The sequence below is a fragment of the Hydra viridissima genome, unplaced genomic scaffold (assembly GCF_058129835.1).
Source record: "Hydra viridissima isolate aposymbiotic clone 2 unplaced genomic scaffold, HvirCarnegie_v1 scaffold_1, whole genome shotgun sequence".
Lineage (NCBI taxonomy): Eukaryota > Metazoa > Cnidaria > Hydrozoa > Anthoathecata > Hydridae > Hydra > Hydra viridissima.
This window is the reverse complement of record NW_028324300.1, coordinates 16292110-16363154: the sequence shown is the minus strand read 5'-3', so window position 1 is coordinate 16363154 and position 71045 is coordinate 16292110. Positions and strand designations below refer to the sequence as shown.

Below are 71045 nucleotides of genomic sequence, written 5' to 3'. Positions count from 1 at the left end.
AAGTGTACAAGATTAGAACATTATTATTTAAAAAGTTCAGACTCAGATCAGGCTCTATTAGGAGGCGTCGAAACTAATTTTGAAGTGGATGAGGAAAAGCGAAATTATTAAATAAAAATTGGTTTCATAATACTCTTATTCTAAGAGCAAATTTCTGTTATGATGAGTTACGACGTTAACAAAAAAGGATGTAAGTAAAAGGAATTTCCATCTCGCAAAACAAAAAAAAGGAAAAAAAAATGTTTCATTCAACTCTAGTCTGGAGTTGTGTTAATGATCGCCGCCGAAAATTAAAGGTTTAATTCTTTATTTGCGTCTTGCGGCAATTTTTTTCGTAAGCATGAATACGAAGCAATCATAGCAAGAACAAACGAGTATTAGCTTTAAAACTCGGTTTACACTGAAGGATATACATTAATAAGATTCACTCATAATGAAAAGGACACTACCCAGCCAAAATTGACAGACGGGTACCGTACGGGGCCCATACGGGTCTGCAACTGGGTCCCGTATGGGAAGACCAACGGTATCCCGCCGGATCTTGGCCGCGGTTTCCATATGGGGCCCATATGGGTATGCCCGCTGGGTAACCCGTATAGTTCCCACAAAGTTTGCCAATTGCAAATCTTGCAAATCTACGTTTATAATTTACAGATAAAATAAAACTGTATATAATTTGACTGTTTGTTTCAAACAAAATAACAATTAAAATTACAATGTCAAAATTGAGAGAATTTTTAAACATTCTTTAATCGCGTATTATCTGATTTTACGGTTGTTTCGCGAATTGGAAGCTTTTCCATCGTTTTATTCTCGTTTCGAAGCTTTTTCTTGTTTCAATATAAGCTGTAAAATATAAAATTTAACTGTTATTCTGAAATTTTATAGGTAACACACCTGGTTTTATTCATTTAATATATTATAAAACTCTCTACTCAACACTCTTCAGATAAAAAATTGTTGTGATAGTAAATGTATAACATTCCTATAGTTACTGATAAATAAATTATAATTTTATATTGATATTGTATATATTTTTAAGTAAATAAATAAACATATATATATTTACATATATATATATATATATATATATATATATATATATATATATTAGGGTGGTCCTTAATTTTCAAAGTTTGATTTTTGTACAGGGCACCCTTGAATTTTGTTTATATGCATGCATAAAAAATTCACAAAAAAAATCAGCTAAATCTGAAAACTATACCGCCTGCATAATTTATCAATATGATGTTACTTATTTATTGTTAAAATATCCAGAATGCATTTCACCAGCTGTCAGCCATTTGTAATCAGACACTGACAGACACTCAATATAACAATAATATTTGATTAATCTGAATTAGTGACTACTGACTCTCTCAGGGAAACTTCCGTAACAACTGACCTAGTGGATACTGGATCAAAAGTGAGTGTTTTCTTTGTTTATTTTTGCTTAAATATTAATTTGCCAAATTATTTTGGTTTAACAATGAATTATTATAAAACAGACAGAATGACCGATCCGCTGTGCTAAATCCATTTTAAATTGTTAATTAATATCAATTGCCTGAGTGCCATAGTATCGAACTTGACTTTTCATTTATGCACATAATTGTGTATTTTATTTATTGGTTTTAGACCTTGTCAGAGTTTTCATATGTCATTGTTGTTTATTTATATTGCATAACATAAATTTTGTCAGTTAGTTTTCTGAGCTCTATAAGTTTTTGTTAGAAATTACATATAATTTGAATAATTAAATTGGATGGTAACAAATAAAATTTATTATTTTAAGGGAGATGGCCAATGCTTGCTGTAGGACTTCGAAACCAACTACAAGACGAGAAACTGAGTTGTGGCTGATAGGCCAAATGTCTGAAATTCTCAGCTCTACAAAGTTACCGTCAAAGAAGGAAGTCATGGCACTTTTCTTCTATTACAAAGAGGCCACCAAACAGACTGTTCGTGAAGCATCACATTCAACAACTAATGACGTTCTTGAAGTGTGGGCTAAAGCCCGCATCCCGACACGGTTGAAGAAACACGTTGTTGAAAAAGTTGAATGTCTGTTCCATGAATATGACAAACTGAAGAAAAATAAGGAAAATAAAGCAAAGCGCTCTGAAAGTCTACTGAAGAAGGAAGAAGAATGGAAGGATGGCTTAGAGAGTCTTTTCGACATTGCTCATGCGGACGCCATGAAGATGATTAGCATACAGGAGGACAGGGAGTTCCTGTTAGCTCAGCGTGAGGCGGGACGACGTGGTAAGATGGGAAGTGTTGACAAAGCCATGGCCAAAAGAGAAAGAGATGTTCACAGTAGAGAAGAAAACTTCAAGAGAAGAAAAGAGAGAGAAGAACAGGACAGAGTGGCCAGAGAGGAGAAAGCTATTCTTCAGAATTCCGAAAGCAAACAGGAGTCTGGTAATGATAATGAAGCATTTGGTGAGCCATCATCAACCACAACTTCAAAGAGAACTAAACGTAAACGTGGCACACACAAAATACTGAATGACAAGTTAGCAGTATGTCTGGATATGGCAAAGGTCAGTGATAGAAATGCTGCACTAGTCCTGACTCCAGCACTGTAGCACCTCGGTCATGACCCAGCAGAGTTTAATATCAATCGATCGTCCATTCGAAGAGAAAGGATGAAATGTAGGCAGAGAATGGCAGAGAACTTGAAAGCAGAATTCAAGCCAACAGTTCCACTAACAATACACTGGGATGGGAAATTGCTGGAAGATATCAGTGGCAAAAAAATTGTGGAACTGCTCCCAATCCTCGTGTCTGGACAAGGAGTTGACCAACTTCTTTGTGTACCGAAGCTGCCATCTGGAACTGGAGAAGCTGCAGCAACAGCTGTTTATGATGTAACTGTAGCGTGGGGCATAGCTGATAAAGTCAAGTGCGTGTGCTTCGACACTACTTCCGTCAATAGTGGTCCAAGAAATGGTGCTTGCATCCTACTGGAGCAGAAGTTTGACAAAGATTTGCTCTGGTTTGCTTGCCATCATCACATTTTAGAAATAGTCTTAGAGGCAACGGTTACTCTTTCTCTTGGCCCTTCAAAGGGTCCAGACATTATGATTTTTAAAAGGTTTCAAAGCAGTTGGGAAATCATTGACCGGTCAAACTTTCAGGCATCTAGTTCGAATGACAACGTGCACAGTGCTGTTTCCAGTGTTGCAAATGAAATTATTGCATTTGCTGAAAACCAACTGCAACAGTTTCAGCCTTGTGATGATTATCGCAAACTGCTAGAGCTGACAATAATGTTTCTGGGAGGCGTTCCATCTCAAGGATGCTCATTCAAAGCTCCGGCAGGACTGCATTGAGCCAGATGGATGGCCAAGGCTATTTATTCATTGAAAATATGGATGCTGAGAAGCCAGTTCAAGATGACAAAGAAAGAAGAGAAGGGAATAGCAGACGTGTGTCTTTTCACAGTGACTCTGTATGTCAAGGCCTGGTTTAGAGCGCCGTCAGCGCCATCTTCGCCTCGTGATGATCTCGAGCTTATCAAGGAGATCAACAAATACAAGGCAATTTTAGGACATTTGTCAAGGAGATCAACAAATACAAGAAAATTTTAGGACATTTGTGGTACTTGTCAGAAGAACTGATTGCATTGGCTTTCTTTGATGACGAAGTCTCCGATGACACTAAACGTCTGATGGTCAGTGCCCTGCAAGCACCGGGTGCAGAATATCCTTTGAAGAGGATAACTGTTGATCCTACGCTGGTGAGCTCCAAGAACTTGGAAGACTTTGTCACCGAGAGCAGTCGTAAATTCTTCACCATCACTGCAGAGATGATCTGTGCTTGTCTGCAATGAATCCAGCGGTTGAAAATAGTCTTTCGCATGGAACTGTAGTCGCTGGAACTGACAAATATTTCTTTGCGATTGTTGCTAATCGAGGATATGAACCTTGATGTAGCTTCCACCACTGAAGAGGATCTGAATCCATTTTGGCGCAGGGTTCTTTTCGATATCGACTCACTTCATCTTCACTTGGGGAATCAACTTCATCCAGATCTGGTAGATTGAATGCCATTTTAAAATTTTTTGCTGATGGCTGTTGCAAAATAATTATTCAAATATTACCATAAATAAAGCATATAGATATTATCTAACTATTTCAATTAATATTATAGTACTCATAGAGTTTTATCTATTATTAAAACGATTATTTTAATAAATGCAATTTTGAATCTATTATTATGTCATTAGAATAATTCAATAAAAAAACAATATCAAATTTATTACTACAAAATGCTCACCTCTTTTGGTTCTTGTTCTATTGATACTGGTCTGAGGTCTGGAACAGATTCAAGAAGCTTCGATAATCTCTGCCAGACATTTGATCTTTCATTTGAAGCTATAAACGATAAATTTTTAAATCTTGAATCCAATGCTGACGAGATTTGCAACCAACTATCATTCGAAAAATCATTAAATCTGCGCTCCATTTCATTTACAAATTTTTCTTTAAATAGCGCGATGTAACGAGGATCATCATCTTGAATAACCATTTCACGTGATAAGTGGCATATAATTGGTAAAACCACCGAACTAGATACGTATTTATTACCACCTAACAATTCTGAAGCCACTTTGCATGGTTGCAAAACATCAGCAATTTTCTCCATTTTTTCCCACTCTCTTTCTGTCAAAGTCTGTAAGTAATGGTTTTGCTCATCAAGTGTTACTGTGATGGCTTTTTTATGTTTCAACATACGTCTCAGCATATCATACATGCTATTCCACCTTGTAACAACATGCTGAATTAGATTTTCTTGTGGCAGGTTGAGGTCAATCTGATTTTCATGTAATTCCATATTATTTGCTGGACTATGTTTAAAATGTCCAACAATTCTGTGACATTTAGCTAGTGTTATGTCAAATGCAGTCTCTTCAATGGCAGATTTTATAATTAGCTGAACGGTATGTGCGAAACATGGAAGATGTTTGAAGGGAAAACTTGATACAACCTTTACAATGTTTCTACCGTTATCAGTACCAATAGAAAATATTTTTTCAAATAATCCCCATTCATCTGCAATATTTCTGATGTGGGTTGAAACATTGTCACTGGTGTGTCGGTCCAATGTTTGATGAACACCTAAGGCAAATGAGTTCAACATCCAGTTGTTATCTATCAAATAACATGTTAAACCAAGGTAACTGACATTACCCATTGAAGACCAATGATCACAGGTAATTGCTATACTAGTAGCCATGTTTACGAGGTCTTTTTTTTTTTTCTTCTCATCTTCATAGAGTGTTTGCATTTTAATTTTAATTGTGTTTTGACAGGGAAGATTGTAACTGTAGTCGGACGTTGCTGTTCGAATGACATTCGTCAAACCTGGATCTGTAACAATGTTGAGTGGTCGACAGCTACTGGCAACCCAGCAAACAATGGCTTCCGTAATTTCCTTTGATTTATCTGCAGAAATTTGTTTATTTACGCCATTTTGTGATTTAATACTGTCCTCAATTGTAAGTTGTTTTGAGGAACTCACGATCTTGTTTTGATTTTTACTAGTAGTTGCGAAGAACACGTGTTTACTGTTCAAATGATACTGAAGCGTTGTAAGACTTCGGTGATATGCAAATTCTTTGGAACAATATTTACAGATAACCAATTATTTTGATTCGTCTTTAAAAATAAAGGCTCCGTTGAGGATAGATTGATTGCCGTTTGAACCCATAATTTAAATTATTAACAAATAAAGTTCATCAGGATAAGATATTAAAATTTTGGAAATTTAATAAATTTATTAACAAAACAACAACGCGATCAAAACAATTTCGAAAACAAAAATTATAAGGTAAGAGAGACATAATTGAGACAAATAAAACAAAATGGCATCATCAATGAGTAAACATTGATTAGAAATAAGAAAGTGGTATAAAAATTTCTTTATTGCTCAAAAATTATTTTTTGATGCTAACCAAAATTAGCATCGCCAAAATAATTTATGATCTAATCTAATCGTCAGGGTTAGGGTTAGGGTTTTATGAAAATTTATGAGTTAAAAAATTTCATCTGCGTTAATTTTTTTAACTTGCGTTAAATTATTAGCGCTTTAACGCGTTTTTAACGCGTTAACTTTGCAAGCCCTAATATATATATATATATATATATATATATATATATATATATATATATATATATATATATATACCCTGTTAAGTTGAACCCTGGATAAGTCAGACTTTTATTAAATCGGACAGATTTTTGATTCCCCTTGAACACTCTATACATACGTAGAGCTTGCTTAATTCTGACATTTTCTAGGTCTAGATATCTATCTATTCCCTTTGATATTTCCTAATATATATATATATATATATATAATATATACATACTATAAAATATTATAAAAAATTAAAATTTTCTCCTACAGAAAAACCTTGACAATGGAAGCTATAATATACATTAAAATTTTTATGCAATGTATAAATGACAAATATTTAATCGGAACCTAACATTATATTAAAACAATATTTTACTCACTTTTCTCAAAAGGCTTTTCTTGATTATCTCTAAAGGATTGGCTAAATATCAAAAGTATTTTTTTTTTTGAAATTTTAATGATTCATAAATGTACAGGTTTTAAGCCATTTACATAAACATAAGCAGAGTAACACTAACGTAAACATCTTTTGTATGTTAAATTAAAATTATGTAACTTTATATACCTATTTTTTTGGTTTTGATATACTTCATCAACATTTGAGGTATCTTCTGCATATCTGCATTTTTCTTTTGCTTCAGATTCTGTGTCTAAATTTTAAAAAGTACTTATGATAATTATTGATGTATCAAAATTTCGTTTTCAAATTTCAATAATTATGATTAAATGCTTAAATAAATTTATAAAAATTTATCAAAATTATTACTTTACTAGCTTTGAGAATATTATATAAACTACCTGCAGTTGACAAATTTCTTCCTGAAAACCTAAGCCATCCAAACTCAGGTTCTTGACATATTGATTTAGCTAAGTCTATTTTTTTCATATTTGTCCAGCGAGGCCAATAAAAATCTGTAGATTTTCTAGAGGAAATTATTGATAACACATTTTTACTCATAGCATTCACTAACCAAATTAGTGGTACGTAATCTGTATTGTTTTCTTCATCGAATGCAACATTTGCATACAACATCTTACTCAGTAACACAGTACAGAAATTACACAGTAAGTTACTCTGCCACAAAATGTAAACGAAAATAGAAAAAATCCATACTCCGCAATCTCCTTTATATAGGAATAAAATATTACTAAATTGTGCTTTTGGTTTTACAGAAAAACGTTCAATGGTCTTCAAAAACCATTCATGATTCTAAGAAAATATGCCACAAGGAAGAAAGACAATAATGAAAATCCTCACGTCAACTTTATAATATTATATGCATTGTGGCGTTACTTTTCATAAACGTAAATATAAATGAATTCTTTAAAGTATTTATTGTTCAAATTGCATGTAAAACTTTGTAAAATTTTCAACTTTTTACTAAAGACAGAAAAAGAGAAAAATTTATTTATAAAAAATAAAAATAGTTATAACAACTTTTTACATAGAGTTTCGTAAAAAACAAAAAACGAGAAAACGATTATAACTTTAATTTATACGTTATGTTGTAAAAACTTTTTTTGCACAAGGTAAGTTGCAAATGGCGATAATGGTCTGATTGCATAGATTTTTCCGCATATTACTTTCACCAGATGGGTCCCTAATGGGAAACCCGTAAAAATCCCAGTTTTCTTAGCCCTTATAATCACCACATGCGGCCCATATTACTATTTTTGCTTAATTTTTCAACCGTATGGGACCCGTCTGGAAACCAGAACACAAACCCTTCTAAATCCCGTTCCCGTAAGCCCAGTTAAAAACCATACGGTACCCGTCTGTCAATGTTGGCTGGGTAAGGTTGTAATACTTCTCTGCAACGTTTAACATCACTTTTTTTTTTTGTTGAAAAAAAACTTTTCCATTTGCGTTTTACTCGCTGCGCTTTGTTTCAAGACGAATTTAATTTTATTTGAGATATAAATAATTTCCAATTTTATTCTAAAACAAATTTGAAATCTCAGTTCCCTCAGATTTTGATAACTAATAAGTGAGATAAGTGAGGTTTAATTTAAATTTGGTTTCCGTTATCTTTGGGTGCAAATTTTAGAGGAATTTTACTGGTTGCTTCTGTTTGAACAGATATCGTGCAGAAAGTCTTTATGTTCTGGAAAGTACATATATCCTGGATATACAAAAGGTTTTTTAAAATACTCTTCTTTATTTACATGTGAAGTGGTTTGAAACAAAATTTATTAAGAGATTTTCACAAATTTGGGATTAAAAAAAATGCTTCTAACTTACAGAGAAAGGAACTTCGTCTGATATTTGCGGATATTTACACCTCTGTGCATTATTCGACAAATATTTCTAAGACCAGAATGAATAATTTTTCACTAATGCTAAAACTTTTCACGGAATAAGATTATTTTTTTGAGTAAGACAAACGGATTTTTGGATTTTAAAGGCTGCTGAAGGTGATTTCTATAGCCATTAAGGATTGAATTGAAAAGTTGACCCAGTGGGCAAAGCGACGTCGGAACAACGTCGGATCGACGTCGGAGCTGACGTCGGATCGATGTCGGATTTACGTTGGAAATGGAAAGGTTAGGCGACGTCGAAAAAAAGACATCGGGCGACGTCAGAATTTCGATGTTAAACCAATGTCGAGCGATGTTAAACCAACGTCGAGCGATGTTAAACCAACGTCGGATTGACGTCAGAATACTGACGTAAAGACGATGTCATTATGTGGTAGAGCGATGTTAAACCAACATAACAAATACAATTAAAAAAATAGCACATATTTTCTAGCGTAAAAGCATTACAAAAAACAACTTTCTATATTGTATCAGTATCTTTCTGGAGACCCCCACCATCCCTGCCAACAACTTTGCTAGGAGCATACCGCAATATCTTTTGAACCTCCGCTTTAATATCGACTAACGTAACTTCGCTTCTTTTCTTCATGACACTAGCTAAATAGAAGTTCACAGTATAAAGGCATAAATATATAAATACGAACTTTAACTAACTTTGAATTTCAAATCACATAAGTAAAGTTATTTCGGTTAGAAAAACAAGCAACTAATGAAATCTAAAAATATAATTCATAAACTACCCAACAAGAACAGCTTAAATTGACTGAAAACGTTAAAAACTTCCTGAAAACTAGACCCATTTACCACCTTTAAAGGTAAATAAAACAGACCAATATTAAGTCTGTTTTGTTACTTCAGAGTTTCGTCAATGCTAAAATCAGCTAAATTGTTGTCAACTTTAGTGCGGTGGTAGAATAGTTGTCAACTTTAGTGCGGTAGTAGAATAGTAGAGCGCTCGCCTTGTATTCATGAGGTTTGCAGTTCAACACTTTTCCACGTCTCTTGAGTACCGCGCTCAATTCGTTTCTCCGCGTAGAGGCCTATTCATATTTCGAAGTTAAGAGTTGAGAGTCGAAAAAAATGTCACAACTCTCATAAGTGGCCACACATCTCTCATGAGATGTTGTCACACACCTCTCACGAGATATTGTCACACATCTCTCATGAGATGTTGTCATTTCCCATTGACTATCAGGAAAAGTTTTCAATTCTATGCTTTAAAAAGGATTAAAATAATTTGCCGATCTTTAAAGTAAAATATGGTACATTAAACATTTTATTATAAAAGAAGAAAAAATTACCAATGATAAGCTCATAAACTTTTAACTTTTCAACTGAAATCACTTTTCAAGATGGCGAATATTAGCGATTTGTGGTATATTTTTGTACTTTCAACATCAGATTAGAGCATTTTCCGTTGATTTTGAGACCCATGTTTTTATACGATTCTTAATCAGCATAAAATTCTCTATCAGAATCAATCATAAAATTAGGGGGGGGGGGGGAGAAAGTGGAGTAGCGCCATATATATATATATATATATATATATATATATATATATAGCGTGTTGCTAAAGTGGCGGTAAATACCGCCGCACTAAACTTCAAAATTTGCTACAGTGGCGGTAAAATTTATGACGTAAAATACCGCCACCTAAAGTTGATATTTTGCTAAAGTGGCGGTAAAATCTAAGTAAAATATTACTGCCAACTAAAGTTGATATTTTACTAGCGGTAAATACCACCAGTAAATTATTTATTTTGCTAACAGAACCGTTATACTGAACTTAAAATATTGAGTATCAGTAAAATCCAAGTATAAAAATGACGGAAATAAAAATTATAATTCAATTTAATCTATTTATAAAATTTTTTGACTTAATGAAATGTAAGATAACAAAAGTTGATTTTAATTCTTTGTTAAATTAAATTTTAAAATTTTAAAAATATATTTAATAAATATCTGCGATATCTAGATCGCATATAGGTGACCAACGTGAATCGTCCAGTCATGTAGACCTGGGACATGTGATAATAAGAACATATTGTAGATGATGTCCCCAGCTAGCACACATACGTAGATAAAACGTTAAAACAATGCCGCGAGTTTACGTTGGCAAAATGTCGGTTGCCAACGTTGTTTTTATATCATTTTGGTTACAAAAGCGACGTCGCCAACAACAACAAACCAACGTTGGTGCAACGTTGTATTTTTGTTGGCGAAGTGTAATATTTCACGTTGGTGCAATGTTATATTTTACGTTGATTCAACGTTATATTTTATGTTAACACAACGTTTTATCAACATAAAATAAAAAGGGCCAAATTTTGTCTTTTAAATAGATTCTTAATTCTTAAATAGATACTTATAAAACGTTTGTCGAACTTAAAGACCTTCGAACAATGGCAAATTTTCTAACAAGAATACAAAAAGAACCCAGAATTTAACATGGTATAGATTATATTATTCAAAAGAAGAATACAAATTAAATATCACTCCTCTCATAAAATTCATCGTTTTGATGTTCATCATGGATTATTTTCCTTTGTTTATGTTTCCCCCTTCCTACCGCCATCACGATCGCATGGATACCTTAACCATTGTTTTATAACGTCTTCAATGTCAGTATTAGTCGATTTTATGGCTTTGTTGAGGTGCACAGCAGTTTAAAGTAAAGAAAATACACAATAAAGACGCACAAGTAAGTTCTACAAAAAATGTGTGTGTATATATATATATATGTGATGAATAATTGTATAACTTTTATAGCTTCTGTAATTTACAAGCTCTTAATCCTGTCCTGGAAATTCAAATTCAACTAAAAACAATATTAAAATCTTTGTCAGTAGTCTCAGTTTTCAACAACTCATTGACTTAGGAGAGTAAAAGAATCAAACTTGCTCTATCTGCATTGCGTCTATAAAATGAATCGGCAATAAAAAAAAAAAAAAGGTTTTGTTAACATGAATACTAATCGAGTGTTGCCCGCAAAAAATAGGCTTGACTTTGAACTACCAGTTGAGTGAGAAAAATCAACCTTTTTGGTTTTTATTCTTGGTGAGTAAGAAAGGTAGATTTAGCTCACTTCAGGTTTAATCTCGAACTAGCAAATACGGAGGCTTCCAATAGGCTAAAGTATTGTAAAATGAACTTGTTAATATGCTAATGCATATGGTCATACTAAATTAGGTAAAAAAATATGGTAATACTAGATTAGGAGCCCATTTGCAAAACGCCTCAAATCCGAGTAAATTGACTTTGAGAAACTAAAGAAAAACTGACTTTCATATAGTTGCGCACCAACTGAAATTGATATTTTCTCTATTTATTTTTTAGGACTAAGAGTCTTTTAATAGGTCTAATAGATTTCAATATATGTAATGTGGAAATGGAAATAACTCCAATTGAATTAATGTGGAAATTGAAATTTAAAATACTTTTATTCATAGTTTCGTGTTATGCAAATGGGCTCCTCAAATGTATTTATCAATTGAAAGAACTAATTAAAATTAAGTAACAATAGTACATTAAATTTATTATGGAGAAGTAATCAAATAAGAAAAATTAGCAAATTTGTAAAGAGTTCATAATTACCCAATAATCATTAAAATTTAGCATGATTTTGTTGTCTTGAATAGTCAAACTGAATCAGATTTAAACACAACTGTAATCGCTTTGAAGTAGTTAATGATCACAACTTCCATTCCAAATTCCAAAATGACATGTCAAGGGTTAAAAAGTTAATAGACAATTAATGTCGATTAGCTTTTAGCTCCCTGACATGTATACTGTATGATAACTCGTTAAACAATGCTTTATTATCATCACATGATCTTTCCAGCAATATCTAAATTTATAAAACATACATTAAAATATTAAATAAAAAACTTTTTTAATATTAAAATAACTTTTTATTAATTTTTGCAGTGACAAAATTATATACATTACATTTAGATTAAAATACTGGTTCAGCTTAAAGAAATTTTAAAAACAACGTACAAAGTATCTCTTTAGAACTTGTTCTTTTACAGTGAAATGCATCACAGCTGATAAATCATTTAAAACATAAAATTACAAAAACTTGTATTACTGATGTGGCAATGACAGAGAGTTGTTAGCATCAGATTAATAGCTGGTCACAGACTAGCAACTCTATTGCTTTAAAATATTAGTATTATGTGCTATGTAAAGAAAACAATAGAAACAAGTTAGTATTTTAACCACTGATATCTATATTAATGCTATACTTTATATAAATTATTTTACAAATACTACATAAATATATGTAACTATGTCTCTTTCTATAGATATATGCTAAATATATAAATATATATTAACATATAAACAGAAAAATTTCATTTTTATAACAACAGTTTATGTAACAACAATATGCTGAGAAGTATTCAATCTATTAAGCACATTGTTTGCACATAAACTGCATGTTGCTCAAGCGCTAAGAAGTTATGCTCAATAATAATCAGTAGGCCCCCCATAAAATGGGTCATTGTTGACTAGGGTATCAAGAAATACATAACATGATAAAAGGGGTCCCATTAACCATACACAATAACCATAACATGCACCTGTATGCACTACAATCAAATTACTTTTTTTTAAATAGGTAAGTTTCATATAGTAGGGCATCATAGAAATAGTATAATACCTCTAAAGAAGGGTAAAAAAAGTTAAATAAATGGTTAAAACCTGTTTTAAAATGTTACCAGAAAATAAAGGTGCTCATGCCTTTTTGTATTGAATTAAATTTCACTGTCTGTTAGCTAATGATTAATTATGTAAGGTTTCAAATACTGAAATTTACTAAATTAAAACCATATTTTAACAGTAGCAACTAAAACAAAATAATGGTTGATGTAAAAAAAGAATTTAATAAAAAGTACACACAACATAGATTGAAATTATTATATCATTGAAGTCTTTTCACAAAAACAAACTTTGTAACATAAGCTCTTAACATAACTAGATAAAATAAAAGATGAAACAATTATAAATGAGATTAAAAAAAGATTAAGAATAATATTTAAAAAAACATCTTACTCATTAGCTCTTTTTAGCATGAAAAACTACCATTATGAACATTTTGAATACAAATCTTCATAATGGTAAATCTTCTTTGTTTTGATGTTTTTACACTCTGATCTAAATAAAAAAGTTATAACATTTTCCACCTACCATACAATTTGTTAAATGTTTATTTAAGCAAACTAAAAAATAATATTGTTCTTGAACATGTTTTAAGATAAATATTTTACCTTGATTCTTATCTAGCGTCATTGAATATGCTAATCAACAGGAAACTGACAAAGTTTTAGTATAAAAGGTTAACTGGACTCTCTTAGAGCCTACTAAATTTGAGAAAGATATAACTGTTTACAAAAAGAAACAAACTCTTAAAACCTTTGCATTAATGTCATTGCTTTAAAGAGCACAAACCTTTATTAGAGTGCCATTAAATAGCCAAGCTTTAAGATATTAATTTGGTGGCCTCAGTTGATGCATGTACAATTCCTTGAATGTTCCCCTTAGTAATCAGAGTTTATATATATGAGAATAAATATTTAACTATAAATACATTACGGAGTTATTAGTCTAGACACATTAAATTTTGCATGCTATTAGAATTTTTTTGTTGGAATTCAAGGAAAATTAGTTTGTTATACATAACTAGAGCATAAAAACCATTTTGTTGATGAAATTTCACTTAAGAATGACCCTTTTAAAGTTTTCCTTGTAGTATTAAATAATCTTCATTAATAAAAATATTAGTACCTTTAAGCTTTGATGCATTATCTGTGATCATTTTTTCCTCCTTGTTATCACACAGTTGGAAAACAATTGTTTAATTATTGTTTAAAACTGCAGCCATGTGTGCTTGTTCAATTTTGATTACGCTTAATATGAAATTTTTCAGCCAAATTTTTTTTTCCTTTTTCTTTGAATTTTTCCCTTTCTTTTTTGTTTCTTCTCGCAGTTAAAGCAAACTTTGGATCATTATTGTCTGTAGAAATTTTAAAACAGGTTTTACCTGTTAACTTAGCTGTTTTTACTCTTCTTTATAGAGGATCTTATACTACTTTAATGACACCACACAATATAAACCTTACCTATTTAAAACAAAAAATTTGACTGTAATATGTACAGGTGCATGTATGGTTATTGTGCATGGTTAATGGAACCCTTTTTATTACATTATCATTTATTTCTAGATACCCTAATCAACAATGACTCGTTTTATGGAGAGGGGGCCTACTGCTAAGTTTTAATTCTAGCCAGCCAAGTGGTGTTACTATAACCCAAATAACAAAATTAATTATCCATCAATAGTATTAGTTAACTAACTACATTCTTAATCAGTATCATGGCAGCAATATCATCGGGAAACACGTAGAAATATTGCATACCAAATTCAGTTAGTCACAGTAAAATAACAAAATTATTTTCTAAAGATTCGTCAATAGTACCCCACTTCGCCTTACATAAAATGTGACACACTCACTTTCTTGTTATATGACGAAACTGTCACATTATTCCTTTGGCGCAAAGGATGCCAATGATCTTTTGAAAATTGGGTAATGAATGCTTGAGCTTCAGTTGCTGTTTAAAACGATTGGTCTTTATATGAGTCCATTTTTTAAAAAAGGTTGAGTTGCAATGATATATTATATATACTAGATGTCTAACTTCGATCCGAAAAGTGAAGCCGTGGAAGCCATTTCTAATTCGGGCAAAAACATGCATTTTTAACTTTTATTTCGCACGTCGGATATAGCTTTTGCCCTTATTACAAATGGCGGATTCAATTTGTAAATAAAAAAAGCGGCTTCACTTTTCGTCTAATAAAATCTCGCAAGTTAGACATCTAGTATATATAATATATCATTGTTGAGTTGAGTTTCACTGAGCCTTGTCTCGTTTAAAGTCGCTTGCCTCATAGCAAATTTCCCAGCTTAACCGCCACTCTAGCAAATTTCCCAGCTTAAGGTGGCGGTATTTACCGCCGCAATAGATTTACTCTACCAAAAAACGTACAAATGCGTACAAGGGGAGGGGGAGTGTTCAAGACAGCGAGTACGTACGCGGTTTGACTATCTTTCTCAGGAATTATTTTTAAAACTTGATCTGCATAAAAAGCAACGAACTTTTCGAATGTAAAAAATCTTTTTTTTAAATTACGCAACCTGGTTTTTATCTTTTCAATTAAAACGTTACAACAAGTTAATTTTTTATTATTTTAAATTAATATTTTATTATTAACTTTTTATTAACAATGTACTACTTCAAATTATTATTAAAGTTTAAATGTATTTTTTCTGATTATAAAAAACAAATATTTTTAAAAACAACAATTTTAGTGCTAATAGAGACCAACACCTTTCACTGCGAAATGTAACTGCAATTAATTTGAGTCGGGTTATTTTTTTACGTTCTTCGCTTTAACGACACTGAATCTTATGATGAAATCGTTTATTTCCAAATAAACAAAAACTTTTATCTTTCTAATCGAATAATTGAAAACGTTGCAACAAAAAAAAACTGCTTACTCCCAAGATGTCGAACGAATTTGTTGGGAACGAGAAAAAGTATCTTCAACTCCTTGAGTTATATAAGAAAGCATATTCAACACTTGAAAAACAAAAGCAGTATCAGCACGCACAGGAGTTGTGGAAAATAGTAATGATCAGTCTTTGTATGAAAAAAAAAGTAAACGAATTAAAAGTGAAAGCAAAAAAGTCAAAAGGATCAATCATGTCATTCTGAGGAAATGCTTTATCACCGCCTAGCAAAAAGAAAAAAGATATCCATCCAGTGCCGTCTTCGTCAAATAAAATACAAAGTTTTCCGAACGCAACTACGACAGAACCTGAAAGGATTGAACTTAGTAAGCCATTTTTTGTAATAATTTACAAACTTTTTCTCTCGTGATTTTCTATATATTGAATTCAACCGAATTGGTAATTAAACTACATTGTACGACTATATTGCAATTGCATAGTTTTATTCATCATAATTGGACAACTTGACCATTTTCTCTACATCCAATCTCTATAACTGTCAAGAATTTATAATAGTTTATTTTTGGGTATTTCCTAATTTAGATTTAACATCAAACGAGAAGGAAAGAGCAAATCCGGCGCAAGTTAAAAGTCGGAAGAAAATCTCAGATCTTGAATCACAGCTTTCATCCTTGATAATCTTACGCGATTCTGGTTTGTCTACTGTAACGAGGAAACAATTAGACAATGTGAAAGAAAGCATAAGAAGAGAAAAAACAAACTTGGACAGGTAAATGTTAAGAGATATATCGAGTAGAGCTAAGAAGTATAGACAGACGTCTTGGCCATAAAAACCAAACTTTTAAGCAGGCAGTAACTTTCAAAATTTTGTTTTTCAAATTGTCAATAAGAACTTCTAATTGAGGATTTACAAAGTTCGCAGAATCCAGGAAACCTTAAGTATAGAAGGTTTTATAACGGAATCAAAGATTTATGTAATATTTTGTTTTCAGATTGATTCGTGAATCGGCACGACAAAGAAAACGGAGGCAAAAACTTAAAGAGGGCATCGAAACAGTTTGTCAAAACAACCCTGAAGTATCAAGTGCTTTGAAACAGTTTATGCGAAACCATCCTGGACAACCACGGCTCGAAATTGATCAACCAGAACTTTTATCAACAATCATAAAAATTGTGCAAAATTCATCAGCAGCAGATGAGCGTCGAAGAACAGAATGTCTTCGCAGTGTCTCCACTTTGGATGATCTTCAGAAAGAGCTGACGAAAATAGGCTTCAACTTAAGTAGAAGTGGTTTGTACCTTCGTCTTTTACCACGACGTGAAAACACTCATGAAGGAAAAAAGCATGTAAAAACAGTTCCAGTGAAGCTACTACGTCCAGAAAATTCACTGCGAAAAAGAAATGATGGTAGAATGTTTGCCAAATCTTTTATTGATGACATGTTTGAAGTTTGCAAATTGTTTGGACCAAAAGCTGTGCTTTTCATGTCCAATGATGATAAAGCCAGGGTACCGTTGGGTCTTACTGCTGCAAGCCTTCAAGCGCCGTTGCTGATGCATATGGAATACAAGGTCAAACTTATGGATCATGACTTTGTCGTTGGCCCACAGCACAAGTTAATCCCATCGGTGCATGGCATATGCGAAGTTAACAATAATGGAAATGTATCCTACAGTGGAGACACTTTCATACGCATAAGAAGTGGGAAACACGATACATCGAATGCTTTTACACATGCTTTTACACATGCTTTTAATGTTAGGGAGCTTTTTGAAACCAAGATGGTTAGACGTAAACCAATTATGTTAATGGAGACTGATGGAGCTCAAGATGAGGCACCACGCTTCCCTAAAACGTTAGCAGCTGCTGTGGATCTCTTCCGCTTGCTGGATTTAGATGTCTTGCTTCACGGTGTGAATGCAGCTGGGCTTTCAGCCTTCAACCCCATTGAAAGAAGAATGGCACCTTTTTCTCGTGATTTGGCTGGAATAGTTCTTCCCCATGATTATTTTGGCGATCACCTTGATTCTTCTGGGAAGACAATCAACCAAGAACTGGAGGTAGAAAATTTCCAAAAAGCGGCTGACATTTTATCCCAAGTTTGGGAGAAAACCGTCATCGACAGTTACCTTGTTAATTGCCGGGCAGTACCAGTTGGAAAAGCATATAAACCGCCGAATCCTGATCCTGTTTGGGCAGAGAAACATTGCCAGCAATCGCGATACTGTCTACAAACTGTGAAATGCCAGGACAAGTTATGTTGTTCATCGTTTGAAACAAATTGGCTGAATACCATCCCCCAACGTTTCATTCCATTTCCGGCTATCTACGAGTACTGCGAGAATGGTTACAAAGCGATGGAACCGTCTCGATATTTTAAAAACATATCAAACCATTCAAACTTTGCACCTCTGACGCATAGGCTTTTGCTACAAGATATACCTACAGAAGGCTTAAAGTACGAAATTATACCATTTGATCTGTATTGTCCTTCATTGGAAAAAAAGCTTTTAAACGGAATTTGCGACAAATGCAATAAATACTGGCCGAGCGAGGCAGCAATGAAACGGCACAAGAAAGCACATAAAAAACAAAAAATAAAGAATGATATGGAGAGTGATTTAAGTGAAAGTGAAGAAGTCAGTAAGGAGATTACTAATGAAAGATTAGAAGCAGAGTTCATGCCTGTTTTCCATAACATTTTCAATTTATTTAAGTCACCGTTTATGGAAATATAAATAGCTAAATTGATATTTTTGTATTTAATGATTTGAAAACTTTTTTTTTTTTTGGGGGGGGGGGGGGGGAGGTCATACTTTTTAATAAATAACGCGTACGTACGCAGAGGGGGAGGAGGTGTTAAAAGCGTACAAGTGCGTACAAGGGGGGAGGGGGGGTCCAAAAGCATTGGTTTTACTGCGTACGTACTTTATGGACGTCCCCTTTGTGATGTGAAAAACTGCGTTTACTTTGTGATGCGAAAAACTGCGTTTACTTTGTAATGTGAAAAACTGCGTTTACTTTGAATAAACGTTTTAAAACTTTAATTTTTTTTGTAACTTAAAAGGTAAAAGTTTTTCTGTAAAAGATAAATCCACTGATGCAGTCATGTCACTACGTGGTCGTATTTACTATTTCAAAATACCATAAAATAAAAGCAGAGAGGGCTATTGTATATACATTAGGATTTTTAATCGTAGCACCTGAAGTGCTTTGCAATACTTCGGCAAACACTGATAAAGTTCCATTATTTGATTTCGGCTCAATGCCGAGCAAGTGCGCTGAAAGTGGTACGATGTTTACACTCTCAAACGCCTTTAAAATTTTTCCTTTCTTAAAAGCAGGACCAAGTGCGAAGAAAATGGTGCTCATCTCGGTATATTCGTTGTCGTATCCATGTCTTCCTTTACAGCAACCAGGAAAACTTCTCTCTTCTTTCTGCTAGAACTAATATTGGAGGAATATTTTTACCTTTTTGGTAATGGAGACGTTCTGGAAAATTCTGTGTCGGCAAATCATTCCTAAATGAAATGGGGCAAATTATAAAAGAGCTGGAATTTATAACTAAAATAATTAACTAAAACTACTACGTAATAATGTACATGATAAATCCCCTATTAATGTTTACAAGAGGGTTCGCAAATTTTAATTTGGTTTCTTAAAAATGTTTTTTAAAGTATTTTTAACAAAAGTATTTGGATTTTTAAGGCTATTTCTTTATGAGATCACTTTTATTAAACGTTTGTATTGGAAATTTTGTTCCCTTTGATTTACAATTAGTTTTATATTTCCTGCACTTTATACTCTGGATGTTAACCGTTATTTTAGCCTTTGCAACACAATTACACTACACACTATTAACTTATAATTTGAAATACCTGTAAACTCTATAATAACCACTTTCATTTAACACTGTCAAATTTCGAACTAAGTCGTCTATTGTATATCCATTTATCGGACGAATAAAGCAAGATCCACCAGACCAATTTACTTGATATGAATCATTCCTCAAATAGTCTTCGATATATCTTGCTTTTGCACTGTCGTTGAAGTTAATAAAGCCGTGATCGGCTGTTAAAATTAAGTTTACTTCTGGGATATCTTTCAGTTTATCTAACGTCGGTCCAATCAAGTCTTTGTCAATTTTTTCAAGTGCAGATTTATACTAAATAAAAAGCGCACGTTTTTCGCAATCATTTTTATATACAAAAAACTATTTGTAAAAACAAAAAATATTTATACAAATTACAACTCAAAATTGATCCACAACAAAAATTTTTAAAAAAATTTTCGTTGTGGATCAATTTTCTTTGCAAAAAAATTTATCACGTTATATATTTACATATTCATTTGTATACTCTCTTCTTCAAAAAATTCTCCTTTCGCTTTGATAACCGATTTACATAAACGCGGTATTTTTCCATTAACTTTTCAAAGATTTTAATTTCACTAAGTAAAACTCAAAGCATTTTCTAAAGATCAGATTTTGATTTTGGATTCCTTACAGAGATGTTTCGAACAAGATGAACCTATAACAATTCAAAATCCAGCGATTGAGAGTATCATTTGATGAAACAGCCCTAAATCATGACAGATTCACCCCCCTTTTGACCGAGGGAATAATACACTCTTTAAATACTCGTATTCCCCCTGCGTCGACAAACAGAAACTCTTTTCATCGACCAAATGTTTAAAACTCTGAAATTCGTCACTCCATATTAAACTTTTATATTTGTTAATAATTATCCAATAGTTGTGTTTTGTAGACCAAATCAGTATTAACACTTTGTTCTGCAGTCGAAACTGGTTTTTTGATTGCAAATCACCCATTTAATCTAATTGGCGCATTACTTAAGACTTTATTTTGTCTTGCGTTGCGTTCTGTTGTCAGTTCTCCCAGTGCATGTATAATATACGAATGATGTATCATTTATATGTATATGCATAAAGCATTATATGCATATTGTATGTATTAATATATGTGTGTGTTGGTGTTTGTGTGTGTGTGTGTGTGTGTGTGTGTGTGTGTGTGTGTGTGTGTGTGTGTGTGTGTGTGTGTGTGTGTGTGTGTGTGTGTGTGTGTGTGTGTGTGTGTGTTATGCATGTGATGTATCATATATTATTTATTATATAAACTATAATTTAATTCAAGATTTAGTTCAAATATAGTTTAATTTTATAAAATAAATACAATACATAATATTGTTTACGATAGTTCTCTTAAAAATTTTAAACATATTCTTAAAGTTTAGCCCACATTAAATTTGTTTATATAATAATTATTAATTTGTTTTCTCTCATTGATTCATTACTGTTTTATCTTTAGATGGAACTGCACTACGAAAATTTAAATTACTTGTGCAGGACTTGTGCAAAATGGATTGGAAAAAGACAATATAGTTTGACTAATAATCTTAAAACTATAATAGAGCAAGTGTTTCTTGTTAAATTCGAAGAAATAGAGAACATTTATCCAAAAAATATTTGCCACAAGTGTTATTGCACTATTAATAATGCAAACAAAAGAAGAACAACAACTTCTTTATCTCTGTATACAAACTGGCAACCACATAGCATAAACTGTGCCACATGTCAGATGGCTGAAAATGTGCGGCATGGTACAGTTTTCACACGTTCACTTTTAAAAAAATCTAAACTCATAAAAAATATATATATATCTTGTAAATACAAAAAATGTTGGACAATTGCAATGTTTAACTCAATAAAAGAAAATATATTACCTATACATAATTTAAACATAGGTATTGATATATCAGAACTACAAAATGAATTGAATCCTTTTTTAGAGCTCTGTTTATGTTGTAAATGTAATAAAATACCACAAATGCCTGTTACATTGAAAAGCTGTGAACATTTATTTTGTTTTTTATGTCTTGTGGAAGAAATGAAAAATAAATATATTGATGAGACTTTCTGCCCAAAGTGCAATAAAAAAAAATTTATATTGATGATATGGTGACCAGTAAAAAAACTAATTCTCTTCTTCAGATGTTAACTCTTGTATGTAATTTATGCAAGCAAAAATTTAATGCATTAAAAGAGTATGAAATATTCAAAACTCATAAAAGCTTATGTCATAACGAATTACTGTTATCAACATCATTACTGACTTCATCAAGTAATTCAAAAAAAAGTATAAATGATATCTTTGAAATAAATAAAGACAGTGATATTCCCCAAGAGCTAGAAGAAGCAGCCCTTCATATTATTAAGCAAAAAATGGCAAAAAGTGGACAAAAAACAATTGAATTTAAAAGTGGAGGACCTCGAGTAAGTCTTTATAAAGATATGTCTTTATAAAGATAAACATTTGAAAATTTATTTTTTATAAATAAATATTTTCGTGTTTTATTTCTACTTTTCAGCCAATGATTTTTACTCATGCACCAAAAGCTTATGTCAATAGTGCTCAGGCAGCACAATCAACATTAAGATTGTGTAATACAAATATTGCAAAGCATTTTGAGACTTTAGCAGGCAATTTAAACGATGCAGTTGCAAATCAAACAAGTAAATTGCTAAATTCATTATCACAAGACACAAGGCACTCCATACTAGATAATGCAGGACTAAACCACTCTGAAATAAGTGCAAGTGTGATGGTTGCAATGAAAACTGATATGGGAGTACCATGGGAAAAACTTAAAATTATGTCTAGGTAAATATATATATTTTTTCCTTGAACAACTTGTTTCACCATCAGAAGGTTCATCAGGAAAGTAGCTTTCTGTTGTTTCATCTATTAAGACAATAGATGAAACACAGTGTAATAAGACTTATCTATTAAGACACATCAGAATTCATTTCTGATGTGTCTTAATAGATAAGTCTAAATGATGATACACAGTGTGAAAAAAGTTTGATAAGTGATTTTCTACTAATTTATATATATATATATATATATATATATATATATATATATATTTATATATATATATATTGTTTTTACAGGTGGCTTAATACTTATAATATATGCACTGCATCAAATGCGTCACAAAGAGTAGTTGCTGAAAATTGGTCAGGCAATGAAGTTATTGTTGAAAATGCTCCTTTCTTTTTCGAAAAAGATGAGAAAGATAAGTTAGAAATTAAGGAAGTTCCTTGGGGTTATATTTCTGATTTACCCAAACATATATTTAGACATCTAGAAGAGTTAGAGAAGTAAGATATTTTAGAATTACAGAAAGATAATAAATAATCATATTATATATATATATATTATATATATTATGTATATTATATATATATATATATATATATATATATATATATATATATATATATATATATATATAGTATTGTAGAAATTATGTTAATACTTCCAGTAAGAGTGCTCAATACAGCGTAGAATAAGTAGAGCGAATATATTATTACTATAATACAAACTAAATAATTAGCTTGGTTTATATTACATTACTTAAAGTTTCACGCAATAGCGATCATCAGATGTTATAAACCGTAAAAAGACGTAACGACAAAAAATACGAAAAAAATACGAAAAAAGTGCTGTGGAGTGTCTGCTATGATGGCATTAAAGTTTTTTATTAAAAATTTATTTTTCATGGCGGCACTTTGATGTTAACTCGCTTCTTTTATTGAGCAAGCCTAGTTTCGACGTAATGATGTGGAACTTTTCAGTCAAGCACAAATTACAGTGATTGCCACCAGGTTTAAATGGTTCTGCCTGATCGAGAATGTTCCACGTAAGGATGGGTTCTAAACCTTTACTTTTACACTCCCATACAAATTTAGAAAGTTCCGTGGAGTTTGCTTTACTTTCATAACGAAAAGAATTCCTATGCTTATACCATCTGTCTTTAAAAGTTTTTTCAGTTAGACCAATGTAATAATGCCCCTTTTCTTGCTGCTGGGTTTTTACATTGCAAATATAAATAAGGTTTTTCTTAAGGCATTTTCCATTTAGTGGGCATGTAGCGGTTTCTCGGCAATTGCATGATTGGCTATTATTGTCAATAGTATAAGATAGTATTCTTTTGTTATGAGCAGTAATAATTTTCTTAACATTTGGGAGGCAGCTGTAACTAACTTTTACGGTGTTCCGGTTAAAAAGTTTGTGGAATTTATGTTCTTTCGGAAAGCATTTATCAATTAAACCCAAAAATGTCTTTGCTACGTTTGTTCTAACGTTCAGTGAGAACGGAGGGTTAAACCAAATAACGTTTCGTTTTCGAGATCTTGCACCACGTTTTGGCATGTTTTGATTGAAAAAAATTTTTTCTTTAAATCCGCAGGAATTGAGAGCGTTGTTATAAAACGGTGCGGCTCCATTAAAAACCTCTTTGTTTGAAGATATATTGCTGATGCGGTTAGAAATCATTTTCGGTATTGATTTGATGATATTAGGTGGGTGATTGGAGTTGACGTTAATATATATAGGGTTATCTCCTATATATATTAACGTCAACTCCAATCACCCACCTAATATCATCAAATCAATACCGAAAATGATTTCTAACCGCATCAGCAATATATCTTCAAACAAAGAGGTTTTTAATGGAGCCGCACCGTTTTATAACAACGCTCTCAATTCCTGCGGATTTAAAGAAAAAATTTTTTTCAATCAAAACATGCCAAAACGTGGTGCAAGATCTCGAAAACGAAACGTTATTTGGTTTAACCCTCCGTTCTCACTGAACGTTAGAACAAACGTAGCAAAGACATTTTTGGGTTTAATTGATAAATGCTTTCCGAAAGAACATAAATTCCACAAACTTTTTAACCGGAACACCGTAAAAGTTAGTTACAGCTGCCTCCCAAATGTTAAGAAAATTATTACTGCTCATAACAAAAGAATACTATCTTATACTATTGACAATAATAGCCAATCATGCAATTGCCGAGAAACCGCTACATGCCCACTAAATGGAAAATGCCTTAAGAAAAACCTTATTTATATTTGCAATGTAAAAACCCAGCAGCAAGAAAAGGGGCATTATTACATTGGTCTAACTGAAAAAACTTTTAAAGACAGATGGTATAAGCATAGGAATTCTTTTCGTTATGAAAGTAAAGCAAACTCCACGGAACTTTCTAAATTTGTATGGGAGTGTAAAAGTAAAGGTTTAGAACCCATCCTTACGTGGAACATTCTCGATCAGGCAGAACCATTTAAACCTGGTGGCAATCACTGTAATTTGTGCTTGACTGAAAAGTTCCACATCATTACGTCGAAACTAGGCTTGCTCAATAAAAGAAGCGAGTTAACATCAAAGTGCCGCCATGAAAAATAAATTTTTAATAAAAAACTTTAATGCCATCATAGCAGACACTCCACAGCACTTTTTTCGTATTTTTTTCGTATTTTTTGTCGTTACGTCTTTTTACGGTTTATAACATCTGATGATCGCTATTGCGTGAAACTTTAAGTAATGTAATATAAACCAAGCTAATTATTTAGTTTGTATTATAGTAATAATATATATATATATATATATATATATATATATATATATATATATATATATATATATATATATATATAACTTATAGTTTTTCAGTATTACTTAACTTTTCAGTCCATTATAATTTTTTTTTCTAGTTGCAATGATCTTGTGAATCATAATTTTATTCAAAATAAAGAAATTCACATCAAAATTAGAGGAGTTTATGGTGGTGGAAGTTTCAAGATGAGCTACCAGATAATTATTACCATAAATCCAAATAGTTCTGAAAATACTATTGTTTTTAACATATTTGAATCAAAAGACCTCAGAGCTAATATTAAAGTAGCCATGGCAAGATTTGAAAAACAAATAGAAGCGCTACAAATAATGAAATATAAGTATGTTAATAAATTATGATGTATATATATATGATATGATATATATATATATATATATATATATATATATATATATATATATATATATATATATATATATATATATATATATATATATATATATATATATATACTGTAAAATTTACATGTTAGATATATATATATATATATATATATATATATATATATATATATATATATATATATATTTAATGTTTGTGTACATACTTATAGGGATAATAGTATCAGAGTATTTATTTTTGGAGATTATGAATTCCTTTGTTCACTGTATGGAATTTCCGGAGCCTCAGGTGAGCAGTTTCATTACTTTTATCTTAATTTTTTTAATTATGTATTTCAGGACAGGATTTCAAGACAAAACAAACTTAAGTTGGGTAGGTCTTTAGAACTGCCCAGGAGGCTGATAATGTCTGACCACTAAATCCTGCTTTGTTCATTCACCTCACCAAAATAGGATTAGTATTTAATAGTTGGTAGTTTTTTAGGTAAACATTGTTGTTTATTCTGTTACGCAACCACAAATGAAATGAAGGTTTGCAAAAAAGAAAGAACAGGCATAGAATCTCGTACCTTGGAAAATCTGCAAGCTGATTTTGAAAGATTTATGAAAGATGTTGGCATTAAGAAAAAGGCCAAGTTTTATAATAATGTTATAGCAGAGCCTATCCTGAGAATACCTTTAAACCAGGTTAGTTTTTGTTTTACATTTTGTTAATATTTAATCCATAGTTATTTCCCATAGAATCACATTGACTATATTTAAATAATAAATTTATTTTGTTCTCTGCATAATTAGGTGTCTTTACCAAGTCTGCATATTGCTCTTGGTGTTTATCTCAAGTTTTTTAACATGTTTGAGGAAGAAGCCCATGAAGTGGACATTATGATGGCAGCATCATTAAAAAATAAAAATTGTCTTTTATCTCAACCGTATCAAGACTATATTTTAAAACAACAAAAAATTTTGAATCTAAAAAGGTGCATTGATAAACTAGATGACCAAATCCAGCTGGTTAATGATACTGTAACTATAGCCATATTGAATAATGAAGATTGTGTAGAAAATATTCAGTCACTTTACATCCCTCAACTCAATTTGCTAAACGAAACAAAAATGGAAAAAGTAAAAATTGTTATAAAATTTAATAAATATAACTTTGTGAAAATAAGATTGTTTTATGTTATTTTTGACATGCGGATAAAAAACATGTTTTTTTAGGTTAGAGAGTGTAATGGTTTGGAAAACGAACTGATTTTTAAGAAAAGTGAGGGACCATGCATTCAACAGATTGAGTTGATTTTGCAAAAACTCAAGGTACAGCGACAAGCATATCATGGGAAAAGTTTTATAGGAAACCATGTACATAAAATGCTAAAAGTAAATATGTGCTATATGTTTTACATATAATATTTTATATTTTTATATATAATATATATTTAATAATTATTATAATAATAATGATGATGACGGTGATAGTGCTGATGATAAAATAATAGTGATAATTATAAGCTGAAAGTACCAAGTAATGTATCATTTGTGTATTTTCAGAAAAAATCTATATTAGAGCTTTGTAATTCTGTTGCGCTTCTTGTTTATAACAATGGATTGTCTGGAACAACTGTTCATGAAAAATCAGTTGAAATCAGTAGCAAGTATAAACAACTTTTCAATAAGCTTTCCAATTGTTATAGCATATTTTCTTCAAAAAGTACTATGACAATAATTGAATTAACACAACTAGGTATGTTTTATGTAATAGTTTTGTAAATAAAATAGTTACTATTTTAAATAATTATTTTGTATTTGTTTTACATTGTAGTGCCTCTTTATTGCTTGTTTTATTGTATTGCATTAAATTTTTCTCACATAAACGTAAAAATCTAATTATGTAATAATTAATAGCTATATTTTAAATTTTATGGTATAGTTGACAACTATAAACTAAATTGCAAAAACCTAAACAATAAATTATATAATAAGAATAAAGACATAATATAATGTAATTTTTTTTCTTCTGCTTAAGCATTTGATAACTGTGTTTTTGTATACAGAAACATATGTTGATGATTTAATGCAATTTTATCATGCCAAATGGCCTCAGGGTTCAGTGCCACCTAAGTTGCACATGATGGAAGATCATGCGATACCATTCTTACAAAAATGGGGTGCTGGCTTTGGATTCTATGGTGAACAAGGAGGTGAATCAATTCATCATGAGTTCAACAAATTAAAGATAATATATCAATCTATTCCTTCACCAACAATGCGATTAAAAAGCATCCTTAAATCGCACCATCTAAAAACTAATCCTAAAAATAGAGCGCTGAGACCTAAAATTAAAAAAAGAAAAAGGAAATGATATCTGTGTTACATTTTAAAAATTATATGTCAATAAAAAAAAGTCAAAAAAGAAAATGTAAATAATTTAAAATTGATATTTATTTTTGACTTTATATAAAAAATAAAGTTTTATTTATTTCAGAAAACTTTTTTATTTGAATTATCTTTATGTATATATAGCAAATATAAAAAGTTGAAAAAAGAAAATATAAATAATTTAAAAGAGGTATTTATTTATAACTTTATATAAAGAAAGAATTTTTTACATTGCAGAAAGCTATATTTTTAAGAAATGACACCTGTCATTTCTTATGGGTATTATTCTTGTTTTTATCAACATAAAAAAAATTATATTTTGTTAAAATAGTTACTAATAAGAGGATATAAAGTAATAGGATTAAATGTAAATATGCTACAAATAATTTAAGCAAGGTAGTTATGTTAGTTCTTAAATAAATGTAACAAATTTATAATCATTCAAAATTTCTTAAACTAAAAAGTTGAGTAATATGAGAATATTATGTATCCAAAATAGTAAAAATTTCCAAATAATTATATCCATTGTATATTGCTAATAAACACCATAAAAGTATAAGGTAATTCAAAGAACTTACCGATAGCAAAAAATTAACTGTATTTTTATCCTCAATTGTCAAATCCAATTGATTGTAATCCAAGAAAGTTAAATACCATATTCTTTATTTTTCATATTTCAAAGAATTTTTTCAAATTTGTGTCAATGAATCAAAAATCAATCAACATCTCAATTGATTTTGTATCTATCAACTCAACAAAATGTACATACAATAAACCATGTTACTTCCATCTAAAAGAGAAGAAAAACACACACATATATAAATATATAAATTAGTAAAAACTCTTATTAAATTTTTTTCTTCACAGAAGAAAAAAATTATATAAGCATTTTTGCTAATTTATTATTGCTCTGTTCTTTAATAACATTGAGCACTCTATTTGTAGAATACACTAACATAATTTTATATATATATATATATATATATATATATATATATATATATATATATATATATATATATATATATATATATATATATAATATTATTATTATTATTATTATTATTATTATTATTATTATTATTATTATTGTTATTATTATTATTGTTATTATTATTTAGATGGAGATAATTATGGAATAACTCATTAGTCAGATAACAAAGTATACAATATTAATTTTAAGATAAGTAAGAAAAATTAAAAGTAATAATAAAAAATGAAACTTTTTTATATTAGGACATAGTCCTATCAGTAAAAGCATACTTTTAAGCCAAAAAAAAAGCTGAAGCAATAACCAAAAAAATATCATTAATATGGAACATATTTATCTGAAGTTTAAAAAAGAAAATTTTGAATTCCTACAGTCAGATTTTTAAAAAATCGAATTTAAATAAATAAACAAATCTGTGTTTTACTCTAAAAAGTAACTAACTAGAGATGAAGTTTAAGCGCGCTAAGACCATTTTAATACTATTTTATTGATGTAATTATGAAATATGTATTAATATACTGATATAAGTTAAAAACAAGAGTACAGCATTATATTTCAAAGAAAATGTTAACAAATTAACGGTTGTCATATAAAATATTTTATGTCGTTAAGAGCCGCAGCCATTTTAAAAGTTCAAGACTTTTTTAAAAATTTTAACGCATGCGTGCCTAAACATAGCGCTTGTAAACGACCGTGACGATCAATAGCCAACCATGAAGGTAGGAAGGAATAAAGAGAAGCACGACAAAACAATTGTGAATGAGGAGGATGTACGCGTATGGTGTCAATATTGTAATAAACATTTTTTAATCAGCTTTTACAAAGGATCTAACTTTCCAAAAAAAAAAACACACCCATCTTATTTGCACTGATGATCTAAGACACAAGTAAAGTAGGGTAGGGCGGGGCTGGTTGAGCATGGGGCAAGTTAAGCAACTAAATTATCTCAAAAACTACGCATCAAATAACAAAACTTCTAATGGATGAAAGATAGGTATGTATAATGGTAATACAATGCGCATCAAATGGTTGTTGGACCGCGGTCAAGTAAGATACACGGGCACTTTTTCGATTTTGGACCAAAAAAGTAAAAAGAAATTTTTTTGCTATTTTTCTCTTAGATTCTTAAAAAAACATTTATCTGGCATCACTTAAGTGTTGATATTTTACTCATTTATTTGACTTTCGATTATACTTAGCCATTTTTCCGTAAGTATTATAGCTCTTTTTATAACCAAACTTTTGCGTAACCTAGTCTAGTCGGCGTAAGTTGAGCAGGTTTGAAAAAAATTAATAAAACGGCTTTATTGGATACGGAGAAACAAATTTCGTTGGGTAAACATTTTAAGGTCTATACACACTTTTAAATTAATCATTATTAAATACTCTTAACAATTTAAAATATGTCTTAAATCCATTTTTTTTTTTTTAAATATGCTAATGTGATTTAAAACTATTAAATTTTTGCTTCTTTTAAAATTATTTTTACTTAAATATTACTAAGCCAATAAAATATATCAAAAGTTCAGAAATAAAAATTAGTCAAAAGTTCAGAAATAAAAATTTGCTTACTAACTTTATTTTTAACTTACCCCACCCCTTGAGCAGCTCGGTAAACTTTAGGGAATATTTTCTCAAACAAATCTAAAAACACTTTTTTTTCTTAAGCAATTTTTAGCAGATAAATTTATCTTTCTAATAGTGAAAAAATTATATAAATCCAACGCACCGTTCAAGAGATCTATTAGATTTAGTAAAAATTGCTCAACCAGCCCCGCCCTACCCTAAAGAAATATGCAATAATTGCAACCAATTATAGCAATGTGAAAATGCAACAAAAAGGCACAAGAAGGCTCACATCTGATCTACTTATCAAAAGGATTCAGTTGAGGAAAACGGTTACAACAATAGGATTTTAAAAGCTAAATTAATAGTCAGCGTTTACTAAAGTATATTCGTGTTACTTATGCACTAAAACTTGTGCTTAACATTACGAAGAAAAAGAAAACTGCTATACTCTTTACTTTTCCGTTCATTTTATTATAAAAAATAAGCATTAATATAAGCTCTTTAAATCTGATGCATGGTTAAATCCTAAAAAACGGTGGTGGGACGGTTTTTAACAAACGTTCAAAAGACGGTTTTTGAGCGTTAATTGGAAACGTTTATTTTAAGAGCTTTTCCCGTTCAAAGGAAACGGCGATGGGACGGTTTTTAATAAACATTCAAAAAGCGGTTTTAGGACGTTTATTGGAAACGTTTATTTTAGGAGCTTTTTCCGTCCAATTGTAATGGTTTAACACTAATTTCAAACGTAACCTAATTAATTTCAATGTGTAAAAGTATTAATTTCAAACGTAACATTAATTACCTAAAGATTTTAGCTTATTTTCTTTCGTAATTAAAACATCGGTTTTAATTACAAAAATCTATAAATGTAATTTAAAAAAGCATAAGTTTATCATTATAATGATAATAGCATTATAAAGGCACTTCATTCAAAACAACACAACAATAACTTAAAATAGATACTAAATGTAATAGAAGTTTGCAACAACTACAATTACAAAAAATGCGTCTTTATTTTTTATCTTTCGCCCTCGGAGCTCTCTTTAAATGGTCTCCAATTCAAAAAAAAAAAAATCAAAAAGAAAAGCTTGATAAAGAACTGCAAGAAAAGTCAGAAAACAGAGGTGAAAAACATTTCAGTGTCACAGTTTCAATGATGAACTCAATTGGCAGAAATACTTAAACGAAAGCGAAATAAGATTTCAACTCGTTTATTTGACGTCTTTTATTGACCAAACTTTTTCGTTTCAAACTTATCCTTTCAAGACGCTTTTTGAACGTTTACGAAACGTTCTTATTTTTCTTGGACGATAAAACCTAAAAAAAACGTCCAAATAACGTTTAAAAAACGCTATGTGTTTACTGGGAATCTACGTCCTCCAAACCAACGATTAAATCGAAGAATCCTATTTCTTATTTTGTCGATGACCTGGATGACGACGAGTATAGTAGAATAGAAAAACTCGCGTTGAGTTTTTCTATTCTTTTCAGTTTTTTTATTAAATTAGCAAAGGTGTTGAGCGAAATTGCAAAATTTACTATTATCAAAAATTGATGTTACCATTACTTCCCATAGTAGAAATTCATCTTTCATCATAAACATTTTTCAAATAAAAACAGGTTTTCACTTCAGGTCTGCAGTTAGCAAAAAAAAATAGCTCTGAACACAAAATTTCCTAATTTGATTGCTGAAATGTAAATATAAAACTTGCTTTAATGTGATGAATTCACTAGCTTTGGAGCATCAAATATTTATTCCGTTTTTTTGTAACTCACAAATGAACAACGCTGTATTCATCTAAAAAATCATCTTAAATCTTGAGTGTAGCTTCAACGATGGTTTTTCTAAAAAACCTACACATTTACAACGTGCAGTCAAATACACATGGTTATTATACTTGACATTGTCGTTAAATCTTTCCCAAAAAAAAAACAAAGCAAAAAATTTCTACCACGCTTACTTCAAAAAATAGAACCATTGTTTGAAAGAACTCAAAAAAAAATTTCTAAGACCAGAAATATCTGTAAAAGATATTGACGGGACTGATCTCATGTTTTGAAAGACGCCTAGCAGGGCATACATCTTTTAAATTATTGATTCATAACTGTCTTACAAGACGAGCAATTAAAAAGAGAAGAGGAAAGAGAAACAAAAAATTTCATGAAGTATTAAAGAAATTCATGAAAAAGATATGATTTAATTCAATTTAAACTGAATAAACTTTGAAAGCTATCGACGACAAAAAACCAGCAACATGAAAAGTTTATCAAAATGAATCCATTTTTTGCTAGAATTTTCTGACAAAAAGCGAATTAAGTCATCACGAAAAACAATGGAAACATTCGAAAATACAAGCAATGTGTCTAGTTCTTGTCATCAAAAATGTTCATTTATTCAAGAGCTTCTGACGATAAACGGCGGAGAGATGCCATTAAAGATGCTGAAGCTTCTTTTACCGCTAACGATATAAGATATAGCTCGTCTACTAAAATTTCATATCGAAAACAAGCGCGTATATCAGGTACATTGGTTTTTGTCATATCGTTACCATTATGGCCACCAACCAAATAATTATCGCCTGACCAATGTTGCTTCACCTAGCTAAAGCAAAATCAGCATTAAAAAATAAGAAAAGCAGTTTACTTTCCACCAAAATAATTAAAAAAAATACAGAAAACAAAAGTTATTTGTAGCGAAAACTATAGACAATTATATGCTTTACGAGCAAACCTTTATTTAATTCAAGGTTATTTTAAGTGCTAGAAAAAATAGTAGTAAACATATTACCGTATATTGTTCGTGGCAATTAAAAATGATGTGTGTTAGCAACTTAAAATTTACTTTTAAAATGCACAATGCAAAGCATTGCATAAAGGAAATGATCAGAAACCTCTGTAAAAACTCTATAGTTTTCACAGAGGTTTTTACAGAGGTCAGAGAAATAAATATCCGAACAAAACATTTTATTGTGACAAATAAACTTTGTCTGGTTATTTCAGAAAAACATGTTTTTAATAAATACTCTTATAATTATTCTAAAGGCAAATTTAATCACGAATTTATATAGCAAAAAATTAATCAACGGTAATTAACTTGCGTTGCTAAAATTTAACGATTCCCGAAGGAGTATTAAAACTTCAACGAAAAGGCAATAATTGGTTTCAATCTAATAAGATTTTTGTTATGGGCTGGGTGGTTATCATCAAATCTGTATCAGAGAGAAAACTTATGAACTGTTATTGGAAAACCCACTAAAACAACTGAACTGTGTGAGGTTGTGGATTCAGCATGGTATTCTATACAATCTGAAAGGTATGCACATTTCTATACTCAATGCAGAGTTGTTGTATAGCTTTTAATTAAGGTAAAAGATACTGTACTAAATAGCAATATGTTCTTTTTTTCCTAACCTCAGTTTTTTTGATATTATCATTATGTTAATATTTTATTAGAAAATTTTGATGAATACTTTTCATCTAATAATCAATATTCATGAGTTTGAGAAAGTCATATGTAGACGGTCAAAATGTTTTACTAAACCTGGAATATTGAACTACTCTATGTCTCAGGCTAAATCTTAAAACATTAAATACAAAATCTTTGTACTCAATGTTTAAAGATTTATCCAAAAATTAGTATTTCTGAACTTCTTTATCTTGAACAAAGCCTATAAATACAAGTTAAAAAAGGTGAGAAACCTTGTGTTCAAAGCTAGAATTAAGCACACATTTTCTAGAAAGTTCACACATGTCTGTTGTTGTGAGCTTCCACACATGCGCAGCAATGCTGCATTCCTCCATCAGAGGTTCCTTTAAAAAATATACATATTTTTTTAAAAAACTGAACCCAACTTATAACACATTATTAGATCAGCAAGTGGAAACTCACTTCCCAATCAAACAATTTCTAATAAATTAATCATATTTCATTAAATGTTTTAGTAATTTGCTTGCTAGTTTAAAAAATGGTCTAAATGGTAACACAAGGAGAAAAAAAGAGATTCAACATAAATATGATTAATAGAATTATATCCCTATAATACCTAAGTGATATTTGATAACTGCTATTACATTGATGTATAAGGGTTAAAAAATCTTTTGGTAATCATATTGGTAAAATGAAATTGCAAATGATCATAAGTAAATCAAAATATGAGGAGATAAACAAACGATTTCAACAGAAACTAATATTAAACATGAAGTATAGAAAAAAATTTTTTTTTTTTTAAATTTTTTCCCACTAAATACTTAAGTTTAACATTAAATAATAATAAAAAAGAGCTTAAATTCAAAGGGAAACTTTGATTTCAGCCAATATATGAGAGCTTAGTTACAGTAATTGCAATAAAATAATTTTATTTGCATTAATAAAAAATAATACATATTTTACTAATTACTACATTAAAACTATACCCAGTAAATAACCTGTATTCCATTAACTTCAGCTTTCAAAAGAATTGAAGAAGTAATTGAAAAACTGGTAAATGCAACAAAACATTAACCAGCAATGTCTACCTATTAAATACAATATAAAAAAACAAGACTTTCAGTAAAAAAGAAAATAGTTATTCTATAGATATTATAAAATATATATATAAAAAAAAATTACCTTTAAAAATTTTCCATCATAACTACCAATAAGAAGGTACATTATTCCACCCACTTTTACAAATAAATTATAATCTGAAATTTTAAGTAAATTGAAATAGTTGGAACAAATCTTTAAGTAAATGAATAGTCAGTAATGCAAAAATAGTTTATCTAAAAGATATATATAAAAAAAACAAAAACCAAGAAGGGAGATGAAACCAGAACTACCTTCAAATGCTTTCCATCATATCTTCCAAAAAGATAGTCCATTATTCCACCCACCTTTACCAACAAATCACATTCAGTAATAATTTTAGGTGATCTAAAAGACCACCACAAATGACATGAGTGCATAATTCTATAATGATACAAGCAGAATATAAAAATAGTAACAATAGTAAATATAACAAATATATATATATATAAAACATATCTATGTATAAAACAAAATAAAACTCAGTAGCAAGATATCATAAGAATTACCTAAAAAAACATTCCAGCATATCTTCCAAAAAGGTAGTCCTTTATTCTACCCACCTTAACAAACAAATCAAATTCAGTAATAATTTTTGATAACCAAAAATACCACAAAAGAAATGAGTGCATAATTCTATAATGATACAAGCAGAATATAAAAATAATAACAATAGTAATTAAAACAAATATATATATATATATATATATATATATATATATATATATATATATATATAAATATAACATATCTCTGTATAAAACAAAATAAAACTCAGTAGCAAGATATCACCAGAGTTACCTTTAAAAACTTTCCATCATATCTTTCAAAAAGGTAGTCCTTTATTCTACCCACTTTTACAAACCAATCAAATTCAGTAATAACTTTAGATGCCCAAAATTACCACAAAAGAAATGAGTGCATAATTCTATAATGATACAAGCAGAATATAAAAATAGTAACAATAGTAAATATAACAAATATATATATATATATATAAATATAACCTATCTCTGTATAAAACAAAATAAAACTCAGTAGCAAGATATCACAAGAATTACCTTTAAAAACTTTCCATCATTTCTTCCAAAAACGTAGTCCTTTATTCTACCCACTTTTACAAACCAATCAAATTCAGTAATAACTTTAGATGCCCAAAATTACCACAAAAGAAACGAGTGCATAATTCTATAATGATACAAGCAGAATATAAAAATAGTAACAATAGTAAATATAACAAATATATATATATATAAAACATATCTATGTATAAAACAAAATAAAACTCAGGAGCAAGATATCACCAGAGTTACCTTTAATAACATTCCATCATATCTTCCAAAAAGGTAGTCCTTTATTCTACCCACTTTTACAAACCAATCAAATTCAGTAATAACTTTAGATACCCAAAAATACCACAAAAGAAATGAGTGCATAATTCTGTAATGATACAAGCAGAATAAAAAAATAGTAACAATAGTAAATATAACAAATATATATATATATATATATATAAATATAACTTATCTCTGTATAAAACAAAATAAAACTCAGTAGCAAGATATCATAAGAATTACCTTTAAAAACTTTCCATCATTTCTTCCAAAAAGGTAGTCCTTTATTCTACCCACTTTTACAAACCAATCAAATTCAGTAATAACTTTAGATGCCCAAAATTACCACAAAAGAAATGAGTGAATAATTCTATAATGATACAAGCAGAATATTAAAATAGTAACAATAGTAAATATAATATATATATATATATATATATATATATATATATATATATATATATATAGGTACTTTGATAAAAAATTCAATATAGTAATACAATTACAAAACTTATACTGTTACATAGAGCTTAATGAGAGCTATCCAATGACACCTCATTTGTCTGTCTATGTTAATTATGACGGAAGTTATGATTTTTTTTCCGCGTGTAAAAGTGGTAATTTCTGCTATAGAAAATTAAGAAAAACCGTGACCAATATTTTGTGTTACTGGCACTAAAAACTGCATAACTAAAAAACCGATTGAGATAATGTTATAAAATTTTAAACAATGATTCATCATTATTAGATCTTTATTTTATTACATTTTTTATAGATCAAATAGCTTATTTTCATCTTATCAGATAAGAAAAAAAAAAGGGGTAGGAGTGAATTTTGACGAGGGTGCATTTTAAAAATTAATAGTTCACAAACTAAGTGCAAAGAAGACTAATTTTTCTAAGGTATATGACTCATTACATAAACTTTATGTTTAAGGTACAAATTACTTGTCTGCTCAAAGGAGGCTCATATAAATATTAATTATTAATATAATACTGAAAATCTTTTAAAATGGAGTAAAATTGACAACAACAAAGTTAAACACAATTAATCATAAAAAATAATACATTCAAAAGAACAAAAAAATTGAAATGCATAACTAAAATAAAATACTATGGTAAACATTTGTCTAATATTTAAATACTGGTAACTAAATGCAGAACCTGAATCAATAGAAAACTAAATCACCAAGAGCAACGTCAGCCAAGAGGCTATCTACTGGTATTTTAAAGTCTTCTGCATCATCTTCTTCTTCATCCTCTTTCCAATATGCAATTCTAAAACTTACAGTTTTTCCAGCAACAGGTGGTAACTTCATAACTATTCTTCCCTTATAAGCTACATCATTCCCCTCTTCATTCCATAAATGTTCAAATCTAGCTCCTTCAATTTTAACTGGATCCTCATTTAACATTTCTAATAATTTGACCCTTTGGTATTCTGAGAGCGAAGAGAAAATGGAATTATGTACAATATCTAAACTATTTTCTAAAATGAGTTTTTTAATATCTCTAGCTAATCTATTTCTCTGTTCCATTTCTCTCTTCTGACCTTTTTCTTTTAACCGTAACTTTTCTAACTCTTCTCCTCTCAACCTTCTTTCTTTACTTTGTTTTCTTGAAACTGCACCCCTAAATATACAAAATTTAACTATTTTTTCTTGCTCTGTTTTTGTATTATTACACAGCCAGTCCAGAGATTTGTTCACCTTAACCTTTGTCTTGCCATCTAAAAATGAAATTTCAGCATTGGGCGTCCTGCGAGTAAGAAAGTCTATCATGCCAAGAGTTCTCTCAGCCCAAGTATTATTAACAGGGGCACTACCTGCCTTATCTTGCATTGACTGGGACGGTGTAGAGAGTTCACCGGTCAAGTACCTTGACAGCTGCCTTTTTAAAACTGTCACTGTAGCATTAGCTATCATTTTTAAAACAGAAAGCAATACTTCCCTTCAATAATGCGTAATGCAACCAATGTCTCATCAGAAATCAGTGGGCAACCAAATGCATCTAACTGTGACGACAATAGAAATTCCGGCTGATCACAAATTATTTCCACAACCTTAATTGCAGACTTGAGATACTCAGCCTAAAAAGAAGTTATTTTTTATTAGAAGTTGTTTTTTTAGATCATAAATAAATACATGCATTAAATGTTTAAATTACATTGTAAGAATAAAAAAAAATTACATACCAATTCAAAATGATTTCTTTGTTTTTCCTCTGCATAAAAAAGGGCCATCCAAGGTCCTGTTAAGAACTTGCCCCAGAGTCCAAGCGCTTGTAGATGGGTCATTATCTCCTCATTCTTGAAATCTCTTAGTAGAGATGTCCTCAGTAAAGTTGTGTTGTTGCAGTACTTCTCCAGATAGTTGACTAGTAACTGTCTGTGCCTAAAAACAGTGTCAAACAGAATAAAACAAATTATGCATTTGCTATTGGAAAATCAAGTGCATGGACTAGATAGTTGAATACCAATTGTCAGTACCTGTATACAATGCCAGCTGAACAAAACAGTATGTGCAATCGGTTGCCAACATACCTTGGAAAAGTACTGCAAGATAATCCACTTTGCTTGAGAAAGGATTTAAATGCATGCGGATCTCCTTTGGCCTTGTATCTGAAGTACAGTAATGCAGACTTAAAATATAGCAAGCAATTAAACTCTGATTTTATAAAAAAAAAGTAACAATATGTAGTTTGTTTACATTATTTGGATCAAATACATAATTCAAACACTGACCTTAACTTTGAAATGCTGTACAAAAGATTTGCAGCTCTGCAATCTGACCCATAAGTGGTACTGGGTATTGTATCATTCAGCTTTTGAAGAGCTTTTCTGGTCTCACTGGCTATTCCATCAAGTGGATGCAGATGACAGTTTAACTCTAACAGCTCTTTTTCTAGTATACTGTTTAGCTTTACAACTGCTGCGTGGTTAACCGAGGCCCTGTCTGTCAGTGTTGACATTATTTTGCCCATTAGTTTTTTCCTTACATCAGCAATCTCTAATTTATAATATGCTGCATATGTGTTGGCTAAATCCTCAATGGTATCAGTAATGTGTTTTACATAGTCCTCTGCCTTGCCTCCTGGTAATTCAGTGATGCTGGCTGTAAGGATTTGTTGCTTAGTAGCAAAATGAATTTGATTTATGTGACTGCCCTTAATTGTTGTTGCATCAAATGCTAATGTCACAACATCAGCATTTATTATTGTTTCTGCCACTTGTAGCAGAGCAATTACTCCCATTTCTCTGGACATCTGCGCAATCGTTGAAAGATTGGGCAGATCTTGAGGCTTCAAACTCAGGTTACCAAGAGTCGCACAAGACATGATCACTTTAGTTATGGCATCTACAGGCACATTGCTTTCAAGACAATGGTAAACAACCAGACGCACTGAGGCATTGTAACTTCTCTTTTCTTTTGTAAAAATTGAACCTTTTTCAATTTGATTGATGTCGCAGTTTAGATGGTCTATGGTAGTATCATTTTCTTTCAATGCTAAGTCTTGAGCTCTAAGTTTTTTTTTTAAATCTAAAATAGTAAATTCTAATGTCAGGATCTTCTTCTTACAACTTTTATTTTCTTTAACCAAACTTTTGCATTTGTGGTTCAACTTTTTCAAAGATTTTGTTAAAGATATAACATTAGCTTCAAGTTTTTGGGTCTTTAACTGATATTTTGAGATCCGGCTTGAGGTTCTTTTAATTAGTTGGTTCACTCTCTTAACTTGAAATGTCTTACTGATCGTTGTTTTCTCTTTTTTTACTGTTTTGATCACTGTCTTAAGCTTTTTGTTTTGAGTAAGTAAGGCTTTATTACAAAGTTTCCTTTTGTCACAGGAATGACATTCTCTGTCAATCCTTGTCTTTAATGGAGACGCAGAAGGAGGTGTCTTCGGCTGAACAGGGAGAAGTGATGTCCTGGCTAGTGGAAACTTGAAGTCTTCACTTAAAAAAACAACTATCCTATCCCAGCTATAATGTATGTGTCTTTTAAAACACTGGATTTTTTCATTAACTCTCAGAATTGATAGTGTTAATGATGAAACTTTACACTCATTTTTATTAAATTGCTGAATTAAATATTTCGCTGTTTCTCTAGCATTTCTGTTCTGTTGTAAAAAAACATTGTACACAAAACCATTTGAAAGTATTTTATCCTTGTGGGAACCGAGAAGATCTTCAAAGTCTTCTGCCTTTTTCATTATTTTCTCCATGTCACAAAAACTAGTTATTGTAAAAAACTGAAATAAAAAAAGTGATTTTATATATTTAACAATTAACAAGGCAACTTAATAAAAACAAAGAAAAACTACTAAGTATTAATTTTTAAATAAATCTTTGAATTAGCAACTAATGTACAATAAATAAGACATTGCTATTTCAATTATATTATTATTGATTTATTAATTATTATGCCATTTAAGCTAAGCACAAATTACTACACTTTATTATCATTATAACTAAGTAAAAAAAATGTCAAATTTCATGAAATTAGTATTCAACCATATTTTGAAAAAATAACAATAGTCGTTTAAGAAACTTGTGTTTAAAACATTTATTCTAAATTGGATTGTGCAACACCACAAATGCCCATTATCGGTATAAATAATAGGTTACTTGTGGGTAAATTCGTTGGAAGCTTTTATTTTTAAAATTGGGTAATTTATTTACATAAAAAATACAAAAAAGTAAATTAAATACATATATGCTCATGCATATTTAATAAAAAAATGACTATCTAGCACAAAAAGCAAAAAATTTCGAAAATAAAAACTTACCTTGTTTTGAAAATCGAATTTTTCACTAACAACACGCTGGATGAAGATATTCCAAGTTATTTATAAAAAGATTAAGTATTCAATGTTGAAATACAAACAAGCTTATTTTAAAATCTAGAGAATTTAAAGAGCAGTCTGGTTTTAAAAAAACACACTATCCAGAGAAGACTAAAAATCGGGTTTATATAGTATATGAAAAACCAAGGGCAATTTCCGACTCAAGTTACGGCCGATATTAAAGTACCTAATATATATATATGTATATATATAAATATAACCTATCTCTGTATAAAACAAAATAAAACTCAGTAGCAAGATATCACAAGAATTACCTTTAAAAACTTTCCATCATTTCTTCCAAAAAGGTAGTCCTTTATTCTACCCACTTTTACAAACCAATCAAATTCAGTAATAACTTTAGATGCCCAAAATTACCACAAAAGAAATGAGTGCATAATTCTATAATGATACAAGCAGAATATTAAAATAGTAACAAAAGTAAATATAACAAATATATATATATATACATATATATATATATATATATATATATAAATATAACTTATCTCTGTATAAAACAAAATAAAACTCAGTAGCAAGATATCATAAGAATTACCTTTAAAAACTTTCCATCATTTCTTCCAAAAAGGTAGTCCTTTATTCTACCCACTTTTACAAACCAATCAAATTCAGTAATAACTTTAGATGCCCAAAATTACCACAAAAGAAATGAGTGCATAATTCTATAATGATACAAGCAGAATATAAAAATATAAACAATAGTAAATATAATATTATATATATATATATATATATATGTATATATACAAATATAACCTATCTCTGTATAAAACAAAATAAAACTCAGTAGCAAGCTATCACAAGAATTACCTTTAAAAACTTTCCATCATTTCTTCCAAAAAGGTAGTCCTTTATTCTACCCACTTTTACAAACCAATCAAATTCAGTAATAACTTTAGATGCCCAAAATTACCACAAAAGAAATGAGTGCATAATTCTATAACGATACAAGCAGAATATTAAAATAGTAACAAAAGTAAATATAACAAATATATATATATATATATATATATATATATATATATATATATATATATATATATATATATATATATATGTATATATATAAATATAACCTATCTCTGTATAAAACAAAATAAAACTCAGTAGCAAGCTATCACAAGAATTACCTTTAAAAACTTTCCATCATTTCTTCCAAAAAGGTAGTCCTTTATTCTACCCACTTTTACAAACCAAACAAATTCAGTAATAACTTTAGATGCCCAAAATTACCACAAAAGAAATGAGTGCATAATTCTATAATGATACAAGCAGAATATAAAAATAGTAACAATAGTAAATATAACAAATATATATATATATATATATATATATATATTGATTGGTTATGTATTATATCAAAATAATACAAAGCTCTTGTGCGTAAAAGAGTGCTCAATATTATAATAATAGAGCAATATATATATATATATCTGTTATTTAAATGGAGAAAAACAACATTTTAATAGTACTTAAAGTTTCGTGCCTTACGGCAATCATCAGCTATTAATTACAAATTAAAAACGTAAAAAACCGTTTAAAAACGAATCAAATTTACGGTAGAACGAATTCTGACGTAATGAGCAAAAAGACGCAATCATTTAGTCTTCAGTATCAAAAGAGGATAAAAGGAACTTGTTAGCATGTCGACATTTAGATAATATTTCGCTTCTTTTGTTGAGTAGGTTGTTTTCTTTATGCGATAAAATTTCAAACTTCTCGTGAAGGCAAAGGTTACAGGTCTTGGTTTCAGGGTTGGAAGGTTTGCATCGCTTTACAATTCTCCACTTTATTATAGGTGTGATGGCTTTTTCTTTTAATTTCCAAATTTCCTTTGAAAGTTCTGTATCATTCTTATACCTGACCGTATTAAAAGATTTTACATGGTTAGCATATCTTAGTTTAAATGGTGTCTCGCTAATGCCAAAATAAACTTTTTCTTTGAGTTCAAGATTTTCGGAACTCACGATAGCTTTATAAACGATGTTGCTTAATAAACATTGATTGTTTAAAGGGCAAGTAGTTTTGTTAGTACAGTTGCAAGTGTTTTTTGGTATGCTTTTTTGGTCTTGTAAAATTTTGTGGTTATGCGAATTAATGATGGATTTTACGTTTCGCATACAGCTATAACTTACCTTGATCGAATTTCTATTAAAAATTTTGTGCAATCTATGATTTACCGGGAAGTGAAGGTCAACCAATGCAAGTAAACGGTTTCCTATTTTTGTTTCCACGTTTTGACTGAATGGAGGGTTAAACCATATAATGTTTCGCTTGCGTTTTGTATTTTTAGTGGTGGCAACATGATGTTGATAACTAAGTTTACATTTATAGCCTGCTTTATTTAAAGCCTCTTCGTAAGGTGGAGTAGCATTTTTAAAAATAAGTTCGTTTGATGAAGTGGAAGATAATCTTAGTTCAACAGTGCGAGGTAGTCTTTTGATAACACTTGGTGGATGGTTGGAATCACAGTTGACGTAACTCAGTTCGTTATCACATTTCGAGTAAGGTCGAAAAGAATTATCATTAAGATCAAGTGTCACATCAAGATAATTTACGATTTTCATATTGCATTTGATGGAAATAAGAAAGTCATCACTTTTAAATATTTTCACGAAATGCTTTTTGATTTTTTCCATCTGCTGGCCGTTTTTGTTTTTAAATATTGCTAGCCCGTCGTCACGATATAGCCCGAAATCTTCACTTTTATAATATTGAGAAAGTTGAAATAATAGAAAGATTCCTACTAATTCACATACTTCAGCACCATCGTAAGCCCCCATTGTAACATCGAACTGCCCCCCATTTTTCTTAATCCACGTTTCATTGTTGTTAAAAAGTAAAGATTTTCTTGCATGTTTTATTATTGCTTTTTGCTCCGAGTTTATTAAAAGGTGCTGTTCGGCAAAGTTGATTGCAGCGTTGAGAGTTTTTTCACTTATTGAAGGATAAAAATCATTAATGTCAAAAATTAGAAATTTGTAGAGATGCTTGTTTTTAATTTTTTTAAACCAGTCGGTAACATTTAAGGTGCTTTGCCATTGGTTTACAAGGAGCTTACTTTTGAGTTCATTGTTGATTTGAGATAAAATAAATTTGCTTATTCTTCCTACCTCGTTTTTTGCTGGATTTAAGAGTCGAACAGTAGGGTTGTTGATAAAGTTTTCTTTGTGGTCTTTCAATGTAATAAAACATCCAGAAGAACCGTTTATTTTGATTTTACTATAAACATCGTGGTTACGCAAAATGTTATTCCCTTCTTTATTTATTTTGTCTTTTAGTTTTGTGTCACCTTTTTTGTAGGTGGTGGTGATAGCATTAGTTAAAAGGTGGTTATATTCTTCTTTAGATAGCTTGTACATATTTGACGTTTTGTCAGCCTTTATTAGCGATTTATTAGACATTTGTATGGTTTTTATGTCCTTTTTCATTTTATTTTGAAACGTGTTTTTGACTTTTCTAAATTTTATTGTTCTAATTAAATGTAATACGTCCTTTTCGAAAGAAGCCATTTCTTTTATTTGCGGTGGACATTTTATCGAATTGATTCCATAGATCACATAATTATGATCGTCTTTAGAAGTTAGTTTGCTGTTAATGAAAAATAACGCCTTCCACCTCATCTTCTTCAAAAATGATTCAGTTTTCTCGATTAGCTTTAGTTTGTATTCTTTTTCCAATGGTATTGGTATGTTTTTGATGGAGTATCTTAAATTGAATTTTTCCATTTTACTGGACGAACTTGAGTAGAGTGCTCAACTAGTAGGAGCAAATATATTGATTGGTTATGTATTATATCAAAATAATACAAAGCTCTTGTGCGTAAAAGAGTGCTCAATATTATAATAATAGAGCAATATATATATATATATCTGTTATTTAAATGGAGAAAAACAACATTTTAATAGTACTTAAAGTTTCGTGCCTTACGGCAATCATCAGCTATTAATTACAAATTGTCAAAAACACGTTTCAAAATAAAATGAAAAAGGACATAAAAACCATACAAATGTCTAATAAATCGCTAATAAAGGCTGACAAAACGTCAAATATGTACAAGCTATCTAAAGAAGAATATAACCACCTTTTAACTAATGCTATCACCACCACCTACAAAAAAGGTGACACAAAACTAAAAGACAAAATAAATAAAGAAGGGAATAACATTTTGCGTAACCACGATGTTTATAGTAAAATCAAAATAAACGGTTCTTCTGGATGTTTTATTACATTGAAAGACCACAAAGAAAACTTTATCAACAACCCTACTGTTCGACTCTTAAATCCAGCAAAAAACGAGGTAGGAAGAATAAGCAAATTTATTTTATCTCAAATCAACAATGAACTCAAAAGTAAGCTCCTTGTAAACCAATGGCAAAGCACCTTAAATGTTACCGACTGGTTTAAAAAAATTAAAAACAAGCATCTCTACAAATTTCTAATTTTTGACATTAATGATTTTTATCCTTCAATAAGTGAAAAAACTCTCAACGCTGCAATCAACTTTGCCGAACAGCACCTTTTAATAAACTCGGAGCAAAAAGCAATAATAAAACATGCAAGAAAATCTTTACTTTTTAACAACAATGAAACGTGGATTAAGAAAAATGGGGGGCAGTTCGATGTTACAATGGGGGCTTACGATGGTGCTGAAGTATGTGAATTAGTAGGAATCTTTCTATTATTTCAACTTTCTCAATATTATAAAAGTGAAGATTTCGGGCTATATCGTGACGACGGGCTAGCAATATTTAAAAACAAAAACGGCCAGCAGATGGAAAAAATCAAAAAGCATTTCGTGAAAATATTTAAAAGTGATGACTTTCTTATTTCCATCAAATGCAATATGAAAATCGTAAATTATCTTGATGTGACACTTGATCTTAATGATAATTCTTTTCGACCTTACTCGAAATGTGATAACGAACTGAGTTACGTCAACTGTGATTCCAACCATCCACCAAGTGTTATCAAAAGACTACCTCGCACTGTTGAACTAAGATTATCTTCCACTTCATCAAACGAACTTATTTTTAAAAATGCTACTCCACCTTACGAAGAGGCTTTAAATAAAGCAGGCTATAAATGTAAACTTAGTTATCAACATCATGTTGCCACCACTAAAAATACAAAACGCAAGCGAAACATTATATGGTTTAACCCTCCATTCAGTCAAAACGTGGAAACAAAAATAGGAAACCGTTTACTTGCATTGGTTGACCTTCACTTCCCGGTAAATCATAGATTGCACAAAATTTTTAATAGAAATTCGATCAAGGTAAGTTATAGCTGTATGCGAAACGTAAAATCCATCATTAATTCGCATAACCACAAAATTTTACAAGACCAAAAAAGCATACCAAAAAACACTTGCAACTGTACTAACAAAACTACTTGCCCTTTAAACAATCAATGTTTATTAAGCAACATCGTTTATAAAGCTATCGTGAGTTCCGAAAATCTTGAACTCAAAGAAAAAGTTTATTTTGGCATTAGCGAGACACCATTTAAACTAAGATATGCTAACCATGTAAAATCTTTTAATACGGTCAGGTATAAGAATGATACAGAACTTTCAAAGGAAATTTGGAAATTAAAAGAAAAAGCCATCACACCTATAATAAAGTGGAGAATTGTAAAGCGATGCAAACCTTCCAACCCTGAAACCAAGACCTGTAACCTTTGCCTTCACGAGAAGTTTGAAATTTTATCGCATAAAGAAAACAACCTACTCAACAAAAGAAGCGAAATATTATCTAAATGTCGACATGCTAACAAGTTCCTTTTATCCTCTTTTGATACTGAAGACTAAATGATTGCGTCTTTTTGCTCATTACGTCAGAATTCGTTCTACCGTAAATTTGATTCGTTTTTAAACGGTTTTTTACGTTTTTAATTTGTAATTAATAGCTGATGATTGCCGTAAGGCACGAAACTTTAAGTACTATTAAAATGTTGTTTTTCTCCATTTAAATAACATATATATATATATATATATATATATATATATATATATATATATATATATATATATATATATATATATATATATATATATATATAAATATAACACATCTCTGTATAAAACAAAATAAAACTCAGTAGCAAGATATCATAAGAATTACCTTAAAAAACTTTCCATCATATCTTCCAAAAAGGTAGTCCTATTTTCTACCCACCTTTACAAACAAATCAAATTCAGCAATAACTTTTGATGCCCAAAAATACCACAAAAGAAATGAGTGCATATTTCTATAATGATACAAGCAGAATATAAAAATAGTAACAATAGTAACAATAGTAAATAAATATTATATAAATATATATAATATATCTTTACATAAAATTACATAAAACATCATAGGGAAATATGACCAGAACTACCTTTAAATGCTTTCCATTATATCTTCCAAAAAGATAGTCCTTTATTCCACCCACCTTTACCATTAAATCACATTCAGTAACAACTTTAGATGATCTAAAAGGCCACCACAAATGACATGAGTGCATAATTCTATAATGATACAAGCAGAATATTAAAATAGTAACAATAGTAATTAAAACAAATATATATATATAAAACATATCTATGTATAAAACAAAATAAAACTCAGTAGCAAGATATCATAAGAATTACCTTAAAAAACTTTCCATCATATCTTCCAAAAAGGTAGTCCTATTTTCTACCCACCTTTACAAACAAATCAAATTCAGCAATAACTTATGATGCCCAAAAATACCACAAAAGAAATGAGTGCATATTTCTATAATGATACAAGCAGAATATAAAAATAGTAACAATAGTAACAATAGTAAATAAATATTATATAAATATATATAATATATCTTTACATAAAATTACATAAAACACCATAGGGAAATATGACCAGAACTACCTTTAAATGCTTTCCATCATATCTTCCAAAAAGATAGTCCTTTATTCCACCCACCTTTACCATTAAATCACATTCAGTAACAACTTTAGATGATCTAAAAGGCCACCACAAATGACATGAGTGCATAATTCTATAATGATACAAGGAGAATATAAAAATAGTAACAATAGTAAATATAACAAATATATATATATATATATATATATATATATATATATATATATATATATATATATATATATATATATTTATATATATATATATTTATATATATATATATAACATATTTATGTATAAAATAAAATAAATCTGAGTAGCGAGATATCACCAGAATTACCTTTAAGACTTTCCATCATATCTTCTAAAAAGGTGGCATTTTATTCCACCAACCTTTATAAATGAAAGAGACTCAGTAACAATTTTCGGTGACCTGTAAGAATACCATGAAAGACATGAGTGAATTATTCTTTAATGATTCAAGCAGAATAAAAGAATAGTAACGATAGTTATTTTAAGAAATTGAATGATCAAGTATAATTTTCAAGATTTTATGATTGATTGATGTAACTAAATTATATGTTATCTTCAAAAAAATCAATTTATATGTTTAATCATTTTTTAAAACATGAGGAGAGTACTTAAATGTTTCTTTTATTCAGTTTATAACTCTAAACATTTTGGTTTTCTTTTTTCTGTTTCTAAACCTATGCTTACCTCCAAGCTATATTTATATTTCAATACATCATGTAATCTTTTGTTTTTTGAATGTTTTAGCTAAAAAGGATACATTCTTTTATTACACTTAATTTTTTAAACTTTTAATAAGTGTTCTTGATTAGATTCTCCTTTTCAATATACAGCTTAGTTATTATTTTATTTTAGTGTCAATTGTTTGTTTTTATTGACTTTTATTAGTTTTCAGAGGGGTTTATGATTTAATTTTAGTTTAGTTTTTTAATTTTTTTTTTTAATTTTAATTTAATTTTAGGGATAGATAATAGAGAGGCAAAAAGTTTTTTCCCAAAACAGTAAGTTTTAAATATGCTCCTCTTGAACAACATTCTTTTACCAACAAAATAAGTATAAATAAAGTATAAATAAGTATAAATAAGTATAAATAAATATAAATAAAGAATTAATATGGATAAAGAACTAATTGGTAGTATTTTTTTTTTTTAAATTTCTGATCAATTTTTTTTGTGAATGTTGAAAGACTTTTTAATTTGCTTATACTGACATAACTATATATATAATTATATATATAATTATATACATAAATTATATACATAAATTATAACTTTGACTTTTATTAGCTAAAAGTAACAATAGAAATTTAATATGAGAAAGATTAACATGAATAAAATGTGAATATACTTATAAAAATTTATCATTTTAACTAATTTAATTGAATATTTATTACTAATATAATAAAAAACTTATTCACTATGTCAAATTTTTCTTAACATATTTTCCATGTTAAGTTATCAACTATATTGCTCATTTGTCAAATTTTCTTTTAAGACTTCCAAAAACTTTAAACACAAAATGAATTATAAGATAATTTATGAGTTTACATTTATAACTCAATTGTAAGCAAATATAGCCAACTGTGATAACTTAAGTTTTGAATTGACTTTAACATCCCAACTAAAAACTTAATTTACCCATTTTCAACTTGCTTGTAAACCAGAAAGGATCACTAAAATTAGGATCAAAAAGTCATTTTTTGATTGGTTATTATTGTGTAAAGTTACCAAACTATTTTTTTATTTATTTCTTTAACAGTAGATTTATCAATTTAATAAATTAAAACACATAAAATTTGTGAATTACAATCTTTTTTTTTGAATAAAATTTTCTTTTTTTAATTTTTATTTACTTTAGAAACAATTTCACATTAATCCAACAGGTTTTTTTACCAAGCTATTTTTTTAAAACTTTATATATAAATAGTTTTAAAAAAAAACGAACTGTTGGTTAAATTATTCCTCGTGATTAAGTCATGTAAAATGTAACAACAGCAAAAATTATTGAGACATTCGTTCTTCCTTGTAATTTATTTTTACTAAGAATTTCAGTTCCATTTAACAATAAAAGCAAAAAAAAAAAAAAAAAAGTCTCACATTGAAATTAGGCTCAATAGATATAAGTGTTGCATGGTTCACTCTAACCATTATTTCAAGATATAAAGGCATAAAAATCTCTTTTAACAAGAGATTTTTGAAGGTAACTTACAGCTTGAGCTCCAGTTTTTTTACATGCTTCTACAGTTTTATCAATAACAAGATAACTTTGCTTAGAAGGTGGCGGACCAATGCATACAGCCATTTCATCTGCCATTTCAACATGTTTCTATCAAATAATAAAAAAAAATTTGTTTGCTAACTAGTAGTAGGTAAGACTGGTAAAACATTTAGAACATAAAGAATTTAGATCCCCTGAATTTGAGCCTAATAGAAAAAATACTTACACCTTGGAGAATCTATGTTTTCTTCAGCAATTCGATCGTAGAAGTCCTTAGGGTTGCATTTTTCATTGACAGTTTGGAGACTGCGTCCTGTAGTTGAATTAAAAGTTTGCAAACTCAATGCCATGTACTTTGCTCGAATAAACAATGCTTCACACAGAAGCTCTCCAACTTGATTTAGCTCATCTATGGGAATCGAAAGTTATAAATCATAAATTTACTTTTTGAACCTTTTCAGATAACCAATAATACTTTTTACAGTACACATCTTTTTTTAATGGTGGATTAATTTGTCATAAAGATTACTCTACTAAATTGTTTTTAGCTGAACAATTATCATTTATAAGACATCATTGAGTAAATTTACTCAAGAAATTTGTTACATTTACTTAAGAAATGTTATTTATGATTTCAAATAAAACAATAAGAATATGCTTAACAAATCCTTATTACCTTAAAAAAAAAAGAGAAATCTTTTATGTTATACATTTACCACAACATAATTGTGAGCTATTTTTTCAAACTGAATTTCAATACAATTAACTAAATAGCTGCACAGTTTATCTAAAATGTTATGCAAGGTATGACACTTGATGAAATCCAAACTACATTTAAAATGCACCATTTTTGATCTTTTCTTTTTTTTTGTTTACTCTTTGAACAATTTCTAGCTCTTCAAGTTTCAGTGCTTCTTTTTCAATAGGTCGATGTGGCAAATTAAACAGGTTTGCCTCTAAACCTATCGAATTTTGGTATTTTGTGAAATCATCATCATTCCCAGAACGCAATTGATCAAGGCTTTCTTGAAATGAAGAACAAATTACAACTTAAAAAAATGCAATACATAACTTACAACTATATATAAAGTGTCTGACTCCTCAGCAACATTCTCTAAAAATTAAAATAATAGGACAAAACTCTCCATATATACAGCTGAAATTCTGTGAAATTCTGTTATTTATTCTAACGCTGTAAAATAAACAAACTTATCTTAAAGTGTTAATTTTTTAAGGAACACCTTAGGAAGTGTTAAATACTGTCCATTTTCCCATTAAGCAAATTTGTTTTTAAATTTGTAGAACTAATAACATTTTCCCACTTACAATTACAGTTAAAAAATTAAAAAAAAAAAAAAAAGAGCAACCTTTTCCTACTTTTTGTATCTTTAAGAATGAATCATTTGAGCCTTTTAAACTAAACCTAGACACATAAAAACCATTCGAAATTCTAGTAAGTTAAAAAGCAAATTAGAAACAAATTTTTAAAAACAACACTACAACAACAATTTTTCAAAACAACACTACAAAAACAATCATTACTAAGCACTACAAATAACGACAAATAAGTAGAAAAATTTTAAGATAATGGTATAACCATCCTTACATAAGACAGAGGTGTTAAAACAGACAGTAATAATTTAATTATTGTAAAGGTGCATGTTGAAAGTGATATTTATTATTTAACTATTGTAAGTGGGTGTTATTAAATGTGGCACTTGTAACCTAATTATTGCTATTATTGTTAATGGATAGTTTATTGGTGCGTGCTCTCCACAGACCTCTTTTATTATATATTCTGTTGGTGGAGCAGCATACACACTCTTGTATTTTGTACTAGTTTAAATACATAGTCTCTCCAAAGGATCAGTTTTCAATCCTCGACATTTTACATGGCGCCCGATGAAAAACTATGAAGAGATACCGAATTAAAAGATTAAAGAAAGAAGTTTATCAAGAGTTAAGAAAAGTTTGAGTTGTTGAACATTGAAGTAAGTGGAGTTTGTTATTTGTGATTTTGTTTGGGAAGATTTGATAGAATTAGAGTTTAACTGTTGAAGGTGTTGATTGTGACAAAACTTCGATCTTATTCTGAGTTGTTGCGCATGTTTATTTAAAAATGGCAGCCGCTTTAGTAAGGAAAGCGTTACGAGGAGAGCGTTACGAGGAGAGCGTTACGAGGAGAGCGTTACGAGGAGAGCGTTACGAGGAGAGCGTTACGAGGAGAGCGTTACGAGGAGAGCGTTACGAGGAGAGCGTTACGAGTAAGTTATGGAAGTTTGTTGAGCGAAATAACAGAGGAATTAGAGAGTGAGGAGTTTAACTATGCCAAATTAGTAGGTTTAAAAAATAATTTAAGCGAGAGTTACGAGAGAGTAAACGATATTGGTGAGGAAATGTTAATTAGTTTAGATCAAGAGGAAACTGACGTTTGTGAGAGTGCAAGAGTAGCTGAGTGTTGTCATGAGTTGATGGCTGGAGTGACACTAAAATTAAAAAGTATAAACATAAATGAATCAGATACAGATTCTGTTAAAAGTTTAAATAAATCTAAGTGTATTTTACCTAAGTTAGAATTGCCAGTTTTTATTGGGAATCTCGTAGATTGGCAGGGTTTCTGGGATCAATTTAATTTATCAATTCATAGGCATGAAGGTTTAAGTGATATAGATCGATTTAACTAAATATTTGTCTGGCCAAGCGTTGGCTACTATTTCAGGACTTTCACTTAGTTCAGAAAATGATAAAGAGGCAATTGAAATCTTGACTAATAGATACGGGAATACGCAAGTTTTAGTTTCAGCACATATGGATTCTTTGTTAAAAATAAGGAAAATTAAAGATTTCAATGATCTAGAAGAACTAAGAAAACTTTATAATGATACAGAGAGCTGTGTACGTAATCTTAGATTCTAAAAATAGAAACAACAACTTACGGCTGTTTGTTAGTTCCTATTCTGAAGGAGAAACTGCCAGATGAACTTTTAATTTTAATTTCTGGGAAATTTGCCGGAGAGTTGTGGACTTTAGATAGACTTTTTAAAAATTACAATGAAGAATTACAAGCTGAGGAGTGTTGTGCCAAATATGTTTTAAAATCAAGTTATGATAAAAATGAATATAAAAACTTGAAATACGATTCTTTAAACAAAAATGCACAGCAAAATTATTCTCATAACTGTAGAAACAAAAACAACTTTACAACATCAGGTTTTCATACGCAAAATAAGAGAGCACCTGAATTAAAAACAATAAGGCAAGAAGCTATAATAACAAAAACGTTCGGTCAATTTGATAATTTTAGGCTTAAAAAGCTCGATGTTGTTCAACTTAAGCTACAACATAGAAATGCTAATTGTATGTGTATGTCGAGGCTCTGTGTGTGCCAGTTATTTGTAGCCCTTTGCAGAGACGAGAGATATCTCGAGCGTGCAAAAATTGCCCACATATTTCAAAGTTAACTCTAGCTGATTATGATGATGGTTTCAAAGTTTTTCCTATTGACTTATTGGTAGAGTGTGATTTGTACCATAAATTTATGACAGGTAAAGTTGTTAGAGGGATTGAAGGATGTCCTGTAGCTTCTTCCTCTGTTCTTGGATGGGTATTAAGTAGCCAAATGCCTTCTGTAAGAAATGTTTATGAGAAAGTAATCATGAATTTACGCGTCGACGCTAATTTAATAGGGAGTGTGGAAGATGTGCGCAGTGAGATTGATGAACTAAGAAGTGATTTACAAAAATTTTGGAGTGTGGGGAAAATGGAATCTACTGATGAGTGTGTGATACAAAATTCAAAAATGATATTATGCATGATGGTGAGAGATACGTAACTAAGCTTCCTTTTAAACCAGATCACGATTGTTTACCAGATAACTGTAAAGTTTGTGAGACTAGACTGAATAGGTTAAAGAGGCAAGTGAGTGATAAGAGTTTGTTAAGTGATTATGACGCCATTTTTAAAGAATACGAAACGAATAAAATTATTGAAAGAGTTCCTGACAATCAAATCGCTATGGAATCAGGAAAAACACCTTATTTAGCACACAGGGCAGTCGGGTTTTGTTTAGCTGGTGGCAAAACACATCTGCGTAATGATAGTTGAATATTCCTGGAAATAATTAAGATGGAAGAATCTTAATCAAAAAAGTTTGTTTGAAGTTCTAAATAATCAGTTAAATCAATTAGAACAAAACAGTACGCTAAAATGAGTTACTTTTTTTTTCACTTAAATTAAACAACAGGAATGTAGTTTGCTAAGTAAGACGCTCAGCGCATGGAACATATTTGAAATGTTTTGCATCCTCCTGACGCAAATCCAAAGGTTGAGCTCAAGCGCTGTTTTCATGTTATTGTAAAAGCGTTTAAATTTCGTTTTTACAACAACATGAAAACAGCTCATGACGCGTTTACGTCAATAGATTGAAGGGGACTTACAAGAAGAAAAGGAAATCGAGTAATTAGGATCCAGTACTATTTATTCTATAAAAATTGTCTTCTGTAAAGAAGTTTACAAATTTAATATTTATTTTTTAGAAAATATTTTATAGCTAATTTCGTAATTTGTTAAGAAATACATTTTTATGCGAAAATTGTTTAATATTATTAGCAAGATGTTGTAAATATGATTATGTAGATCTGTTAAAATGTTAAATGTATAATTCTGTAAAAACCTATTCTGAGGAAATTCTGTGAATTAAATTCTAAATGTTTGGATTTCACAAAAACTTAATTGGATCCTCATGTAAAAGTTGCAGTTTCGCACAAGGCTACTTTAATGAAGTAGCCTTATTAAGTCTAATTTGCTAAAATCTGTTTCAGATAAATTTTACTAAAGATACAATCAGTCCTGCATTGACTATTAAAGTCGCTTACATTTCTTTGACGTCACACTCGATGTTTTAATTAAAAATTTTCTAACTTTCTCCAATCAACGTTTTAATTAAAAATTTTCTACATATTTTACCAATGGTAAAGGGCCGCCACTACTATAAAAGGAGAGTTCTGGGACAAAATCATTTTTTCATCATCGTTGCGAAAATTTTGATAATCGCGGGGGTGAAAATTTTCTGGGACAAAAAAATTATTTTCGAAAAAAAAAAATTTCAAAAAAAAAAATTTCAAAAAAAAAAAATTTCCGGCGACAAAACATTTTATTTTTCATGACGTGAAAACGCGTAATGAAAAAAAACGTTTTAATTTTTGTAAAGGTGTTTAAATCTTGCCCGAAAAATTTCTTTTTCGCGCTTGAGAATTAGGCGTAATAAAACACCTGACCAAGAAGAAGGTAAAAGCTTTCGGATTGACCGACTTGCGCATCGCCAGAGTTGAGAGTGACGACGAGTCTTCTTCCAGCTGCGACGCTGGGCATGGAGTCAGCTTCTCCGAAATTTCTGTAAAACGAAATGGTGGTAGTGGAGCCGATGGATGCGGTAGATTGGTAAAGAAGGCCTGTGGATTTGTTGTTGAAAGAAGTCAAATTTGATCCGTTCCACGACGACAAGTAAAAATCTTCCAATCCGGATGAGGAAAAGAAGCATGTGCTGTCGCCGTCATATCCTGGAAAATACGTGTAATTGTTGGTGTTGTATGGAGTCCAAGGAGTGAGAACGGTTCCGTTGCCTGGAGATGCATTTCCGTCGTACATTCTGACTCTGGATTCCCACCAGTTTCCAGAAGAGCCGATGATGTGCATCCGGATGTATTTCAGAAAGACTCCGTTTCCTTTTCCGTTGGTGTTCATCAAAATGTATTCGCTTCCGTAAGTGGTGTTCAAATATCGGAATGTTTTGCAGTAAAGTTTGAAAAGAGGGATGGAAGCAGGAATGGAAGCAAGAGTGGAGATGAACGGCTGAATCCAATACGTGATGGCTGTGGCATTTCTGTTCACCAGTTGAATGGAGACGTCATTTCTGAAAGGCATGTCCAACGTGAAATATCCTCCCAAGGAAGTGGTGTTAAACTTGTTGCAACCTTGCAAAGAATTGGCGTAAAATGCTCCTCCCAAAGGAGAAAAAAGCAAATCAGTAGCGAGACCAGTAGCGTCCACGCCGATTCCTTCCGTGGTCTCTGCATAATTCCCCACATTGATTTCTCCGTCTGTAAAGATTCGAATAAAAACTTGACCAGTAATATTTGTTCCAGATGTGCTGTATAAAGCCAGCCATAATCTTCTCAGCACTCCAGACTTTCCGGAAAACGCAAACACTGGCGAAGTAGTTAACGCCGCCACCGTCTGAGATTTAAACCCCAAACTGGTGAAACTCGAGCTTGGAACGACACTGGTCAAACTCGATTTTTGCAAAAGCAAGTTTGCATAGCTTTTTGTCGCAGCGTCTTGTGCGCTTGAAAGATCAAGAACATTGATCAATTTATGGGAATTTAAATCCAAGTCTGTCGTTCCAACTGCTGATGCATGCGTGTCCACGTATTTTTTTGTAGCTGAATCCGAAGCAGAAACGGGCTCCGCCATATTGGTCAATTTGTGTTGCGTCATGTTGACATCGTTATATAAAATATTGGAATATGCGACTCGAGTGTCGACGTACCTCCTCCGCCTGTCGAATGCGTGTCCACGTAATTTTTTGTGGCGGCGCACAGTGGAAAATTGTAGAGCAACAGCATATCATAAATGTTTTTTACTAATGTCGCTACTGTCATTATATTTCAATTTTATTTAATAGTTTAATGGTCAATCATTACTATAATGCAGGAATTTCACATAATTTTGTGTAAAAATAAAAGATTTGAAGCCCTATTGTTTATTACTTTTGCGGATGTTCATTTCAAACCTGTTCGTTTCATCACTTTAAAAGTTAATTTTCTATAAAACTTTCTAGGAATAAGTATAAGAATAATAAGAATAAGCTCATGTTATGGAGATTTTAAGAAAATTATACATTTTTACTTATATCGTTCAGTTTAGGAGTAATTATTTGAACAATAAAATAAATGAAAAAAAATAATATTCTTCAAGTTCACTGAGACTTTTGGTAGTTACCCACGCTTCCCCACGCTTTACATTTAATGTAGTATTGTAGCCTAGGTGTTTATTAAAAACATGTATAAGAATGAGTTGCAGAAACGTGCGGTTTCCGAAATTATCAAGAAAAGAGTGATAAAAGTAAAAAAACAGAAAACCGCTTTTTATCGTGGTTTTAAATTTTGTTCATTTATAACAATAGCTTGGTATATGTTTTTTAATTTATTATCAATTTTTTATTGATACCATGGCAATCTTTTATTTTTGCACTCATTTTGTGGTGAATGTACACTGCCAATATATAAAGAGTTGAAACATTTATATCAGTATAATAAATTCACAGTGGAAATTAAATCGACTCTTTTGTGTATTGAATATTACTTAAGTTACTTTTGTGATTTGTTAAAATGACAACTTTTAAGTGTTTGAAATGTAAATTATTGCTTTCCTATATTGATGGAGGAAAGACAGTTGAGGCACTGTCAACAATTTTAAAAGAAAATTATCAACTTCCTGAGGATAACTTGTGTTTCATCATTGGTGATATTTAAAGGCACATTATTCCGTCTTTTAATAAACGATGGATACTGGCGTCACGGAAAAAGGAAGCTTTTTTATCTAAGAACAGTGATTGGTTGGATATTGTGTATCTTTACCTAACTCAGAAGAGGCAATTAACGACTCCACGCCATCTACTTCTTTTGAAAAACGCGGAAGGCCGTGCGTGTCTTATGGAGATTCGTCAGAATCCAGCAAAAAAAGAAAAAATTCCATGTTACTTAAGGAATATGGATTCGAGCATATCTTTAATACATATCTTCAGGCGTTGCATTCAATAGGAGAAGAAGCAGAAGCAAAACTTGTGGAATCATTAAGGATTGCTGATAAAGACAAAAAAAAATTAATATCGAGTTTTATGGAAAACGCAAGCCAGAAAAATATGCTAACTGATGAAGAAGCACTCAGCGTGTTTATTGATTTAGATTTAACAAAAGCACAATATTTGTACATGAGGAAGGTGACAAATGAATGAAACTGTTCCATATTTCCACCATATTGTAAAATTCAAGAAATTAAACAGACCTGCTATCCACCATCTTCTGCAATAGAAATTACGAACACACATCCGAAAATTCTGGAACTGCAAGATTTATTGGATCACACTGTAGCTAGAATTTTGACCATAGACTCCGTGTACAGTATTGAATTCAAGCATTTACTTTCATATAGTAAATGGGGCTGTGATGGTTCCTCTGGCCAAAACCAATACAAGTAGAAACTTCCAAAGGAATCTGAACTTATTTCTGATGCAAATTTGTTTACTAGTTCTTTGGTACCTATCAAACTAATTGATAAAGTAACTGGTGCAGTTGTTTGGCAAAATCCGGCACCTTCATATGTTCGTTTTTGTCGACCTATATGTATAGAATTCTGCAAAGAGACTTCCAAGAAAACTAAAGCCATTGTAGATGAAGTAAAAAGCCAAATAAATTCTTTGCGTGAAATGTGCAAGAACTTGATGAAGATACTCTGCAGCTTTTGAAAGTCAACGAACTGATTTCAGGAACTGAAAGTCCCTATGTAGTTATGATATAGTACCTTGAAGGTGGTACCAGGGTAAAAAACGGCTATTTTTGATAAAATTTTGAAAAATACCAAAATTAATGTTTTGAATTCTTAAATCTACCTATTTCAATATGCGTTTTGCAAAAAGTCAAAAATCTTCTTAATTTTAATCAAATTTGGCCTTTTTTTAAAGAGCAGTTTGGTTCTTGCTTCATAACAACGACCTTGGAAACGCTTTTTTTCTCGCTAAATCTCAATTTTTCAGAAAAAATAAGTTTTCATAGAAAATAGATAATAGGCTGAAATTTTGCAGGTTTAAAGATGAACATATTACGAATGTTGTCTGTGAAGCAAATTTTTGTTATTTTTTATTTAAAACTCATTTTTATCATGCTTTGGTCCCAAACTACCCTTAATTTTATATCTTAAAGTTCGAATGTCAACCTGGTAAAATTAAAAGTATTTTAAAAAATTCTGTTTCATAGACAACATTCTTAATACATTAAAGAATTCATGTTCCAATTTTCAAGCAGTTTTGACTCTTTTTGAGTTAGTTATATTAGATGAAAGAATAAGCAGTGTCGGGGGTAACATAGCACTAATTATGCGCATAATTAATGAAGTCATCACTAAAAATTTTTTTTGGGCTACTGTTTTATATATTTTTTTTGTTCATTAATAGAAAAGAGCTAAAGTCTATTAATAGTTTTCAATTTCTTGTTAAAAAGTTACCTTTACCCTGGTACCACCTTAATATACCTATACATTACTTCATAAAAGCAACTATTTAAAAATTGTTATTAAGAAACTGTTTTAAATATTTCTATAATTAGTAGGTAAGCACTTTATGTATTTTTCGTCGTTTCTAATAATTTTAAGGTATTCTCATACATTTGTAAAGCATTGTGTTAAAGTGTAAATTAACAAACTGCCAATTTTGAAGTTTTTGATTTTTATTTATTTATTTTTAATATTGTATTACAAAAAATTCTTTTAAAAAGTATTTCTCAAGAAGCGTCATATACTACTTTACATTTGTGCAAAATTTCAAATCTCTATTTTTAGTAACAAAAAAGTTATCGATTTTTGGTCCGAAACACACCTTTATTTTCCACTGTGCGGCGTCGTGTGAGTTATTCGGTTCTGCCAAATTGATTATTTTGTTTGAATTGAAATCTAAATCTGCAGTAATGGTGCTGGACCCATCCGTTTTAATATAAACGTTGCTTGTTGAGTCTGCTGTAAGATTGTCAAAATAAGCGCTGAATTCGTTTCTGTTGAATTTGTCAATCATTTTTTTAAACGGGCGAAATTTTTTTTAAAATTGCTATCACCAAAGGGTATTGACAACGTCTTGAAAGCTGTTTCCCTCTTCACATTTTTTCAAGACGTAAAGGCACAAGTGACCGCAATAAGAAGTGTTTCCAAATTGAACCCTTTCGCTGTTGTAAAAGACTGGGCTTTTCAAATAGTCGACGAGCTCGACGAGTGGTGTTGAGCGTAAGAGTCGAAGCTTAACTTTGCGTTTCCGTCTTTGTATCAGCACACCCAATGAAATCCTCCCGTGCTCGAGTCCCCTGTGTTGATAATCCCACATTCTTTTTTTCTCGGTTTTTTAGGCAATTTGTAACTAACAAAAACTCCTCGAAAGTTTTTCAATTTCAGTTTTTTTGCTGCTTCCATCAATTGAAAATTTATCAAAGCCTCGTTCGGCAAAATAACTCCTTCTACATTGATCATTTTGTTGTTCATTTTTTAAATTTGTTAATTTTTTTTGTTAATTTTTTTTGTCACTTACCTGTTGTTCCTTTTTTTTGTCACTTACCTTTTGTTCTTTTTCTTTTAATTTGTAGTGACCATAAGCCAACGTGTGAATTCCATCTTCCAAAATGATCCTTTTGTCGTCAGCGGCGCTGAGAGAGACTTTGTTTACTTCTTCCGTGAAAACGTTGTGTAAACGGGACCGGATGACGTTCATTTTGTTTACCTGTTCTTTTTTGCTTTCCAAGCATTTTTTGTAATTGTCGTGGGTGATTTTTTCATCCCTTTGCATTTTTTGTGTTCTTTTTCATTGATTTTGTAAGAGTACAATTTCGACCGGAGACCGACAAACTCTTCAATCTGTTTTCCTCCGGTTTCGTCTTTAAACATTCCAATGACCTTTTTGTTTAAGCCAACTTTGAACCCAACGCTTTGAATGGCAGGATGGTTTTTGTCAAAATCGCTCGTGTCAAATTTGTTTTCCACATTGTTGGCAATGTCTTTGTAAAAATCGTCCGTTTTTATTTCGTAAACTAGCGAGTCCGTGTCCGTCATCAACAGCTTTGCTTTGCCTAGATATTTTTTTCTAATGTAATCGTAATGGAACTCAAACATCAAAGTTTTGCTCAAATCCAAGATGGATATCCCCAAATAAATCGGTTTGTTGAAAAAAAGCTTTGTTCTTTTCATGTGAACGGCGATCAAGTTTTCATTGAAAATCGTGTGTCGTTCGTAATTTGGTTTGGAGGATAATTTAGTGGCTTTTTCCCTTTTTGTAACCAGTCTCACGTCCACTCGCTTTTCAATTTTTTCCATGGTTTTTCCAAACACCGAATTGTTCATCAGCTTGAAAAACTCCTTAAATTCACTGGTGGTTTTTTTTTCTCAAATCGGTGTTGAGGTCAATGTATGGTTTCATCCAATCCCGTTGTTCAAATTTGATGCCTCTGCGCACCTTTGAAATTTTCATTCCCAATCGTTCATACAGTTTCAGGTTTTCTCTGTGAAGGACGTAATTTTTTTTGTCGTTCAAATTTGGAACGAGTTTGTCCACTTGTTCAATTTTCATTTTTTCAGGAGCAATAGGGTAATCGTTGTGTTCGTCGTGAAGGCTTTCCGGATAATCCAAATCAACCTCCAAAATGCACGGAACCGATTTCCAATTTAAAAGTTCGTCTTCTGTCATCCATTTTAATCCTCCAACTGGAAGAGGTTTGCTCATAGCCCATCCGTACAAGTTGTTGGCGTCCAAGTACTGGACGAACGTTGACTCTTTTCTCCGATCAAAAGAATCTTCCATGTATTTGTTGTTCGATTTTCCAAACCGGTTTGAAATCATGCTGATTCCTCCGCGGGTTCCTTTTTGAACGAAGCGAATCATGTCAGAATCGCTCAAAAGCTCCAATTTTATTTTTGTAATTTTCAAACAAGCGTCCCAAGCTAACCCGGGAGACGTGTAGTACCAGGCTGGGTCGAGCTTGAAATTTTTCATGCAAACGTCCCTGAAATTTTCAAAGACATCCGCCAGAATCAAAACGTCAGACACGTTGTACAAATCGTGATAATCCCTGAACGTTTTGCATTGAAACTTGTTCCAAACCGTTTGCGCATGCGTATAATTTTCGTCGCTCATTTCATCGTGGTTGAGTTCTGAGAAAAACGCTTCTGTTGGCGGCAATTGCGTTTCATGAAATTTATTGAATGAGTCCATCCAATCGTAAGAGTACACTCCTTTTTTACGCAACAAATCGAATTTTTCTCCTTCAAAATATTTTGCGAGGTTTTTGAACTGTTCTGGCTTTAAATTTTTTGACAAACTGTCCAAACTGGAGGCCATGAATTTAAAACTGTCGATGAATCTTAATTCAATTTTTTTTTCTTTTGTTTTTCCGTCTTTCCCAATGTACTCTCCCACTTTGATTTTTTTCGAGAAACTGATGTACTTTTCCTCGTTGCATGGAATGCAGGTTATTTCTCCTCCCAATTTTTTTATAAACAAATGGCTGTCGTAACCTGACAGATTATGAAAAACGACCGGAATGAGTTTTGGAATTTTTTATTTTAAATTGCATTTGTTGTGCGCGGCTCCTCGATTTTCCAGTAAAATGGCAGTGATCGCGCACTTTGTCATTATCGAGAATTTTTTCTTCGCAAATGTGGCAAACTGTCGCGGCTTTGAAACTATTTTCGTCGTCCTTTGTTAGAACCATATTTTTTTTCCCGGTTTTTGCATAAATTTCTTTTATTTCTTTTTCCAAACTTTCAACAAAAAATTGAGCCACGTCTTGGTTCTCGTTTGACGATTCGGAAATTGACGGATCGCTGTCATAAACGGTTTCGTCAAAACATTTGATGTAATAGGAAAAGAAACTTGGAACGTGTCTTTGGAACTTTTTGGTGTACGACTGCTTTGGGTCTTGTTCGCACGAATCCATCGGTTTGACAAAACTTTCAAAATCCGCGTAAACCATAAATGGGACTCTCATCGACCTTTCTATGTTTTCAAATTTCATGAACGAATTTTTTGGAGGAAGATCAATTCGAACCGCGCTGTGCTCTCTGCAATAGGTTGAATGTTTTGAAAGATCCTCCTCGCTTTTCATCCCCTGCAAGCAATTTCTACAAAATTATTTTTTTCCGTTTTTTTTGTATGCTTGGGAGGAAATGAGTCGACTTAGATTTTTTATCAGACAATAATGATTTGTTTTTTCGTTTGAAATAAGAAGCAAATCGATTTCATTATTCCGTTTAAAAAATTTGGATATTTTCAAAGGGTAAATACATATTTATTTTTACACCCGAAAACGTTAACGCTGATTTCTGGATTATTTTTTTCAAATTTTTTTATTTGATTGAGTTTAACCGGAAATTCAATCCCTTCCCAATTCAACGTTTTTGACTTTTCAATCAAGTCTTTGTCGATTCTTTCACCGTGTTTTTCTTTCATGTTCAGCGCTCTGGTGACGCACCACTTGAAACATTCGTTATCTTCGTTCTCCAGGTTTATGATTGCTTTTTTGCTTGCCAGAATGGGTCTGGTTTGCTTACCTGCGATGGGTCTGTAATCAATTAAATTAATGTCCATTTTCAAGATGGCTCCTCTTTTGCCGTGTCGTAAAATTTTCCCAAATCAGTCGACTCCAAAATAATTCCGGCTTTTGACGAAAAAGGGACAGTTCGAAACACTTCCTCTCCCGTCGTAAGGCTAACACTCGACATTTTGCAAGTCAAAACAACGAACGCTTTTATTTTTATTTTCTTGAAGAATTTTCATCGCACCGCCTTTTGCCGAATCTAAAAAGGCAGAAGCGTCACGATGATCTCCTTCGGCTTGATGTTAAAATTGTTTGGTAGCATGCTTAAGCGCGTGATCTGTCAATTGAAAATCAATTTGGGGTTTTCCGAACACGAGCGATTTGAGAGACAAGATTCTTTTTTTCAACTTTCTTTTTGTATTTTTAATCTTTTTTTCACTACCTCTGGAACGTACGGATCAACGGACTCAAGCACGCTGTTGAAACTGTTGGCGACCGCATTTTTCACAGCCGTCGTAAACCTTGAAAGAATTCCAGGGGTCATCGCAGGAGGCAAATCTGGAACAGGAGCGTCAACGATATAACGCGACGGCTCTTTAACAGATGTCGTTGCAACGACAGAATTTTGCAAATGGGCTTGTTTTGGAGGAAGAGCTGGTTTCCAAATTATAGGTCTCGGTGGAGTTGTTGATGGTTTCGGAGCGATGACAGGTTTTTGGACAATTTGACGCGGAGCGATGATAGGACGCGGTGCAAGAGCAGGTCTTTTAATAGCCCATGAAAGCATGCTCCTTTGAGATGATGGGGTGTTTAATTTTTTCACAAGATCAGTCTTTCGCATCTTTGAATAATTTTTCAATTTTTGAGCTTTGGAGATTTCTCGCAATTCTTTTACAGTTTTGTTTACCATTTTTTCTTTGCCAAGAAAATTATTTAACTCAAAATCAATTTTTTGAGTTTTTCCATTTTTCCGCATTTTGTTTTCCATTATATTATTCCAAGAAAATTTTTTTTCAAATTCAATTTTTTTTCCGAAAAATTTTTTAATTCTTTTTTTTCAATTCTTTTTTCGAGAAGTGAAAAATTTTTTTTTATTTTCATTTTTTCGGACTTGGAGATTTTTTTCTGTTTTCGAGTTTTTCAGAATTTAAAATTTCAATCTTGATTCCATTTTCTACTTTTCCATCTCGTCGCTCTAAATATCTCCATCCATGTCCCGTCTTTTGCATTGCTTTGTAAAGAGATCCGTATTCAACCACTTCCCCGGTTTCGATGTTGGTCGTTTTCACAGACACAGGTTTTTTTCGAATTGAACCAAGCCTCTCGTATTTTGGATCGATCGGTTTTTTTGAATTTTCCGTTCTCACATTTTCTTTTTTTGGTCGACCTATCGGTCTGTATTCTTTTGCACTTTCCAAAAGAAAATATTTGCTGACCAGATTGTTCTCAACCGCAATCAGCATCAAAGTCAGCAAATTGTTTGAGGTTTTTGTTACTCCATTTTCTCTAAGCAAATTTTTCAGATAATTTTTTGTTAGTCTCATGTTTTTATTTTTAAAAAGAAAAAAAATTTTTTAAAACATTTTTTTTTGTCAAGAATCTCATGACGGTCTTTTTAGCCTAATAAACAGCGTTCATGTTGGTTCCGTCTGAAACAAATTTAATCAATTTGTCGGAAATGATCACTGCAAAAATAACGGTTCCATCTGGCACTGCCGTTCGGAATTTTAGGTTGACAACCAATTCAGCAGTTTCGGAAACAACTCTTTCCTTTTGCTTGCTGATGTTGACAAAAAACAACGGAAACAAATTTTTATATTCAAGCAGAGACAATCCAGATTGGCAAACAAGCTCGTTTGTGCCATAATATTTTTCGTCAAAAGTGAACGCGTCGGAATGGGCCATGACAATTTTCTTTTCTCCAAAATTCAAGTCGTAATTGTAATTTGGATATTTTATCCCATTGACGGTAACGAAAAAATTGTTGACATCGTAACGATCGAATACGGATGGATTTGCGGTTTGACTGGAAGCTTTGTTTGTCTGAAGGCCGAACACGATATATCTCGGAACGCTTTTGTCCGTGATTCTTCCAAGGGTCCAGGTGAATTCTATGAGACCCGAAAAAATGGCTTGTTTTTTGACTTTGTTTGCTTTGTAAACCACTGGAACGGAAATTTTCTTTGCCATTAAATTCAGGAATTCGGATTTTTTCAAAACATCCAGCTCAATTCTAGGCATGAAAAGTCGGAATTTTTTTATGTCAATCATTCCTGCATCAACAGTTCCGGCTCGTAAATAGCGTCGTCGTATTCTTCTTTTGTAAATGTGATCGTGTGTCTGAATCCGTAAACGATTTTGTCGTAAGTTTCGCAAAAACCAAAAATGTGTTTTAAAGGTATCCGGAACGAAAATGCGCCAATGGATGTGGTGTCTGCAAACAAGTGGTCTCGTCTGACGACAAACCCTGCGCTTCCAGTGGCGATTGAAGTGTCTTTGTACCACATTTGCTTCAAACCATCGGCAAGCTAAAAAGGATATTTTAACAATCCAAGAATGGTTGTTCCCTGTCCTGGGTACATGACTCTTTCCACTTGCTGTCCCGATAAGTCGTAAGTGACGTCGCTGAACAAATACATGATGGCGTTGTTCACCGAGGCAATGTTGTCTGCTGCTGTGTAAGCGGTTCCGTTCGCTTTTTTCAGAACCCCTTCGACGAGGATGTAAGCCTCAGACGGAATTGTTTGAACAGACTGGCAATCGATTTCAAAAACGATCGGTCCTGAAGAATTTAAATCTAAATTTGTTGGAAGGTACTCCAAAAAATCAACTTTTTCAATGCCGGTTTCGTACTCGGGCATTTCGTCAACTCTTAATCTGTCGGTGTTTATTATTTTTTAAAATGAAGAAAAAAAATTTTATGTCATTTTTGATTCGTCAAAAAAATCACGCAATCAAAAGTCCACTCCCCATTTTGACGAGATCTTGAATTCTGGTTGCGTTCTTTTTCGTCATTTTCTTTTTTACTTGAATGGACGAACCAAACATTTTTTTAAGCAGCTCTTCCATTGGATTAATATACGCGTACGGATCCACCTTTACCGCTTCGTTCAAAATCGTGTTGGCTAATTGGTTTGGATTCGTTGTCCCTGTCTTGGCGTAAACTTTTTCAATCGCTTTTTTTCCTTTGTCAATGGCAACGTCTTTGGCGGTCGATATGGCTGAAGAGGCTAATTCTTTTCCAGCAGATTTAGCGGCGGTGATCGCTTCTCTTCCAATTTCGCTTGCTGCTGCCTTTCTCAATAAATGAAGAGACGTTCTCGATGGGTTTGAAGCTGCCGTTCTCCTCAAAGAATTTTTAATCGTGTCCACTATTCCTCCGCCTCCGACAACGTTCTTTTTTAAATATCTTCTGTTGTTTACAATGAGCATTTTTTTAAAATGAGAAAATATTTTTTTAATTCGCCAGCGAATCTGGATTCATGTAATTTAAATCCATCGTGTTTCACGACTCGATGTATTTTTGAATCGATCGGTATTCCTCTTTGTTGATTTCCCCCTGCCTCAAAAGCTCGTCACAAATGGCAACAGCTTCGTTTCTCGATGCAACATTTCCAGCATGTCCTGCGGCGATGCTCAAACTAAGTCTTTGCGCAAGCGCATTTGGATCGCTTGGAAGAATGATCACTCCACGACCTTTTATTCCCCTCGTTTTTGTGTAATTTCTTTCCCAAATTTTTGAAACAATCGTTTCCCACTTTTCGCTTCTCGAAGCTTTTGGTATGTTTGGTTTCCCTTCTCTCTCCATTGCATGCGTTTCGACCAGTATTTTTTCATAATTTTTCAAGTCTTTGTCTGTTACCTTTGTTCTATTAGGCTTGGATCTTGTGATCAACTCCCAACCGTCCCATCGTACTTTTCTCCATCAATTATTATGTCGTTATTATCGATAAAAATTTCTTTGTCTCCAATAAACATTTTTGCGAGTTCTTTTGAGTGAATTCCAAAAACTCTGTCTGCAGAAAATCTTTTGGCTGCGTATTTTGCCAAATATTCCAAAGCAGTATTTCCAACATTCATTTTTCCAAAAGTTTTTTCAACGCTTTTTAAACTTTCAAAAGACGGCTCGCTTTCTGGATAAGTCACAGCCATTGAACTGTTTCCAACCTCTTTGTATGCGATGCTCTTTAGCTCGTTTTTTACTTTTTCGTTGCTCTCGATCAGCGGTTTAAAAAACTTGGACAAATCAGTCTGATAACTTGCATCTGAAATGTTTGCGTTGAGGCTATCATTGTAAATCTTTTCCTTGTTGGCTTTATAATCTTTGAAAATCTCATCTCTCTTTTTCGGGTCTTGTATTTTAAAGAATGACATTTTTTTAAAATACGGAGAAAAAAAACTTAAACAAAAACGAGTTTGCGTTTGCGTTCATTTTCCCCTTTTGAAAATGTTGTTAAATGCTTGAATGGCTTCTTCCCTTCCTTTTTGGATCAGCGACTCTTTGGTCAATTCGTCAATGCTGCTTTTTGCATTTGTTCGGATTTCTTCAGTCATGGATTTGAATTTTTGAAGCTCGCTAAGAATTAATTCGTACTCGGAATCGCTCACAAATCCATCCATGAGCGATTTTGAAATATGATCGCTAATCGTGTTCAATTTTGACTCGGAAAGAACGTTTAATTTTTCGTGCTTTTCAGCCTTCAACATCAATTTTTTGTTTTGTTTATTTCCGAAAATGGACAAAGCTCCCATTCTAATCGCAACCCCTTCGCACGCGCTCAAAACTGGCGTTGCAACGACGGTTGACAAAAGTGCAATCCCTGTAATTCCCAAACCGATACACACCGTTTGTAATCCATCGTCTGCGAAACGAACAATTTTTGCAGCTCGATGATATTTTTTGCTTAGATCCATTCTCTTCACTTTTTCATCCTCCATTTCTTTTTGGATCTCGCTTATTTTTTGAAGTCGATAAATGTGACCTACATCCGTTGGTGCTGTTGGTCCTTCTGAACTTGGAAGCGTCAGATAAATTTTTTCAGTGTTTTTTATTATTTCCATCTTTTTAATAAAGATTTTTTTAATTCGAATCGATGTGATTTATTTTACAAAGCTTTTCGCCTTTTTTGACGACGACGTCATTGATGCTGTTGTTGTTTACATCCAAAATGACATCGTCCACAGACTCTGAAAAAATAGCATCGTTTTTGTAAAAGTTTAATTGATCGCTGATTTTGTTCATCAAAGTGACGACAGCAATTCCTTTGTCCAAATTCAATCAAACGGACAACGATATTGTCGTGTGAGAAAGAGCAGCAAATTTAATGTCTTTCTGAGCAAAAATCTCGTACTGCCCGTTGACGTTAAAATATGTTGGATGATCCAACTTTTTTTTTACCACAATAATATTTTTCGGATTTTTTCGTTTTAACTCTTTGATTTTATCATCCAAATGTTCCAAATGTAATTTAAAAGGTTCCAAAATCGAATCAAAATTGTGAGCCTCTAATGAGGACATGCTATTAAAAAACTTGTTAGGGGCATGCTTTTTTATTATGAAAAGAAAATGTTTTAACTCATTTTATTTTCAATTTTTTTTCGTGTTTTCACATTTCTTCGTCAGATTCCATTTCTCCCAAATCCAAATCGTCACTCATGATGCTTTGAACTGAAGGTGCATTTTTTGCAATGACCACTTCGGGAATTCTAACCTGAATGGACTCGATCTGCGCTCCGACAAAAACACCTTCAATTTTCAAAGAGGCGACGGCGTAGCACTTTTGTCGAACATAATCCAAAGGATTCACTTTCAAAAACTCTTTCGTTTTCTTTTTGAAAAACAAAGAAGACACTTCAATGTTTTTTTCATTTTTCTTTGTAAATAACTTTCCGAAAAAAATAGGCGCCGCATTTGGATTATCGGATTTGTTTTTAAAAATGGACAAATCCTCCGTTGTTATTTTTATCGTTCTTCCTCCTTTTTTCAAAGTGGGAATCATTTCCTTGACTTTCTCGCGAAGAAATTTTGATATTTTTTCAGTTGCCTCGATAAAGTTTTTTTCTTTTTCGTTCATTCCGTTTTTTTCATTGAAACCGAGAAAGGACATGGAATATCCCTCTAGTTCGTTCGTTCAAAAACTACAATTTTCAAACACACCAAGAGAAAACAAAACGGGGGTTCTTAAAATAAAAGGACCTTTTCCAGAGAAGTACTCATAAAAAAGCGGAATCTTTTGGTACTGAATTGGTTTGGTTGCGGAATAAATTTCTCCAACCGATAATTTGCTCTCGTCAAAATTTTCAATTGTCACGAAATTCATCTTTTTAAAAAGAAAAGAAAATTTTTTTTAAATCATTTTTTTCAAACGGATCAGTTCTTTATGATCCACCCAGGAGTTAAACGAGTCTGGATATCCTTGCCATTTGACTAATGATTTGCGCGTTAATTTCGGCTCATTTTTCTATTAAAATTTTTACGACGACGATATGATCGTGATAAGATGCTAAATGAAGCGGTGTCAATTTTTCTTCATCTTGCGCGTCGACCTCGGCTCCTTTTTGCAACAAAGAATCAACAACTTCGACATGACCTCCGTAAGATGCCGCGTGCAACGGCGTCCATTTTTCATCATCTTGTGCGTTGACCTTGGCTCCTTTTTGTAACAAATAATCAACAACTTCAACATGACCGTGATAAGATGCCGCGTGCAACGGCGTCCGGTTGTCTTTATCTCGCGCGTTGACCTCGGCTCCTTTTTCTATTAAAATTTTTACGACGTCGATGTGACCTTTTTGAGATGCCAAGTGCAACGGCGTCAATTTGTCTTCATCTTGCACGTTGACATTGACACGAAATTCATCTTTTTCAAAATTTTCAATTGTCACGAAATTCATCTTTTTAAAAAGAAAAGAAATTTTTTTTTAAATCATTTTTTCAAACGGATCAATTCTTTATTGGTCACCCACGAATTAAACGAGTCTGGATATCCTTACCATTTTACCAGTGATTTGCTTTT

At 31.3% G+C, this 71045-nt stretch overlaps 5 protein-coding genes, 1 long non-coding RNA gene and 1 pseudogene across 21 annotated transcripts; 2 read left to right on the top strand and 5 right to left on the bottom strand.

Moving 5' to 3' along the window:
• Positions 1-670: 670 nt before the first annotated feature.
• On the bottom strand, positions 671-7922 carry LOC149893582 (uncharacterized). Of its 3 annotated transcripts, none has more exons than XM_090065868.1 (4): positions 6946-7922; positions 6713-6797; positions 6528-6568; positions 671-846 (listed from the first exon to the last, which is right to left on the bottom strand). In XM_090065868.1, the coding sequence occupies exons 1-4, from the start codon at positions 7178-7180 to the stop codon at positions 770-772; spliced, it is 438 nt and encodes a 145-aa protein (XP_089921994.1). In that variant the 5' UTR covers positions 7181-7922; the 3' UTR covers positions 671-769. The 3 variants fall into 3 exon arrangements, with proteins under 3 accessions (XP_089921994.1, XP_089921996.1, XP_089921999.1); XM_090065870.1 differs by having other exon boundaries at positions 6528-6556; XM_090065873.1 differs by lacking the exon at positions 6528-6568.
• LOC149893583 (E3 SUMO-protein ligase ZBED1-like) lies at positions 3473-6137 on the bottom strand. Of its 2 annotated transcripts, none has more exons than XM_090071337.1 (2): positions 4285-6137; positions 3473-4079 (listed from the first exon to the last, which is right to left on the bottom strand). In XM_090071337.1, the coding sequence occupies exons 1-2, from the start codon at positions 5293-5295 to the stop codon at positions 3804-3806; spliced, it is 1287 nt and encodes a 428-aa protein (XP_089927463.1). In that variant the 5' UTR covers positions 5296-6137; the 3' UTR covers positions 3473-3803. The 2 variants fall into 2 exon arrangements, with proteins under 2 accessions (XP_089927463.1, XP_089927466.1); XM_090071340.1 differs by having other exon boundaries at positions 3873-4039.
• Positions 7923-16215: 8293 nt separating the features above from the next.
• Positions 16216-18741, top strand: LOC149893581 (uncharacterized; annotated as a pseudogene). The gene is made up of 3 exons (XR_016444868.1): positions 16216-16363; positions 16581-16767; positions 16991-18741. The product of XR_016444868.1 is annotated as an uncharacterized LOC149893581 (transcript).
• A 331-nt stretch (positions 18742-19072) lies between these two features.
• Positions 19073-29009, bottom strand: LOC149893579 (uncharacterized). Its single transcript, XR_016444875.1, has 3 exons — positions 28799-29009; positions 19878-20164; positions 19073-19520 (listed from the first exon to the last, which is right to left on the bottom strand). It is a non-coding gene; the product is annotated as an uncharacterized LOC149893579 (long non-coding RNA).
• On the top strand, positions 21177-28409 carry LOC149893580 (uncharacterized). The gene is made up of 10 exons (XM_090066388.1): positions 21177-22290; positions 22386-22678; positions 22972-23181; positions 25580-25822; positions 26057-26133; positions 26329-26531; positions 26640-26966; positions 27063-27221; positions 27393-27585; positions 27896-28409. The coding sequence occupies exons 1-10, from the start codon at positions 21973-21975 to the stop codon at positions 28201-28203; spliced, it is 2331 nt and encodes a 776-aa protein (XP_089922514.1). The 5' UTR covers positions 21177-21972; the 3' UTR covers positions 28204-28409.
• Positions 29010-32799: 3790 nt separating the features above from the next.
• LOC149893578 (AMP deaminase 2-like) lies at positions 32800-36518 on the bottom strand. 7 transcript variants are annotated; one of them, XR_016450975.1, is made up of 7 exons: positions 36146-36278; positions 35854-35907; positions 35599-35692; positions 35390-35463; positions 35194-35295; positions 34480-34590; positions 32800-33382 (listed from the first exon to the last, which is right to left on the bottom strand). XR_016450975.1 is itself a non-coding variant. In XM_090082566.1 (6 exons), the coding sequence occupies exons 4-6, from the start codon at positions 35429-35431 to the stop codon at positions 33353-33355; spliced, it is 183 nt and encodes a 60-aa protein (XP_089938692.1). In that variant the 5' UTR covers positions 35432-35463; positions 35599-35692; positions 35854-35907; positions 36146-36278; the 3' UTR covers positions 33037-33352. The 7 variants fall into 7 exon arrangements, 3 of the variants coding, with proteins under 3 accessions (XP_089938692.1, XP_089938704.1, XP_089938699.1); XR_016450960.1 differs by having other exon boundaries at positions 32938-33382; positions 35206-35295; positions 35599-35728; XR_016450977.1 differs by lacking the exon at positions 35854-35907 and having other exon boundaries at positions 35599-35728; positions 36146-36268.
• Positions 36519-36921: 403 nt separating this feature from the next.
• Positions 36922-52188, bottom strand: LOC145186944 (uncharacterized). Of its 6 annotated transcripts, none has more exons than XM_090082531.1 (19): positions 52054-52188; positions 51763-51800; positions 50913-51095; positions 50678-50794; positions 48780-48872; positions 48443-48572; positions 48184-48310; positions 47931-48060; positions 47672-47798; positions 42677-42803; positions 42357-42483; positions 42082-42208; positions 41798-41924; positions 41466-41501; positions 39421-40928; positions 39166-39297; positions 38872-39070; positions 37842-38766; positions 36922-37048 (listed from the first exon to the last, which is right to left on the bottom strand). In XM_090082531.1, the coding sequence occupies exon 18, from the start codon at positions 38600-38602 to the stop codon at positions 37847-37849; it is 756 nt and encodes a 251-aa protein (XP_089938657.1). In that variant the 5' UTR covers positions 38603-38766; positions 38872-39070; positions 39166-39297; positions 39421-40928; positions 41466-41501; positions 41798-41924; positions 42082-42208; positions 42357-42483; positions 42677-42803; positions 47672-47798; positions 47931-48060; positions 48184-48310; positions 48443-48572; positions 48780-48872; positions 50678-50794; positions 50913-51095; positions 51763-51800; positions 52054-52188; the 3' UTR covers positions 36922-37048; positions 37842-37846. The 6 variants fall into 6 exon arrangements, with proteins under 6 accessions (XP_089938657.1, XP_089938671.1, XP_089938662.1 ...); XM_090082545.1 differs by having other exon boundaries at positions 39220-39297; XM_090082536.1 differs by lacking the exon at positions 41466-41501 and having other exon boundaries at positions 39421-40911.
• Between the last annotated feature and the right edge of the window lie 18857 nt (positions 52189-71045).

Bases quoted from the DNA above. Each gene is read 5' to 3' on its own strand.
- LOC149893580 (XM_090066388.1), top strand. From the start codon at position 21,973: ATGGTGACCAGTAAAAAAACTAATTCTCTTCTTCAGATGTTAACTCTT. The intron at 25,823-26,056 runs GTATGTTAATAA...ACATACTTATAG, and splicing joins CTACAAATAATGAAATATAA to GGATAATAGTATCAGAGTAT. The intron at 26,532-26,639 runs GTTAGTTTTTGT...CTGCATAATTAG, and splicing joins TGAGAATACCTTTAAACCAG to GTGTCTTTACCAAGTCTGCA.
- LOC149893583 (XM_090071337.1), bottom strand. From the start codon at position 5,295: ATGCAAACACTCTATGAAGATGAGAAGAAAAAAAAAAAAGACCTCGTA. The intron at 4,080-4,284 runs GTGAGCATTTTG...ATTTTGCAACAG, and splicing joins TAGAACAAGAACCAAAAGAG to CCATCAGCAAAAAATTTTAA.
- LOC149893578 (XM_090082578.1), bottom strand. From the start codon at position 35,431: ATGTACCTTCTTATTGGTAGTTATGATGGAAAATTTTTAAAG. The intron at 34,591-35,389 runs GTAATTTTTTTT...TATTTTTTAAAG, and splicing joins ATGATGGAAAATTTTTAAAG to GAACCTCTGATGGAGGAATG. The intron at 33,383-34,479 runs GTTTCTCACCTT...ATTTTGCTTTAG, and splicing joins ATTCTAGCTTTGAACACAAG to CTAGGTGAAGCAACATTGGT.
- LOC149893582 (XM_090065868.1), bottom strand. From the start codon at position 7,180: ATGTTGTATGCAAATGTTGCATTCGATGAAGAAAACAATACAGATTAC. The intron at 6,798-6,945 runs GTAGTTTATATA...TTTAAAATTTAG, and splicing joins AAGAAATTTGTCAACTGCAG to ACACAGAATCTGAAGCAAAA. The intron at 6,569-6,712 runs GTATATAAAGTT...TTTGATATTTAG, and splicing joins TATCAAAACCAAAAAAATAG to CCAATCCTTTAGAGATAATC.
- LOC145186944 (XM_090082551.1), bottom strand. From the start codon at position 45,274: ATGGAAAAATTCAATTTAAGATACTCCATCAAAAACATACCAATACCA.